The 62,519-nt window shown below is 31.5% G+C and overlaps 3 protein-coding genes and 2 long non-coding RNA genes across 6 annotated transcripts; 3 read left to right on the top strand and 2 right to left on the bottom strand.

Moving 5' to 3' along the window:
• The first annotated feature begins 2,225 nt into the window (after positions 1–2,225).
• Positions 2,226–8,986, top strand: LOC124826157 (putative apyrase 7). 2 transcript variants are annotated; one of them, XM_047298928.2, is made up of 3 exons: positions 2,226–4,413; positions 7,732–8,062; positions 8,503–8,986. In XM_047298928.2, exons 1-2 carry the CDS (start codon positions 2,595–2,597, stop codon positions 8,037–8,039), a joined length of 2,127 nt encoding a protein of 708 aa, XP_047154884.2. In that variant the 5' UTR covers positions 2,226–2,594; the 3' UTR covers positions 8,040–8,062; positions 8,503–8,986. The 2 variants fall into 2 exon arrangements, with proteins under 2 accessions (XP_047154884.2, XP_047154883.2); XM_047298927.2 differs by having other exon boundaries at positions 2,227–4,413; positions 8,495–8,986.
• A 13,629-nt stretch (positions 8,987–22,615) lies between these two features.
• LOC148206644 (uncharacterized) lies at positions 22,616–23,789 on the bottom strand. The gene is made up of 2 exons (XR_015786208.1): positions 23,463–23,789; positions 22,616–22,804 (listed from the first exon to the last, which is right to left on the bottom strand). It is a non-coding gene; the product is annotated as an uncharacterized LOC148206644 (long non-coding RNA).
• A 4,321-nt stretch (positions 23,790–28,110) lies between these two features.
• LOC124826154 (Phospholipid/glycerol acyltransferase family protein) lies at positions 28,111–33,832 on the top strand. Its single transcript, XM_047298922.2, has 5 exons — positions 28,111–28,459; positions 28,538–28,665; positions 29,332–29,417; positions 31,128–31,265; positions 33,212–33,832. Exons 1-5 carry the CDS (start codon positions 28,251–28,253, stop codon positions 33,494–33,496), a joined length of 846 nt encoding a protein of 281 aa, XP_047154878.1. The 5' UTR covers positions 28,111–28,250; the 3' UTR covers positions 33,497–33,832.
• Positions 33,833–44,223: 10,391 nt separating this feature from the next.
• Positions 44,224–54,082, top strand: LOC124826153 (kinesin-like protein KIN-14E). Its single transcript, XM_047298921.2, has 24 exons — positions 44,224–44,429; positions 44,860–45,080; positions 45,632–45,704; positions 45,890–46,021; positions 46,099–46,337; positions 46,458–46,785; positions 48,695–48,794; positions 48,882–49,063; positions 49,179–49,294; positions 49,401–49,503; positions 49,723–49,875; positions 49,996–50,142; positions 50,226–50,432; positions 50,711–50,875; positions 50,946–51,053; positions 51,174–51,314; positions 51,390–51,584; positions 51,706–51,832; positions 51,933–52,135; positions 52,222–52,404; positions 52,638–52,733; positions 52,937–53,134; positions 53,333–53,604; positions 53,698–54,082. Exons 2-24 carry the CDS (start codon positions 44,923–44,925, stop codon positions 53,882–53,884), a joined length of 3,813 nt encoding a protein of 1,270 aa, XP_047154877.1. The 5' UTR covers positions 44,224–44,429; positions 44,860–44,922; the 3' UTR covers positions 53,885–54,082.
• A 2,316-nt stretch (positions 54,083–56,398) lies between these two features.
• Positions 56,399–59,414, bottom strand: LOC124826141 (uncharacterized). Its single transcript, XR_007027829.2, has 4 exons — positions 58,860–59,414; positions 58,696–58,778; positions 58,414–58,527; positions 56,399–57,068 (listed from the first exon to the last, which is right to left on the bottom strand). It is a non-coding gene; the product is annotated as an uncharacterized LOC124826141 (long non-coding RNA).
• Positions 59,415–62,519: the final 3,105 nt, after the last annotated feature.

The raw sequence follows: 62,519 nt of genomic DNA, 5'->3' as shown, positions 1-62,519 counted from the left end.
TTTATGATTTTAAATTAATTTTTGATATTTTTTTTAGTATTATTTAAGAAATGTATTTAAAAACTTAAATAAATTTTAAAAAATTATTATTTTTAATAAAAAAAAACATATTTAAGCTTAATACCTAATAAATATAAATAAAGTATCACATATTTATAACATTTTAATGAGTATTTTACTTTAATGGACCTACACTAATTATTAAACTTTTCTAAACACTTCATTAATGATTAATTTGGTGATTGTCGAATCATCGGGGACCAAATAGTACAACTAAATTAAACAAAATAAAACCATTACCAAATATAATGTTTCAACAAACTTTCAAATAGAAAAAATTAGGACAAAACACGATATCAAAATGGTAACTTATAATTATTAATTTGCCACTTTTTCCTATACATGCCTTCTTTCATTATTGTCTTATTATTTTCAAATACGATTGATTTTTTTTATTGTATTTGTATTTTCTCACTGGAAAATAGAGAAAAGAAACATTCATGTTTTTATTTGCATTTTCGAAAGTAATTATCAAAACATCGTTTCGTTTTTACTTTATTTCCTTTTAAATATCTAGACAGAAAGATTTGAAAACAAGGTTTTGAAATTATATTTCAAAGTTACGACAAATTGAAAACAAAATTATTTATGAAAATTAAAATATAGTTTGAAAGATGTTATTTCTTTACTATTATATCAAATGTAACCTAATCCAATTTCTCAAGAGTTTGATAACATATTTTGTAGGTTTAATGTCTCAATAAGTCCCTATTTTTGTTCAGAATTTGAAATAGGTCCCTTTATTTTTTGGCGTCTCAATTGGGTCCTTATTTTTGTTAATTTGATGCAAGTAAATTCTTTCCGTCAATTTCATCAAACGACGTTAATGAATGTGTGACGTGGCCTTACACGTGTCAATACTGTCCTCAGGCCACGTCACACATTCATTAACGCCGTTTGATGAAATTGACGGAAAGGATTTATTTGCATCAAATTAACAAAAATAAGGACCCAATTGAGACGCCAAAAAATAAAGGGACCTATTTCAAATTCTGAACAAAAATAGAGACCTATTGAGACATTAAACCTATTTTGTATTGTAAACTAGAAATTCACCCTGATCTGATAAAAATAATATTAATATTAATAAAAATCATGATATAACCATTATTCAATTTACTCTATTATTTTATTGACAAAATGTCTGTTTTAAAATATTCAATTATTCAAATACCAAATAATTAAGAAATGTAAAAATGTTTTGAAGTTATAAATTTTAGCGAAATAAAATTTCAAAATTTGTGACCTAATTGACCTAATCCAATTTAATTTGAACATAGGTGAGTTGGGTTAGGGTAAATTAAATCTAATAGAAAAAAAATGTAGAAACAAGTGTTATCTTAATTTTTTTTATTGAGTTGAGTAATGGGGTTTTTCCAAATTTAACTCAACTCTACCTGTCTGTATCTCTATTAAATTAAAATATGAAAAGTCTTAAAAAATATAAATAAATTAAGAAATCCATTCACACAAAAGAAAAACATATCAATTTAATCATAAAATCATATAGAAATCTTACTAAAAACATTGCAACGGAAAAGAATGGTTTGTTAAGACATGACAAAGCTCAAAAGAAAAAAAAATATACAGCAACAATGCTATTTAAAATAAACAAAAAACAGAAATAAAAATAGACCATATAAATTTATCATTTCACCTAAGATCTCGAATAAAATTTTCCAAAAACAAAGGAAATGTAATTCTCGAAAAGGATAAGGTAAAATAATTTCTGGTTCAAAATAGTGTTGATTAAAATATGAAAAAGTCGAAAAAAAAAGGGAAATAAATGAAGGAGCAAAAACTGGAAATGGATTTGATCGTTTGGATGGTTTTATCTTAAATTCCAAATGATAAACTTACAATTGGTGTATTTAGGTCACTATCGAAAGACCCAAAGTCCCTTGGAATTGCAATGATGTCTGAATGGTTGAAACCTACGATCAAAACGTTGTTTTACTCTTTCACATACTAATGCTTTGACTCGGTCTTCTCAGTCTGCTTTAAGCTTCATATACATACATAAATATCCTTAATTTCAGACCAAAAATGCCCACAAAAAGCAAAACAAGTTGTTTCAACATCGACATCAAAAACTTAATCAACACAATAAATACAACATAGTTATCAGAACTTCAACTAATACGATACCAAGATAAGAACAAACCAACATTTTTGTCACCTAAACTATCAGAAGAGAAGAGAAGAGCACTGCCATACAATGGATCACACAAATGGGCCTTGGCAGTTAAGCTCATAGGGCCCAAGAAGTAAAGGAAACGCCAAAACTAAGAAAAGAAAGAGGAAGAAAAAACCGGTTTCGGTTGTTGTGGTGTGTGTTTTGCACTCACCAACGACGCAGTTCTGTGCAGAGAGATCTGCGTATATTCTATTTCCGTCTTCACTGCAGTTTAATCTTCAAACTGACACTACCCGACACAACTAATTCTTCACTCCGATCTCATTCAACTCAACCACCATGCACCAATAACCCAAACCCGACCCAACCAGATCCAATCCAACACCGTCTCAGAGACATGGTCTTTGCCAAACTCCAGGGCGCCAAGAACAACCTTCGAATCTCTTCCTCCCTTCAGGATCTATCTTCCTACCGGAACATCGACCCCGAACATGGCCTTCTCCGAGACCCCATCAACGCAAGTTTCTCCAAGACCAAACCGCTCCAGCTCCCCAACCCGGGTCGCCGCAAATGCCTCGTCCCGATCGCGATCATTGCCTTCCTCCTCCTCATCCTTTTCCTTCTCTACAACTTCTACTCCCACCAAGCCTCCCCCAAATACTACGTCGTTCTCGACTGCGGCAGCACCGGGACACGTGTCTACGTCTACAAGGCCCAAGTCCAACAAGCGCACTCCAACAACTTCCCCATCGCCATCCAATCCCTAAAAGACGGCCTCCGGAAGAACCCCGCCAGTGGCCGCGCCTACGACCGGATGGAGACCGAACCGGGCCTTGATAAACTCGTCCACAACGTAACCGGTTTGAAAACCGCGCTCAAACCGCTTCTAAAATGGGCGCAGAAGCAGATTCCAGAAGCTTCCCACAGGTCCACTTCCTTGTTCCTCTACGCCACCGCCGGGGTCCGGAGACTCCCCTTCGATGACTCCAAGTGGCTGCTCGATAATGCGTGGAACGTGCTTAAAGGTTCGCCTTTTGTGTGTCGGAGGGCTTGGGTGAAGATCATTTCCGGCACTGAGGAAGCTTACTTTGGCTGGATTGCGCTTAATTATGACAGTGGCAATCTCGGGGTTGAGCCCCGTAAGGAAACCTACGGTGCTCTTGATTTGGGCGGTTCTTCTCTGCAGGTGACTTTTGAGGGTTATAATCAACAGCATTTCAATAGTGAGACTAGTTTGTATGTTAGGATTGGGTCTGTAAACCATCATTTGACTGCTTATTCTCTTGCTGGTTACGGCCTCAATGAGGCCTTTGATAAGTCTGTTGCGCGTGTTTTCAAGAAGTTTGGGTATAGTGTAGCGGATGCTGTGAAGGGGAATCTGGAGGTTAAGCATCCGTGCTTGCAGTCTGGATACAAGGAGCGCTACACGTGCTCGCATTGTGCTGCTTTGGAGAAAGGAGGGGAGAGTCCTAAGGTTGAGGGGAATGAGAATTTGTTAGGGAAGAAGGAAGGATCGAAGACCGCGGTGACTCTTGTTGGCGTGCCGAATTGGCAGGAGTGTAGCGCGCTGGCGAAGGTTGCTGTGAATTTGTCTGAATGGAGTGATGTTAGTCCTGGGCTGGATTGTGAGATTGAACCCTGTGCTCTTGGTGATAACTTGCCCCGCCCTACGGGACACTTTTATGTGATTTCTGGATTTTTTGTGGTGTATAGATTTTTCAACTTGAGTGCAGAGGCCACGCTTGAGGATGTGTTGGAGAAGGGTAGGGAATTCTGTGAGAAGAGATGGGATGTTGCAAAGAATAGTGTTGCTCCTCAGCCCTTTATTGAGCAGTACTGCTTTCGGGCACCGTATATTGCATCATTGCTTAGAGAGGGTTTGCACATTACTGATAAGAGTATAACTGTTGGTTCTGGAAGTATCACTTGGACACTTGGAGTGGCTTTGTTGGAAGCTGGGAAGGCGTATTCTGTTAGATTTGGCCTTCGTAGTTTAGGCTTGCTTCAGATGAAGATGAATATACCTTTTCTTGTTCCCATTTTGATACTTTCGTTTATTCTTCTGCTTTGTGCTTTATCGTGGGTTGTCAATTGGATGCCAAGATTTTTCCGGAGACAATATCTTCCATTTTTCAGGCATAACAGTGGGTCCAGTGCATCTGTCCTTAATATCCCATCTACATTTCGGTTTCCGCGGTGGAGTCCAATCAATTCTGGTAAGCTAATTGCACAACTGATATATGATTTTTTGATGATCCAATAAATTCATTTTCTGCGCTTACAATACAAATAAACACATGGAAGCAAGCACATTCATAAATATTTTCCCATTGATTTTGATCATTTTCTCTTCTTCACACCTGTTCCACGATCATCATCTTCTTCTTCTTCCTTCTTTGGTCATTGCTTCTTCTGCCATTCTTGAACATCCAGTCCGTATAATATCCATCCAAATGAGAACCCTTTATGTGTTCTCTTTTCCTTCATTCTTAAGCACGAATTCCATCCAGGTACAAGTCAAAGAAGGTAGCAATTAATGTTTCTTCAGAACAGCCACAACCTATTGATTCCTTTTGCTAATTATTCTCTTCTTTTATCTGGTACCAGTAAAGAGAAGATTCAGTCTCTTGACCAAAATGCCTTTTTTTCTCTTAATAATCTGACATCCTGCTTGAGGTGTCGGAGTGTTCGACATGTTTTTGCCACTGACCTCTCTCTGACACAAGCCGACATTCTTAGTTGAAAACGCAACAAAATAGATGAATCTTGTAGCATTCTTCCTTGTTAGGTTATACACCCCATTTTTCGCTACTGATAATTTCTGATGACTTCATGAATGTATTTAATGTAATAGCATGGAATTTCTGCAACTTAAACATGTAGAAGCAAAATCTGTTTTATGCATGAATTATCTTAATCAGATTTTCACAATATGATTCTTGGTATGATCATCTTGTGCATGGGGTTTGCACTTTATGATTGACTGTTAAGAATAGATATTTGTGTTAAGTTTTCTTGCTTTTCAGGTTAAATAGAGTAATGCAAATCCAATTATGCTTTATGCACCTTAGCGTTCTAGTATGTGAAACAAAATTACCTTTCCTTGAAATTCTGTATTGATCATAGATATGGCTAAGTAGAACTTATAAAGGCTTAGGCGATCCTCACCTCATGAATTAGCTTTTGGGGTTGAATTAGGTTTAGGTCGAATTCAAGATGATATTAGAGCCTGGATCCAATATTGAGCTATGCTTAATTATCCAGAAAAGAAATCTAACTACCTGTTTCCACTGCTTTCCCAGTGCAATCTTCCTGGCCTTTGGGTTTTCCCTGGCAATATAGAAAAATTCAATCCTACAATATCCATTCTGCAAATGTCAATCCTAAGTGTGAGATGTGTTGATATCCTACATCAACTGTAAATATGACTAGAGTATAGTTTACAATAGCTTGGACAATTCTTGTATGATTGTTATGAGATAGCTTTTTGAGTTGAGTTAGGCCTAGCTCAAATTCAAGAAGTTTTAATATCTTCATCCCTTATCTGAGAAGAACATTGCCCCAACCTTTCTAGATTGTTCCTACAAGAAGTTAATCACCCCATGTTTTTGTGTTGTGTGTCCACGTTTGCTGCCAATATTATGAAAAATTGCAGCCACTATTGGAGCACAGGGATGAAAGACCATCTTTGCCCCTTATTTTGAGTTTTCCAGTCCATATGCTTTCATGGTGTTTCTTTTTTATTTTATCTGAAGATTCCTATTGGTTTTCAAACCCTCCTCATTCAAAGCCAACACTGATTTCTGTTCAATACAAAAAAAAGCAACCCTTGGACCACTGCTCGATGGCAGTTTTTTTGTCATGCCTGGTGTTTTTCTGGCACACCAAGTGCTCGCAGGCACCCTCTTCTGTGCACCTGCCTGCATTCACGTCTCTTGTCATGCAGGTCTACTGATCTGCTCTGTTCTGATTTGTGGTTGACAACTTGCTCACTAGTCTCTGATCATTTTTATTTTGTTGAGTAGTAAACTATTCCTGAAAAACACTGATGCCGCATGTGAAGGGCATGTCACACTGTCTGACATTGTAGCGATGCCATTTTTTTGACTTGTCAACTTAAATTTAAAATCTTATCTTATTTTCCATTGAGATTTTGTTGATTAAGTAAAAAAAAGGAAACAATTTGGGGACAAAATCCTTCTTCTCAGTTTCGCAGTGCTCTGTTCTTCTGTTATGTCTTCTCCTTCATCCCTCCTCCTTCTCTAGTGAATGCGCTGTTGGTGGCTGTTTGCTTCATTGTCAACTCGTGCCACATCCTCTGTGTGGCTTATTGTGTCGTGGCCTTTAAGATTTGTTTCCTTCTTATCTTTTAGTGTTTTTTAGTCTCCGATGGTTTGTCAAAACAGGAGCATGTCATTCGTTGTGCTTATTCCCCTGCTTGTGCTTTCTACTACAAGGCACTAATAATAATGTTTGTTTTTTAGTTATAAAGCCAACTCCTTTTTATGCTTTTTATTGTATTTATGAAGTTATACTACAACATTAGAAACTTGTGTATAATTGTGAATCTGCTAATTTGTCACTTGATGAACTGGAACTAGAGGCTATGTTTTTCAAAGATGATGATCAAGGAGGACACCAAATCTAGATTTGATCTTTTTATTTTTGGGACAACTAGAAATATTATTACTATGAATTTATTTTTGTGAGACTCATTATTATATGAAATATTATGACATGTTTCATCTTTTATCTTGGAATTTTTTGTAAGAGTTGCATTGTGAAATGATCTCTTGTTCCTTTTTAGTATTGTTTTTATATTCTCAGTTAAATTCTGAATGAATTTATGTTTTACACATTAGCCATGTCGGTGTTGATGCTTCTTTGCTCCTCCATGAGATGTTGGAGTGTCATAATGCTTCCAACACCATCGCACGCCTGACACTTGAACACTGCACATGCATATGATTACTTCTTTTTCTTGTCAGCTTGGACATGACTTGGATACTAGGCTTAATCATAACCAGACACTTCAACGATAGTTATTATGTAAAAATCAATTTACTATTTTAACTCTGATAAAGTCAGCATAAAAAAAAAAAAAAAGAGAGCATACTCTGTAGTATACTAGTATTATTTTGTGAGTCATTATAATAGGGAAAAGTATGATGCTTCGCAAGTTGATTTGGGAATCTTTGGAGTGAATAATCTGTGTTATTAATGTTTAGAGTGAATCTTTGGTAGATGCTATGGCTATGAACTGATGTACTGAACAGTCCCTCCGTAAATGATATTAATTGAAAAACTGTAATTTATATTACTATATCTAGTTATGTAGCATTTGCAATTGTCACAAACGTGCATCATGTACTTCCACAGATACTGAGCTAGGTTTCAGATTCTTTACAAATGATTGTTGAGTTTCTGCTTTTGGATATTTTGAATGTCTTTGTGTAGCCTGTGTACTCTGTTGGTGAAAATTCTTTGTGATTGAGCGAGCTTTGAAGTCATTGTATGTACCTATGGTATTGCAGGGGATAGAATAAAGATCCCACTCAGCCCAAGAGCCGCAGGTTCACAGGGTAGATCGTTTAGCCTGGGACAGGGTCTTGGTGATAACAGTGGCAACATCCAGCTGATGGAGTCTCCCTTTCATCCATCAGCTGGTAGTTTCGTGCATAGTTATTCTTCAAACAATTTAGGGCAGCTGCAGGTTGACAGCAGTAGTATAGGGGCATTCTGGTCATCCCACAGAAGTCAGATGCGTCTGCAAAGTAGGAGATCTCAATCTCGAGAAGACCTGCATTCTTCATTGGCTGAGACGCATATGGTGAAGGTTTAGGGGGTGATCTTCTGAAAACTTTGGTATGCTTACACTGATATCTTCTTTAAAGTTACAGTTTTTTATATAAAACAAAACATTTTTTCCTTTTGGTTATCTTTACCAATTCGTCGTAGGCATTCTTTTTTGTAACATAAGAATAGTTATAGGTAAATTCTAGTAAAGCACACACGCATATTCTTTTTTGTTGATTGTCCTTTCTATATTTTCGAAGTTATTGAGACAAATTTCTTAACAATACTAATTAAGATTTCCACGCATTTCTCTTATGTTTGTAAATGCTGTTGTTCATGAGCTACAACTTTTATGGCTTGACACGAGTAGTAGGCCAATTAAATTGGACTGCTCAACATGAAAATTTTCTGGGCATTGCCTGAACATCTTGTTAATTGTCATCTGTAATGATACTTCTTCACAATTCCATGCAAATTGTAAAACATTGATACATGTCCCAGCATTTCAGTTTTTGTCATGGAGATGATCAAGGGGGCTAAAGAAGAGTTGGCAAGATTGTTTAATTCCATTCTAATTTACATCTTCTGGATCATACTTCTAAACTGATATCTTCCACGAGATGCATAGCACAACAAACAAGTTCTGATTCCATCATTCCTAACCACTCTCCTTTAGTGGCTACTGAGGATCCATGTTCTACTGTCACTGTACAGTTTTCCGGTACCATAAGCCTTTTGATTATGAATGAAGCATCAAAGTGTGGCTCAGAGAATATCTTCAAAGTGATGAGATCAATTCATTTGTGACTATTTTCGTGCCATTTTTTAGAGTAATAAACCTCCATTACTACAGAGAATCTTCCCATGCTTCAAAGGGGACTTGTGACTGGAAAGCTCTAAAAGTTAAATCTCTTAGAAAAGTTGTAATATAGTACAATGCTCACATCTTATATGTCAAATAAGCTATTGAATCCAGTTTTACTTTGCAACCTACTTACTTACTCCTTTTTCGTCCTAAAGACGTTATGCTACTTTCCAATGAAGCAAAGCGTTCAGCTCGAATATTTATACAGCAAACAGCATTCATTACGTTTAGAATTACTATAGATGTTCGGATCCCAAAATAAATAGCATCGATTTTATTGATAGAGAACTCTATCTTTGTCAATGTTTTTGAAATTGTTTTGCGTTCAGAATATTGTTTATTCATCTTCAACTTAGTAAAATTCGTAGTGAAAAATGTAATTATTATGACTTTGATTTTAATGCATTGACAATTTATAGAAATTTTGTATTATACAATATATGACTCGAGTTTGACTGCAAGACCTGAAGGAAATTATAAAAAAATTTAGTTCCTAGAACCATTCAAATGAGCTTGGCAACAGAATAAGTCTACACTCCTACCGAATTATAATTTATGCTAACCATGTACAAAAAATTATAATCTAATTATCTATTATAATTCATATTTAGATAAGTGAGAAAAAGTTATATTGTCGGTAAATTCTAATTCTAAAATGTAATTAACTCTATTTCTTTATTGAGATAAGTTTATCTATTACATAAAATAAGATTGAAAATTTGTTACAGTAATTGTAGCTTGTAACACTGGCTAATATTTCTTTATTCCTGCCTATGAGATGGTGGTTATTACATATATATCAGAATATTTTTAAATATAGTTCTTAACCATTCTTTTGACCTCCATTAACCGATTCTAAGTCAATTATATTTTTACTTAGGGTTTAGGATTTATTTTAAACTTGAAAATTTTCAAAACAATTTATTTATAAGTGGTTAATACAGATTAAGAACCTGGTTAATACATGTCCAACTATTGGTTAATACAATACAACTGTCTAATTATGTATTATTCTATAAATCTGATTGGCTTTAAGGTGTCTAATATGTGGTGTCGAGAGTAATAGATCTTTAAAATTATTTAAATCCTTTAAAATGAATTCTAAGTCAATTATTTTGATTTGGTGTTTAGTTTAAACTTGAAAATTTCCAAAACAAGAGTGGTTAATACAAAATTAAAATTAGGTTAATACATCTCATACTCCTGATTAACGGTATGAATGTATATTATTCTATAGATATGGTTTTTCTTTAAGACTCTTTAAGAACTGTCGAGAGTAAAAAGATTTTCCTTTGTCTTTTTCTCTCCGAAACTGTTAGTCATGCATGGTTATTTTTCTTCTAAAACTCTTAATTGCATGGTTACTTTTTCTTTCCATAACTGATAGATGTGTATATTTATCTTTTCTTTTAAAAAATGTTAGTTGTATATGATCATCTTTTCTTTTCGAAACTGTTAATACTTTTTCTTTCCGAGATTCATAGTCATGCACTTCTTTTCAAAAATGTTAGTTGTACATGGTTATCTTTTTTTTCTGAAACTGATAGTCGTGCATGTTACCTTTTCTTTCTAAAAGTGATAGTCATGCACGATTACCTTTTCTTTCTAAAAATATTAGTCGTCGATTATCTTTTCTATTCGAAACTGTTAGTTTCTAAAAATGTTAGTCGTAAACGATTATCTTTTCTTTCTGAAACTGTTAGTCATGCACGGTTACCTTTTCTTTCAAAAAATGTTAGTAGTCGATTATCTATCTTTTCTTTTCAAAAATGTTAGTCCTACACGGTTCTCTTTTCTTTCCGAAACTGTAGTTATCTTTCTTTCCGGTACTGTTAGTCTTATACAGTTACTTTTTCTCTCCAAAACTGTTAGTCGTATAGGTTACCTTTTCTTTAAAAGCAAACCTTACCTTCTCTTTTCGAAATCGTCGATCACTAACGACAAACCTTTTTTGGGTTGGTGTGCTGGTATATTTTATTTTCATTGTTAACAGGGATTATCTTCTCCCGCTAGTAGTTGTTATTTCTATTTCCATTTCAATCTGTTTCCTTTGAGCTTCTTATACACTTTTTTTTTTGCTGGATTCGTGTTTCTTGGTGAAATTTGTTGGTTAAATTTATTGGTTGTAAGGCTTTTTCATTTTCATTATTTTGTTGCTTAAAGAGAATACCATTTCAGAATGCAAAAACTATAACCAAGAAAGTGGCTATCATTTTTTTTAGTTAGGAGTTGTAACTCTTGAGGAATTGTGCCTTCACTTGGATTCATTTATGATAGTTGAATAATACACCTCATTTGGAGTCCTTACCATTCATGATAGTACGGGCCTTTATGCGAGATAGATTATAAATTTTTCTACATTATTATTATTATTAATTTTCAAAATAAAGTACATAGTACAAAACTGCAAACAACATTTCTGATATGCTTAATGCCCATTTTCTATTATTTTGTTACATTATTACTTTTTTCATCAAACAACATTTCTGATATGCTTAATGCCCATTTTCTATTATTTTGTTACATTATTATTTTTTTCATCCTAATATAGTACTTATTTATAGTACTAAACTACTATGACAGTTGTTTGGGACAAAGGACTCAGGAAATGGGAAAAAATTATTTTCTTTGTTGGTCGATGTCCGGACCAGACCTGTATCAATCATAAATAAATTGCAAACATTCAATTATTGGATATCCTAGAGATGTGTACTGTGTATTTGAGAGTGAAGATGAGGCCAAGGCAGCTATGCTTAATGTCCATATTTTGCGTAGTATGGATATCTTAATTGAATGATTTAGTTATTCTTCTAATTTCATTTTTATTATTAATTTGACTTTGTTAAGCATGATGGTTATGGGATCTATTAAGGATGAGATTTATTAAGGAGATACAACAATAAGATCTGATAACCATATAAGAAATTGACATTAATTTTTAACTAAAACATTAAGATAATGGATTAATAATCTTTAATTTTATATAGAACTTTACTTTCTCATTTTTACTTGATAGATTTATACTTGAAATCCTAATAACCTTCACATAAAAAAACAAATATAGAATCTGAAAAGGTAAATATAGTATGGTGTTGTCTCTTAATTTTGATTCTAATAGGCTAACAATATAATATTTTTTTTGCCTTCATATCTTTTGTTTTGTTTGTCGAATCAGTCTTAGCATTGTGGCAAGGTATGTGCATTGAATGACGGGTTATCGAAAAAACAACAGCATAAACTGAAAAGTACCCGTTTAGCTTGATGCTAACTAGGGAAGACGATAAAAATATTTGTATCAACAATTTATTGTTGTTGGAAAAGTTCAAAATTAAATTTTTGCTTCAACTCTTTGTCCGCAAAGTAAGTTTTATTCAATCACTGCAACATCCAGAGGAATTTCTTTGTCTTTGACATCTTGGATGAGCATAAATACTCAAAGATCCATACATTCAAAACAACAACACATCCATTTAAATCAATTTTGGCAGGGAGTGAGTGACTTTTTTATGCATAATTTCAAGGAAGAAACCAATTTTTCATGGATAGTTTTTGCCTAGTTAAAATTTCCTAAATAATTAAGATCATCTAGATATTTTAACGTTAAGATTTCCTAAATGATTAAGATCATCTAGATATTTTAAGGGGTAGGGGAGTGGGTGAGTTTTTTTTGATGGAGTTGAAACAAAAATTTAATGAATTTAAACTTTTTCAATAACAATAAATTAATTATATGAATATTTTTATCGTCTTCCCCATCATCAATTTCCTAAATGATTAAGATCATATAGATATTTTAAGATGTTGCTTTTTTTGATAATCATGATTCAATACACATACCTTGCTCTACAAGACATGTTTTATCCAAACCAAACCAGACCCTACAAATAAGACAAAAGATATGAAGACATGAAAATATATTATTGTTAGTTTATTAGAGTCAGAAGCAAGAGAGAACACCATACTATGCAAAAAATGGGCATTAAGCATAGCAGCCTTGGCTTCATCTTCACTCTCAAATGCACAATGCATAGCTTTCGGATATCCAATAATTGAAGGCTTGCAGTTTATCCATGATTGATACAAGCTCGGATATAGACTAACAAAGACACAGTAAATTTTTCCCATTTCTTTGGGCCTTCTGTCCCAAACAACTGTTACATTGTTCCCCTTTGACCATGAGCTGGAAATAAGTGTTGTCTTTGAGGCATTTGGTTCAAAGACTGATTTTGATGGAGAGATAGATCTATCAAGTATCGAAAGCAAAATTGGAGCATTAGAATTGGTACCTTCTGATGATTTTTAGTGTTTTTTATTATTCTTTTTTCATATTTAACTTTGCTATCCTTGGTTGATTTGCTCTTTGTGAACTGCAGCCTGTTGAAGAGGTGGTCCAGCAACAACACTGGGGAAGAGGTGCAGCCGTTTTTTTTAAAAAAAATTAACCTTATTTCTTTAGGTTTTTGTTGTTGAGCAACAGCAGCGCCTAACAATCAGCAGGAACAACAACAACACTCGATACGTCGAAGTCGGAGGAAAATCCATCTACCGCACCGTTATAGGTAATTAATACTACCCCAGAAATTGACTAGGTTGTTGTCTTGTGTTCTTTTAACAGCATAATGCAAATGTAAAACATTTCAAGACAAGTGACAAAAGAGTTTGTGTATAATCCCTTAAAAAGTATTGTCTAATTTTAACAACTTTTAAAATGATTCAATACAAACTCACAACAAACTTCAATAATCTCATTGTATGAACCATTAGATCTGCAGTAGAAAAAACAGAAAATATCTAGGGCCTGTTTTATTTTGCTAAGACACAAGGAAGGGAGAGATTGCCACTGTTGTAACTCACAAAATATAATTAAACATAAACCTTATTTGATATTTACACGTGTGATAAAAACATACTATATAGCACCAGAAGAGATTTCAGTTTCATTAAATTCAATGAGCCCAATCGAAATCAAACAAATGAAATTTAGATCACTCTAATTCCAATATTTCTATGCAACAGTAATGAAGTCTAACGAATTTTTTAGATTAACTATATCCATATGGGATGATAAAAAAAGAGGGAAGAATTGAAATCGGGTTAATACATCTCATATTGCTGATTAATATTATGGATATGTATTGTTTTATAGATTCGGTTTGCTTCCAGGGTCTTTACGTAGTGTCCAGACTAAAATATCTCTTATATTATATTGTATGAAATATTCTGATAGGAGTTAGCAGAGTCAGATGCCTTACGCTCTACAAATATACGATATTAATTATTGATTATTGGGTTTGATTACCTAAATATATAGTGCACTAATGGTTAATCAATGGACTTGGCTGCCACAAACCCTATAAATATATAATTGATCTCCAAGTACAAGGATCTTTTCTATCATAATAAAATAGTGACCTCTCTATGAAACATATCTAACTTCAGCGTCGGAGTGTCTTCGCAGGTCAACAACTCATCGGAGTGGATTGCGTTCTCGGAGAGATTAGAGGATCGAAAAAGAGCAGAGCAAGGAAGGACGACCGACCCTTGAACACTTTCAACCGAAACATTTTGGCGTCCACCGTGGGGCCGAGCGACATCCCCACGAAACCACTAGTAACCAAAAGCAATATCGGTCTCGACATCGCTACTTCGAATCAATACCAGGTTTTGCAACAAGAGTAAAAAGTTTCATAATAATTTTAAAGACATGTCTTCAGACCTACGTTCAACATTGTCAAGTTTCAAATGACTTTTCATTATAATTTATAAATTATAATATACTGAAGTGTTTACTTTATCTTGTTTAACTCATATTTTTGTGAGTAAAAGTATCCTGCATAGGAAGGATCGGTCCTAAGTTGAACCTTATCAGGTTCCCATGACTTTTTATTATAATTTATAAATTATAAAATATTGAAGCATTTACTTTATCTTGTTTAACTCATATTTTTGTGAGTAAAAATATTCTACACAGGAAGATTCGGTCCTACGTTCAACCTTGTTAGGTTCCAATGCCTTTTTATTATAATTTATAAATTTTAAAATATTGAAGCCTTTACTTTATTTTGTTTAACTCATATTTTTTGTGAGTAAAAATATCTCGCCATAAAGGTTTAGTCCCTTTTCGCTCGGTTAGTTGGACCACCTATGTTCAACCTTGTCAGGTTTCAATGGCTTGGCTCTTGTGCGAGCAAAACCTGGGCACCTCTACCCTCGTTCAAAGTATCCCGAGCGGTGTTTATTTATATTATCATAGTCAATTTCCTCATCTATTTTGTAGGTCACAAGGCAGTAAAGCACCTACAACTCATTTGTGACACACCTTAACACAGATTCTTCATTTTCGGCCTTCAAATGTTCAACCGAAGACCGAACGGTCTCGCCTGCTCGGCCATTCGGCTTCATAACCCAAATTATTTTGATATTAATTTGATTGGCTATGTTTTTCTGACCATTCAAATTCGAATTGTTATTTTCTCTTCAGTGCAAATAACAGGACCCTACGCACAAACCACTCGACCAACTAGAGCACACCCCTCGGTGATTCTATAAAATGAATCTACCTCGACCAAGGACAACAGAAAGCTCCTCGGTGATTCTATAAAACGAATCTACCTCGACAACGAACAAGAGGAGTGATAAAAAGCTCCCCGGTGATTCTATGAAATGAATCTGGATCACGAACGAACGAAAATCTCCTCGGTGATTCTATAAAACGAATCTACCTCGACCACGAACGCTCCTCGATGATTCTATAAAATGAATCTACCTCGACCCAAGGCTGAAGGAGTTTCAAAGGCGAAATCTTAGAATCCACCGCTTGGTGCAGAAAGGAATGAAGACTTAAATAGACTCCATAAATACAACGTAAGTAACCTCTCTTAAACTCATAATAATCCCTGCGCACCTCTTTCAATAAAGAGCTTACTTGGGCTTGGAGGGCTTATGTACTATATGAAATATACCAATCGGAGTTAGCATGGATTAATGGGTCAGATTGCCTTACGCTTTACAAATATACGATATTTGTTTCGGTTGAAAGTGTTTGATGGTCGGTCGTCCTTTCTTGATCTGCTCTCTTTCGATCGTCCAATCTTCTCCGAGAACGCAATCCACTTTGATAGGTTGTTGACCTGCAGAAGACACTCTAACGCTCAAGTCAGATATGTTTCATAAAGATGTCATTATTTTATTAGGATAGAAAATGATATTTGTACCTCGACATCAATTATATATTTATAGGGCTTGTGATAGGCAAGTTCATTGATTAATATTAGTGCAGTATATTTTTAGGCAATCAAACCCATTAGTGCAGTATATTATTGGGTTTGATTGCCTAAAAATAAAAATATACTACATTAATGGTTAATCAATGGACTTGGCTACCACAAGCCCTATAAATATACAATTGATCACCAGGTACAGGGATCATTTTCTATCATAATAAAATAGTGACCTCTTTATGAAATATATCTAATTTGAGCGTCGGAGTGTCTTTTGCAAGTCAACAACCCATCGGAGTGGATTGCGTTCTCGGAGAACATTGGAGGATCGAAAGAGAGCAGATCAAGAAAGGATGATCGACCCTTGAACACTTTCAACCAAAACATTTCTAAAATACTTTGAAATATTTGATCCATTAAAAAACTTTTAATATATATATATATATATATATATATACATATATATATATATGTATATATATATATATGTATATATATATGTATATATATATATATATATATATGTATATATATATATAAAAAAAACCAATTTTAAGTCATCCTAGAGCCATGTGATTCTATAATTCCATAGTCATTGTAAACAAGTTCGAAAATTTGTTATAGTAATGGTAGCTTGTAACATTTGTTAATATTTATTTGTTCCTTCTTGTTTCATGAAGTGTTCTAATATTAGTTTTTTTTTTATTAGAAGAATTGGTTAATTGACGTCAAAACTATGGTTAATGTGTTTGAGATATATCTCAAATTGTTTTTAAATATAGTTCTTAACCATTATTTTTATCTCTATTAACCAATTCTAAGTCAATTATTTTAGTTTATGAAGTTATGCTCCTAGTTTGTAAGTGGAGCCAATATATGATAGGATTGTGTTTTCTTTGACAAAATATTTGGCTTGTGTGTCGGTTTATGTGGCTGAAGTTAAGTCTTTTAGTACAAAGTGTTTTTTTACTTCTAGCTTAGGTCACAAATAGTTTTTTAAATATCCTCACAACATTTGGTCTGCTCAAGTGTCACATGTAGAAAGCACTCTAACGTTTAAGTTAGTATTTGTTTGAATAGTTCAGTAATAAATGTATAGTGAAAAGTCACCAACTATCCAAATATCAAACCTGTGTTTATAGACTTTTGTGATAAACTTCTAATTAAGATTGACCCAATTATAAACTTGACTTAGGGTTAATTTAATTATTTTTTACAACTAATCTTGTTTATATTCTAACCGACCAATTTATTGCTTGTCGTCACGACCGTCCAATTCATGACTGATCGAACAATCGTACAGTACAACTTGAATTAAAGGTTGGGATGCAACTTCTTTATAGATTGTGAACTATTTAGTTTAGCCGTGACAGTGTTGGTTAGATAAATTTGTTAGCAACATCTATAAAAGTTGTAGATTAGACTCTTCTATTACTTGTATTTGGTTAAGACTACTCGGTCTCTTTGTGACCGTTCGACTTATTTAGGTCTTTTGTGATCGAACGTTCTCTTGTGATCGTTCGGTCATGTAGTTCGGTTTTGTACGTTCGGCCTCTATTGCCAACGATCGTTCGGTTGTTCTGTTTTGTTTTTGTTTCTTGAGTTGGCTATATATTGTAGCCAGCTTTTGTGTTTTAGTATTGAGAAATTCACTCTCGAAATATTCAGATCATTTCTCTCTGTGTTTTCTCTTCTGTTTTTTCTTCTCTGGATTTTCTGGGTTTTTTTTTTCTACCTCAACAAAAGTATTATAAAAACTATTGTTAGTATATAAAAAGTATTATCAATATATAAATTTTTATAAATATATATAAATCATTATTGTAAATATATAATATTTTATGTTTTAAAATCATTATAGACTTGTATGATTACCATTTCATGAATATCAATCACTTTCATATAATTCAGTATGTTTTCTTGTATTTTCAGGTATTTGACAAATAGAAAAAGAAACAAAAGTAATAATGATTCACGTTTGAAAGTATTAAGAACTTTAATTTAATTAAATAAGGTATATTTTAAATGCATTGTATTTTTTTATACCCACGTTTAGGAGTTTTCAATTCATATATATGAAAAAGGAAAAAATAATCATGTTTTCGTAATTATAATGCTTGATACAAGTCAAAAACTTTTGCGTGTTCTCATATAAAAGTAGAATAAACATGTAATAAATAATTTATCTTTTGTAATGAAGGAATATTTTACTTTCTTTGTATTGAAACAATATTTATACAACACTGCCATGAAGGAGTATATATATCAGGTGTAAGCAAGTAAAATATTTCTTCATTACATGAGAAGAATTAGTCACTACATATTTATTCTGCTTTTATAAGGGTTTTTGACTTCCATCAAACATTCTCATTGCATCAACATGATTATTTTCCTTTTGATGTGAAATGAAAACATGAAGTATTAGTTTTTGTTTTTACATATCTTTCTACTTGAATGCAGCCTAATACTAATACCAACAGTAATCTCTTGAACGTGGGTATGAGAAAAAACAATGCATTTAAAATATACCTTATTTAATTAAATTAAAGTTTTTAATACTTTCAGGAATCTATTATTAGTTTTATTTCTTTTTCTATTTGTCTAATACCCAAAAATTTTAAAAAAACATACTTAATTAAATAATATTAATACTAATAGTAAAGTCGTACACGTAAGAGAAAACAACGCATTTAAAATATATCATATTTAATTAAATTAAAGTTCTTAATAGTTTAAGAATCTATTATTATTTTTATTTTTTATTCTATTTGTCTAATACCTTATAACACAATAAAACACTTATTTAAGTAAAAATGATTGGAATTCATGAAATGTTAACCGAGTCTATAATGAATTTAAAACATAAGTATGCTCATATATTTATAATAATTTAGATATTATTTTATATATATTTATAAAAATTTATATATTTATAAAAATTTATATATTGATAATAATTTTTATATCATTTTTGCGGGTCTCTAAAAGCTAAATAACTAAAATTTAGCTTATTTTCTTCTAAAGACTGGGTTAATCAAATGACTTTTTATTCAAAAACAATAAATATATACTAATCTTTGGATTCCACCACGTTTTTTCTTAATACTTATTATTTTGTCAAAGTTCTTAAATTTTAATAAATATTAACAATTTAGTAATTGTCTATTATTAAACCTTAAAAATCTTGGTGTACAAGTATATATATTATAAGTTTTTTTAATTAAATAGTAGGTAAAAAAAATTAAGTTTGAAATTGTTTAATAATAATATGTTAAGATTTTTTATCAAATATTTAAATTTATACTTCGTGCTTCTTCACTGTTCTTCTGCTCTCTGTTCAAATCTCACACGGTTCTAATCTTGCTCTCTATGCTTACAGACTTCTTTTGCTCTCTTTGTTCAAAGCTTCATTTTGCTCTTTCTTGTGTTATCAGGTATTAGACAAATAGAAAAAAAAAAACGAAAGTAGTAATGGATTCAAGCTCGAATGTATTACGAGCTTTACTTTAATTTTAATTAAATAAGATATGTTTTAAATGCATTGTTTTCTCTAATACCTACGTTTTGGAGTTTACTGTTGTTAGTATTAGTATGTGAGTATTATGTGAGGTAGTTGTCTATTATTTTACTAAATTACTTGTAGAGTTTATGGTTATAAACTTGAATAGTTTTTCATTTGATCAATAAGAACATAAAAAAACCAATTTTTGTTCATTAATAGGAAGCATACCATGTACATTGATAAGAAAGTTTTCTTAGTTGTAATGTATTGTATTGAGCTGGTCAAATAATTCATTTATTGAATTGTATTCATATATTTTGTTTTATTGTTATATTTTTACAGGTACGAGTAACAGCAAAACTAAATGGATTGACAATGTTAACAGTAATATGTCAAATGTACAAAGAAACCGAATCCAAGAAACACTAATTAGTTTACTTTTAAGTATGAATAAAAAATAAATATTTCTATCCTATTACTTCTAGAATTATATAATAAATAGAATTTAAAGAGAGGAAATTTTAGAACAAGAAATAAAACTATATCTTTTATCCAATAGATATATGTTTTTTTATAGGTTTTATTACGGATAATAAAGTATGTTTGGATGAGAGGAAGTGAATCTCAAACAATCCAAATATTTGAAAGTAATAATATCTCATTTTGGTGATATTGTTTTTAAACTTGAAGAGTATGATAACGATGTTGAAATTTTTATTAAATTGTATATATTACTTATGGAGTTGTACCTCAAAATAGTCTCTTAAAATGTTGCACCCAGCAACCACAAAAATAGAAAGGCGTTAGGTTCGAGGTGTTTTTCATATCAAGTAAGCATCTAAGTTAACCATTATTTGTCTATTTCTCTTTGGTACAGGTCAAGTATTCATTCTATGTTGACTTTTTCTTAATAATATTCTTTAATTTTTAACTGATTTTTTCTTATGTCTTTTACCAAAAATCCACGGACAAATCTACGACAATAACCATCAAAATAAGATATGGGAAGGGCGTTGCTCCCTTCACCTCCCCGTTTTCTCCCTCCCACCTCCCCTTTCCTTTTTTTACCTCTCACTCTATTTTTCTATTCTTGATTTATCCTTCACTAAAAGTTTATTTTAGGGTTAAAATTTTATAATTTTTGTCCATTCCCCACACATAACCTATTCATTTTCTATTACGTTCGTACTCTCGTTCTTATTCGTATTGGAAATTGTTGCAAGCGTACGTAATAAACTTGAATCTAATTAACCTGAAAAACTCTTAAATGGACGTAAGCATCCGTCAACGGATGTCAACATCCGTTTAGGATCAAAAGATATTAAGTTTAGAATTTTTATGCATATGGGTCTTAAGGCATTGTTTATGTATATAAGATTGAAAAGCAAATAAGGCCGTTGTGGTTTTATGAATTAGGAGGGAATGTAAAACAATTATGGGGAAATAAGCACTGTTAAAAGAAAACGAATGAAGAAAAGGGTGGAGGTTTACAGTTTCGTAAAAGTAGTGTTAGAAGAAGAAGATATGGTTTTGGTGTTTAAATAATAGTGGCAGCAGGAAGTCGGGGTTCAAGTGATTAAGAGGAGTAATATTTTATTGTGAAAATGAGCATGGTTTTATAGTCATACAGAGAAGTTAGTAATTAAGCATAGAAGAAGAGGGTTACTGGTTAGGAGAGTTTGTAGTACAAATAAATAATTGAATAGCATGACTAATTTAATGTAAAAAGTAAGTTGAAGAAATAGTATGGTGGGAAGAAGAGAGAAGAAAGTGTGACGGAGGTGAGAAGAAGAGGCGGATGTCAAAAGAAAGCTTGGGGGGTGTTGTGAGCAGAGTAAAAGTGAATATGTAGAGTTTGGTAAATAATATTAAAAGTAAAAAAGTAAAAAGGTTAAAAAGGTAAAATAAAAGATTGTTTTTGTAATTGAAAAAAAAAATGGAAAAAGTTGGGAAGGTGGAGGGAGCAACGCCCATATGGGAATAATTGGAGATAGATTCTTCCCTAGATCTGCGTTCCTCTATATACCTGTTCGCACACAATAAATTCCTAATAAGAAATCCAAGGTTAAAAGAAAAAATATTATATTTTTATTCCTTGAAATGTTGAACAATTCGTGTTTTGTTTCCCAACTTAAAAAAAAAAAATGAATCCTTCAAAATATGGTTTTAGTTTTCACACACTAAATTTGAGAGACTAAAATAAATGACTAAATATCTAGAATTTAAAGTTTAGGTAGTAAGATTTTGTATTTAAGAATGTTTTTAGGTACACCTCAACTCTATTGCTTTGCATTGCTCATTACAAGATGTGTAAAACACATTCCATTCTCATTACAACACACATTACAAGATGTGTAACGGTAAAAGGTTCAGATCTATCATAACAAAAGCTAATTTAATTTATAGATTCTAAACCAAACATCAAATATCTATCTATAAGAAATCACTTAAAATATGAACAAATCCAAGAAATGCTTGTGAACTTATTTCATAATAACTAAGAAAAACACGACAAAAGAGACGGGGCTACTCCCAAATGATATCGGCAATAGCCCGCATTAGGAAGAACCAAAAGAGAAAGAACTAAATCAGAAGGGGAAAAAAATTGTCCCTTTGATTTTTCTTTGTTTGCCATCATAGATAGTTGACGTAGGAAACCTCTTAAGATTACAACCAGTAAAATGACTTACCTACGGCACCAGCCAAGATACATTCTTGGTGATGTTTGAAGGACTATTTTGATTTAGCTGCTATTAAATGATTTTAATTAATAAGCATGGTGAAGGTTTTCTTACACTGTCCCTTATATATTATCACATTGTTGAATTTATGACTACTGTTTTAAAAAGTTCTATAATTTTCCATTAATTCACTTTATGCTGAACATATGTGAATACTGAACTCTATTATTTATAAGGCGATTTTCTTAGGCTCCTATCCTAGAATTCACAACTTTCCGCATCTATGTTCAATATGTAGTTTTGATCCTTTCGTTTTATAAAGTCCATAATTTTTGTTTCAATCCTGAAACCAAATAACCCCAAAGCACAAGCCATATTATATTGAACATATAGGCATGACAAATCAAGAAGCTGAGTTTCCTTCATTTCAAACCTTTACACTTTCATCCCTGGAAAAAATTGCCATTCCCTGCAATCTTTGGTCCTTTTAGCCAAGAAATTCACGTCGTCATTTGTGACAATTAAACCAAAAATTGCACCTTCCTGGAACATAAAAATAACCAAATAAATAAATATATACATGTATAAATTTATTTTATTCTTTTTGCAGTGAGGAACACATTTCAAAAGAATTTTTCTTTTGCCAATGAATATGTCCCAACACTGTTTACTAGATGATACCAGTTTACTATTTACGCTGATTCTTGGTGACTAAATTTGCATAGCATCACTAATCTTCAATATATTTTAAAATATCAAAATTACTATACATCAATATATTTTAAAAAACACAACCGGTTACAACACAAAAGTTCTCATAAAGAATACAAATTCATCCTGAACCCATTCAGAATTCGGGCTCCAATTAGCCGAATTCCGGTGAGAGTTTTCATTTTTTTCAAATATTAATGAAAAAGGATAAAGAGTTTAGAGAAAAGATAGAAGAAAATAGAAACGGTTGAAAATTTCCAAGATTAGTGACACTATTTCAGGTTGAAGATTAAATCCTGAGAACCAAATTCTCATTATTAACAGTAAACAAGTCTATTATAATAAATAATGTTGGCACGTATTAATTTTCCGATTTTTTATTTTTTTGAAATTGCTTTATTGAAGAGCATTACCGAAATAAGAGGACAAATAAGAGAACCAAAATCTACGTGTATCGCCGATCATAATCATGATTAATGAAGAGCATTACCGAAATAAGAGGACAAATGAGTTTGAAAGTCCCTCACAGTCATTGTGTCGAACAGATTTCAGGCGCGCTCCATCGAACCATACGATTGGCCCAAATAGCACACAATGATCCCTGATATGGACTGAAGAATGAAGGTGGTTCAGGTGCGAATATGTATCTCAAGAAGTAAATGAGATGAGAGTGAGAGCTTGAGGTATAGGGATGCGCTGGGCGAAGCAGAGCGAAGAGGAAGCAGAAGCAACAGTTTCTGCGGAATAGGTAGGTTAAGGCACAGCCGCACTACTGCCATCGTAGTCGTTCAGTTTAATTGTGATTCAAAGCAGCTACACCATGTAATTTATTAAGGAAAACTTAAGCATTTTGTTTAATAATTAAAATTTCTAAAATGAATTTTAAAAAATTAATACATTTTTAAGTTTAACAAATATTTGATAATATACATTATATATGTTAGAAAAAACTTCTATAAATACTACAATAAAAGATAAATGAAATAAGTTTATGCATAAAGTAATTTAAAAATTTATGGAAATATTTACTCTATCTTTTCATTAAAAAAAATTATAAAAACTTTCATCTGTATACATCAGGCCGGACTAAAAGGCTTCATTTAATAAAACTCAACTTTTAGCTCAAAAATTATTTCCTATTAATTTTTATAATGAAAAATGTCTCGAATAATAGCAGAATGGCTTAGAACGTTTTTGAAAAATATGAGTGGCGAGACACCCATTTTTTCCTCGACCTCCATCCAACACCAATGAAATAAAATTTTAAGTAAATATAATTTTTTTTTGGGATAAATCAACTAAAAAGTAGAAATTATTTTTTTTAATTGGTGTTGGAAAGGAGTAGAAAGAAAACTAAAGAAAGATAGATGGAAACCTTTTCGAACAATATTATCTTAAAATATTTTACTTGTTTTATCATAAAAATAGTGGTTCTAATTTCAATTAAGTAAATTATGGACCAAATGATAAACATGTCGTTTTAAACTTACATTGTACTTAAAAAAATATTTTTCAAAATTATATATTTTTACGAATGTTTTTATCTTTCGTTTATCAAGAGGATCCACTAAATAACATGTCAAGATTAAGATATCTAGATATATCAATTAAATCTGCTTTGTATCAACAAACACACAAAAACAAACATATGTTAATTTTGGTCCAGCTATTTGTTGTGTATGATCTTCACTTTTAGTTCAATTTGAGTAAAAGGTTGTTTAACCTACGACTAATAAGTATTGTTAATTATTGGGATGTTAGGTGAAGATGAGATTAACATTTAATGTTGCATGGAGCACATATAATGTACCTTTAGCTCAATCAGACACATGAAGAGTGTCATCTAAGTTTGAAACTCGTAACAAAAGAAAAAGATTTGCAACAAATTTTTTTTCTATTCAAATATACCCTTTTAAGGAGAAATACAAGACAATGATCTTGAAATGTTGTTGAAATTTAAGCTTAAACCCTTTTATGATCATAAAAGCTTTGTAAAAATGTTAATCCATTATATACATTGAAAGATGTAGATCCTTTGTATACTGAGCAACCTATTATCATTTAAATAATACCTTTTTTAAAACCTTATTTATTTAGCTAAAAGTTATTGTTGTCTAAAAAATATTGTTTTAGCTAGGATGCCTGTGTTCCAAAAAATACATAGATTATTAGTTAGAAGTATATGAGTTCAAATAATACTGAAATTGTTTTAGCTAGAAGTGATTGACATGTTGCAACTTCAGTGATAGTCAATATAGTAAAACTTAATTAGTTGATCGAGAATCAAATGTATCCTTCATTATCACAAGAACCAATATAAAATTTCGAGCATAAATCTTTCTTTTCCTTTATTTGTTGTTCATTACATATTATCATCTTACACTAACAAAAGAAAAGGGGTTTTATGAACTAAGTTTTACAAAAGTTTTTAAAAAATTGTTTGCCATATGAAACTATCATTTGACTATGGATCATCATATGATACTTTGCAAAAATTTCAAAAGATTTAGATACAAAACTCAATTTTATCTTCTTATACATTTCATATGTTTTCACATTTCTACACCAATTTTACAAAATGATTACATATTCTTCAAAGTTTTAACGTTCTTCTACAAAACTTTCTCTAATGATATCTACTTTAACCCATGGATCAGATATAAAAATCCATTTATATAGAAGAAACAAGAATCAATAGGGAGAGTTTTCACGTACCTACATTGAAAGAATAAGATGTTTTCTTTGCAAAAGAATGCATATGGATGGAAACAACAACCAAGAAACAGAAAAAAAAAACCCAAAAAGCTATGAATAATGAAGAAAGAAGTTGGTGTGAGAGAAAAAGTTGACCACACAAGAGATTCAAAATGCAAAATGAGTATGAATATACTCGGATGAACATGGGCCGTCGTGACTCGAATGAACACGAGTTATCTCGACTTAGATGAACATTGATCTATACCAACTTTACTAAACCTGGGCTCATAGCAAATCAGATCGACTTGGCTCGACTTAGGGTGCTCAAACTAACTTCACTCGACTGACCTAGGTTGAGTTAGCTCAACCTAGGCTCTAGTAGATTCGAGTCAACCCAACTTCACCTAATTTTGATCGATCTAAGATTGACCTAAGCCTAACCCAAATCAATTGCACATAGGTGGGCTCTAACTTATATGAATTTGGACTCACCTCAACTCGATTGAATGTGGGTTTTCCCAAACTCAACTTGACCTAGGCCCTAGCCAACTTATCTTGACCTTGGTTTGTGCCAACTTGGCTGGATTCAGCTCGTCTAGGCCAATTCAACTTGACTCCAAGCCTTGTTGACTCAACTTGACTCTAAGCCTTGTTGACTCAACTCGACTTGGATATAAATAGACTTAGCTTGACTCAAATTGAATTAGTCTTGATAAGGCTAAGCCAAACCTAGTTTTGATCAAACCAGGACCAACCTAGGCCTAACCCAACTCACTGAACGTGAGTCAACTCAGACTCACATGAATATGGATCTGCCATGACTCGACTAAATGTAGACTTGGTTTGACTTGACTTAACTTAGGACCAAACCAACTTTGGATGACTTGAACTTGGACCAACTCGACTTAACTTAACTATAACCTAACTTAGCTCGACCTAAGCTCCAGCATACTTGGCTCAACCTAGACTTGCACCAACTTGTTGCTTGGTTTCGATTAACTTGGCTTGACTTTGAGCAAGGAAGAGTCAACTCAACCTTGGAGGATCTTGACCTAATGTTATCTTACTTGGGTTTGGTGTGATCTACCATTTCATAACTTGAAACTAATCTTGTTTAATGTAAATTAAAAAAAAGTTTTATAAATATGAAATGAAAAAATCTTAAAGGACTTTGAATAAAAAAAATAACATCAAGATTATATACACAAGATAATCAATATTAATACTTTTAATTTTATCAATTATTTGATATTTAAATAGTTTTTTTTTTTAAATTTGATGGTAATTGAAATAATTAAAATTTACCAAATTTGAATTGTCTTATTCAAACAATATATTTGAAAAATAAAACAATTTAAAATAATATTAATTCAAATTCAATATATTTAAATGCCTTAAAAATCTATCCAAATACAATACATAGATTTAGGATTCCTAATCAAAATAATGTTTGGTTCCTTCATGGCCATAACACTCACAAATCAAGAATATTTTTTAGGCTTTTTTACGAAACCGAAGTAATTTAAAATTAAAATTACTAATATAGCATAACTTTTAAGAAAATTATAAGTATTGTTAAGTTTTCTCATATTCACACGACTTTAACATGAAAAAAAATTGTTGTAGGATAAAACAATTTTGTCATCATCAAATAAAAGCCACTGACACGACTTTAACGTGAATAATACCTCAATGAATTATCTATCTATTTCATGCGGTAAAAAAGAAAGTTTTAAAATAAACTTAAGTAAAGGAGTTTGGACATTATAATTATCCTTCTTCCTTATATACCATGTTCTAATCTATATTATTTATGTCTCATCCTATTATCGATTACAAGCCTATAAAATTATGTAATCATCCTATTATTGATTACAAGGCTATAAAATTATGTAATAATTATCAATATGATATTTAAACCTATTAATAATTTTTACTATTTGTAAAGTATCTTTAGAAAATTAATAAGATAATTTTTGTATAGTATAACTTATTGATCAATCACGAATAGAGGGGTCTACGTATTTTTTATCTAATGTGAAATGGTCGGTCAAACCATAAAATTAAAAATAAAAATAATTATATTAATCGTAAATCAAATAATTACTGTTTGATACATGATAAAACTAACATTAATTAAAAATACATTCAAAAATCTATAAACAGAGATGTAATATTTAGATAATTGATAAATTACTATACATATAATATTTCAAGTATTTAGGAGGAAAGATAAAACTTAATCTAAACTTAAAATTTAAAATAATTTTCGAAAATAGACTTAACATCCACCCTAAACCAAAATAACCTTAATATATTACTAATGAAATAATTAATAAAGTCGAATTTAAGATGGATCCATTGGTACTTCAAATCTAAAACCAATTTTCTTATTGTCGAGACTTAACAGGGTTAAGTACATTAACACTTCAGCTATCACAAGTTATGTATCATCATTGAAGACAGAAAAGTGGAAAGAAAAATCAACCAAGGGTCAACACTTTTATTAGGTTCCAAGAGAAAACAAGAAATTAGCTTAAAGACATTTTGCTATAACAATTCCAATTCTTGGTAACGTAAAATGTCACGCACCATGGAGTGGGCGGCGAGGCCGGAGCACTTGGGAGGCATTCCCAGAAAACTTGTCATTGCGATGGTGGGCACCTTTGCCAAAACGGTGTCGTCTTTTCTCAACACCACCTCCGTTCACAACGCCGACACCCTCCTCCGCCTCGTCCGCTCCAGACCCCGCCGTGTCCCACTCATCACCATTAGCAATCACATGTCCACGTCAGCACACGCTCTCTTCGTTTTCTTTTTCTTTTTCATTTTCTTTTTTATGTTTACCTGTGAATGAAAATGGTGCAGTTTGGATGATCCGGCTATGTGGGGGTTTAAGGGTTTTCCCATCTTTGATACTAAGTTGGCTCGGTGGGTTCTCGCTGCGGAAGATATATGCTTCAGGAATGCCCTCTATTCCTATATTTTTCGGGTTGGTAAGTCTACTGATTTCACTTCCTATTTATTGTATTTCTGTAACAATGACATCTGGTAATTGACAATTTATTGAATTGTTATTTCTTCTGGACTGCTCTTGCAAGGAAAGGCTATTGTCCTTTCCCCAACCTTTGTATATTTGATCAATTTCTTTGAATTGACAAAAACAAAATTGGTGAAAGCACTGTTGAATATATCAAATTTGTTTTATCAAATATTAGGTTCTTTCTTTAACGAATCTAATCGCAGGATATTTAAAAGTCCCTGCCCGATCGCATTGTGGTGACTCTGTTGAAGTCCTTTTGGATGTTGTTTGGGTTTAACTTTTTACACTCTACAAAACTCAAGCAACCATTTTTTACATTCCGGAAAGGGTATTTAGGAATTTAAAACAGGGGGTGCAGGTGAGTTTTGCAGGGTGTATAAAGAAATACCCTTGTCTGTTCTTTAATTGCATAGATTTAAGTCTGTTTCACTTCACTAGGCTAACAAAGTTTTTGGATTAATTGGAAGGTTAATGTGATACTTTACCACCATCTATTTTGTTTGATTGGGTTGAAGCTTATAATAAATTATTCATCAAAGTAGGCTGAAAAGTGTATCTAGTTCTTTTCATGAAAAAAAAAACGGTTGTTTTGCTGTTTCTAACATGGTAACTTGCACAGGGAAATGCATACCTATTACAAGAGGTGGTGGAATTTATCAAGAGCACATGAATGAAGCTCTTGAGCGTTTAAATGATGGAGAATGGGTATCTATGTAACATTTAGTACTCTCCTCCCTTTCGAGCTTAACACTTCTGTGATGATATTTTGGGTAGTTTGTAAGTTATTGGTTATTATGACCTTCTAGGGTTGTTATTGTACTCTTATCATTTTGGATGATGATTTTAAATGGATTACAAACTTTCAAAGTCATGTTTACTCATGATCCTAAATGACAGATGGTGGTTCAATTTTCTTGTGGTTCAAATGTTTCGATCGTATACACAAAATGCCAAAGATAGTAGTTGAGAGGGCTAGAGGGAGTTAGTTACTGAGTAGCGCCCAAATGCCATAGCAGAATGCGAACAATTATACAGGGAGGTTAGTTAGAGGAGAAAGGATGTAAAGATTGTTCTCTTGTTCAGTTACACACCAAGGGAAAGCTTTACTCTTGGAAAGTGTTAGGAAGTAGCTATGTTGTACTTTTCTGTTCTTTTTCTTCTTTTACCCTTTTATGCTCTGAAGCTTACATAAAATACAACAAATATCTGTCTGTCTTTACATTAAGCTCTAGATGCGGATTATTTTATTGATGATGGCCATGGTTGTTGTGACTTGCGATTCAGCTTCATATGACGAGTGACTTGCAGATTTATTAAAACAAAATCCTAAGATAGTTTGTTTAGATAGGTTTGGTATTGCGGTGAAATTTTCTTGATATAATCGGCAGGTCCAAGTTTGTGTGTGGATTTTATCATATGACGCAGCTTTAGTCTGCAACCACATTAACTGCAGCTGGCTTTTGCCTGCAATGCAGTACCCCCACTGCAATCATGGCGGCAACTTGTAATTTCAATATACAGGAAGTTAATGTTTCCTAGAACATGCATATATACAGGGTAGAAATTAGTTTATTCATGGTAATAAATAATAGTAATTGTTTAGGAGTTAGGAAACTGATTCTAAGGTTGTATAGATGTTTTCTGGATTGAGAAGAACTTTTAGTTTTCTTTTTTATTTTCTATGATTATTTTTGTATTGAAGTTTTCAGTTTTTTCATTGAAGATCAAATCTTAAACCAAACCTACTTCTTGTTGGTGATTTCTTGGATCACCAAAGCTTCAGGAACCATTCTCTGCTGTAGCACATAAGAAATGCTCTAGACTGCAAATTGATTTATTTATTTTCATGCTATGCTTGATGCATTTTGAGCTGATTTGAAGAAGGGGATGGAGGAGTAAGAATGGGGATGAATTCCTATTTACTTGATTTTCCAACTGGATCACTGTAAATCAGTACTGGTTGATGGAAGTCGGGCTTGTTTTTCTTTTTATTTTATTATTAATACCAATCCTCATTTCTGGGTAAGCAGTGTTCAGAATGAGTGTTTACTTTTATGAATATAAAATCACAAAAGCATAAAGATGATGTGCCTCTGATTTAGGGAAAACATTTATTACGAAACATTTTCTTTTAAGCCAAATTGAACATAAGCTTTCTTTTCTATTTTGTGCAGAGAAGAAAACCAAAAGACCAATCATCAACAGAGCCTGTTTTACTTAATTTTTACATGCAATTATATATAAGGTTAATAACGTAAATTGGTATCCCAAAGTCATAAGAGAACTAGTTTCAGAAGTTCTTTAACACTGGTGCTTTAATTGAGTAGATGCTGGCACATTCTGTTTCACACCCAAATGGAGAGTTCATTTTACTGAAGTAAAACTAATATGTCATTTATGAATTTGTCATGGCAGCTGCATACTTTTCCAGAAGGAAAGGTGAATCAAGAAGAGGCACCTATAAGGCGGTTGAAATGGGGAACTGCTAGTCTAATTGCTCGAGCACGTATAACCCCAATCGTATTGCCAATTATCCATCATGGTTTTCATGAGGCAAGTCAGAACTTCTCTGCTTTCCCTTTAAATTATATATCCTACTACATTTCTAGTTATGTTTTCTACCCAAAGTTGCTGCACTGTCAATTTATCTAGTCTGTTGGAATAAGAAAGCCTCTGTGATAAGCTGTCTCCAGTTGTTAGACATATTTGGGACTGAAGGATTTATATCCTCCAGATGAACAACACTGTCTTGCTAGGAAAACAACACTGTCTTGCTAGGAAAACAACACTGTCTTGCTAGGAAAACAGTTTTTATCTACTAGCGAATATGTTGCAAAGTAGCCATTTAACTGGAACTATGAAGATAGCAGTGAGCATTCATCGATGTTTCAAGGACTAAGTGATTGTTAAAAATAAGTGGAGAACAGGACTTGTCACCCTCTAATTATACGTCTACTCATTCTATGTTTGCTCTGTCCAAGACTTCTTTTCTCATGCTTGCTTCCATCTCTAGGCTTTCACTATACTATATTTATAAATTGCTCCTAACAATGTTCATGTTTTAATATCAATTATAATCCTATTGATTATATATCAATTCTTGTATTATCATTAGCAAGAGAAAATTATTTATACATAAAATTGTAGTTATTGTCTTGATCACTTGCAATAGTGGTCTTGTAGTGCTGTAGCAGCATATAGCGGTCCTTGTCTGTTACAAAACTTTCATAAAGTGTTTTTGGGATCAGTGTTGAAATCTCTGACATCACATATTTTCACATACTATACTACTGCAACACAATTCCAATGGGTGGTAAAAGTCCTCATTTTGGCCCTGTTTCAATGCCATTTTTCAGGTAAAAATGAAATTTCACCCCCTTCTCTGTCCTTCGAAAATTTAGGATTTTCCCCACTTTCCTTCCGCCTGGCCTCTGTTTCCCGCTGCTAAACTTTGAAGCTCGCCCATCCCCATCACCAAGAGAAAGTCTTCTCTAAAGTAGTTGTCTAGCAACTGCAACTTTGTTGTGTGACTATAACCTCTTTCGAGTTCAGACACATTTTAGCTTTCTGGGCACATCAAGACTGGTGCCTCTTTATTCTTAATTCCTCTCCATAAAATCATGAATTTTGACTTTTTTTATCTACTGTTTTTGTTTTTATCTGAGTCATTGAATTGTGGCTTGATCAACTAAATATCAAGCTCCTACACGCTTTTGTCGCTTGGACCTGGGGTGCATTGAGCAGTCCAAGCATTGTTTGCCCAAGTGCTGATTCCCTTATCACTAAAACCTTTGTCACCTTGATGCCCACTCTTCAACCAATTAAGCACAACGCAAAATTTGTGATGTCGTTGAATGTTTCCCGTCAGTTCAGACTTAAATGAGCCTGTTATTCTCTCTGTTCAATATGCCATAAATGGCTCCCCATGGTACTCTTCATCTTTTGGTCTCTTGGGCTAGGCTAGAATGGATTCAGTCCCACCTGTTGGCTGATAGTTCGGTCTTCGGGGGCCATAGACGAACAATATGTGCATAGCATTTTTGGGGCCACGGATTCACTGTATGAAGATTGATAGCTTTGTTTAAAGCCGTGAGAATTCTTTAAAGGATAAAGATGAAGATTTCGGTATTCCTTCTATAATTGATAAATTTTCATAATTTAGTATTATATTGGCCAAAAGGCACACTATTAATATCTCTGCATTACGGGAGACTTTATTTGCATTAAGCAATTGTCTTATTGTTACTAGTGATGCATATTTGTAAATTTGAGTGATTTTGTAGATTTCTGACAGACTTCCTTCAGCAATTCTTTTATTATACAGTTTTTACATTACTGTGTCTTTTGTCCCAATGATGTCCAATAGTAAATAGGCAAGCTTCCTCATGGTTTTCTTTCTTCATGGTTTTGGTCTATATAATTCTTTTGGTAGTTTAATAATTGAACAGTTATTATGTTTTATGGTGTATGCTTATGCTGAGTTCTGGTTATATTTCTAGGTGATGCCAGAGAAATATATGTTTGGTAGACGACCTCCTTTACCATTATGGAATAAGAAAATTGACATTATTATTGGCGATCCAATTGAACTTGACCTTCCAGCAATGAGGCAAAAGGCTATTTCCCAATCCCGTAGTGAGTCATTTCCAATTGTTGGATGGCCCAGCACTTGTGATGGTTTGGATGAAGCAGCACAAAGATGTTTCTACGCCACAATTTCAGAGCAAATCCACGCTGCAATGGAGAGATTAAGGTGTTTTGGTAAAAGTCTTCTGAAGTCATAGGTAGGTTTGAGTCAGAGATTAAGGTGTTTTAGATATTGAATTATTCTTTGTTGTTGTAATTTATGGTTGAGCGAGAACTATTCGGCTTCTTAAAATTAAGTTTTATTCATTCAATAGAAGTTTTGTAGGTAGAGATGTACAGCCAAAAATTAGATGGGCTTGTATTTCAAAATCCACAGTTTCATTCCAAGATAAAAATTTGGAGTCCATGGCAACTTTTGGTTCCGTATAATAACATGCATGGACTGTGATCTTTGGCATTTTAGTAGTGTCATTATCACCTAGGACATTTCTTTGTGTAATGCACTATATCCTAATCCATGGTTTCATTCCATATGATGTGTCTGCCGTATCGTCCGTATTTATTTGTCCACATGGTGCTGGTCCTATTTGGTTTGCTTCCTTCTTATGTTGTCCCCACCACCACTCTCTCTTTTGCTAATACATTTACTCCTAAGAGCGGAAAACAAGAGCGGACAGTATCATTCTGCTTCAGAGAAATTCGAAATTTTGTTAGCAGAAGATACAACCTCAGGGCCTTCAGGTAGGGTAAGATAAATTAAACTTACCGTCAATATTATGCATGACCTAGTTGAGATTTGGAATCAGTTTATATAAATAATATCTGTCTTAACAAACACTTACAAGACAAGGAAATAAATTACTTTTAATAAATTAAAGTTAACTTAACGAGGCTTACAGAAAAACTTTAATGGATAGGAATTATAAGCAATTATAGGAAAATCTATTTCAAATATATTTGAATAATTCAATTCTATATTTCAAAACTGATTTAGTTTGCTTTGGGTCAATTCGTTCTAATGTTTAGTATAGGTTGATTCGACTCTATCTTTTGGGTTAACTCGTATTTGCTTTTGATCCGAGTTAATTTTTTATTCAGATCAATTTAGCTAAGTTTATAATCTAAATCGAGTCAAGCAAGTTTTTTATTCATTTTGTTTTATTTATTTAAAATGTCTTTTAAAACAATTTTAATTTTAATTTCTTTCTAATTATATTATCTGAAAAAGTCATTTTAGTATAAATAATTTAAAATAATAAATGAATTATGATTCTAATTTATCTCTGAAAGAGAATTTCTAACTTAAGTTATATTAGTATACTTTGGCTTTTGAGAAAAAAAGTGAATTGTTTTATCCTGTTGATTTATTTGCTATTAATGACAAATATAAAAAGTTACGCAAAAACTGAGTTGTCGTAAATGTGGTTTGAAAATATCTGACGTAATTATATTTGTCTTTGCAACAAGGAAAGTTTGATATGTGTGCAGATCTCAAAGTTTTACTTTAGATTATTATTGTCATTGTTATTATTATTGAATCCTTAAATAATTGAAAATAATAATAGTGAACACAGCTTCAGATTTTAAAGCATGGATGAGCGTTTCGGTCGGTATGTGGGATCAAAAAATTGTCTGAGTAACAATTATTTGTAACTTTGTTTAATATTCCATAAATCTTTTTAAAAATAGAACAAGCATCTTCTTGTTGTCTGATGTTGTACTCTTTTGGAAAATTAAACCCTTTCCAAGGTCAGAAATAAATCTATAATTTTTCTTAGGTATATCTCGGATGTTGATTAATAATATTTTGGATATACATAAATCATTTTCCTAATTTTATTAGTTTGATGTGGTTCAATAAAGAGCATAGCTTCTTTTGTTTATTATACATTTTACAACTTGAAACTACAGAGTTTGGTCAGTATTTGGCCATGATTTATTTGTTACCACAAATGGTGTAGCATTACACCTTCAATTGACATGATGTATCCACAACAATCTTGTATATTAGGAAATAGCACTTTCTTTTATTTATTACTGTTCGTCTTTTAAAAATTTATTGATAAGAATAAGTTAAATTATTCTGTAATTATTTGTACTATATTAGATATTTTATTATTATATATATTATATATTTTATATTTATTTTTTGTTTTTAATTGCTTATATTTTGTTACTATATTATTAATTTTTTAATTTGTATTTTAGACTTAGTTGATATTTCTTTCATTATAATAAAGTATTCTATGTGTATTTTCTATACAAGAAAGATTAATTTCATATACATAGTTTTTTAATATATTTAATATGGTATCTAGAATTTAAGGTTGTTTTGAAAAAAATTTGTCACTCTTGTCCACTGTAACCGTCGTTGTGGTTAGAGATGTCGTCGTTGTCGAAGTTCAGTTTTGACAAGCGGCTATACAATTTTGCTCGTCTTAGTCAAGTGGCCCCAACATCATCGAGATCGCCACCATCAAAGTCAAAACACGATCTCACGTCCCGATTGAAGTTCGTAGACGTCATCTTTCATAGCTACTCATGGTAGCGCATGTGTCATCTTCTTTAGTTCTAATCACCATCATTAGACTCATTATGGCCTACTCTCTCTAGATTTTGACTTGTTACCTTGATTGGAAAAACTTGGATTTTTAAGGTTTCTCTCTCTAAAGTTCATCTATGGTTTCTTCCACTATTGTCTCTTTTGATCTATCTTTTGCCACTAGTACATCTTACCCATCCATATATACTAACTATATCAATATGCCCCTTAGCCATAGACAAACACACTCAAGAAGAGTAAGAGTTATCTGTGGAAGGTGGACCTAAACTCTTATCATCATAGGTCATTAATGAGTTTTAGTAAAATAGGTTTATTTTGGGTCTTGTATTATAGGTCTAGTAGTATGGGATTTTCCTTTTGGACCTTGTATAATGGGCCAAATAATTTAGGTTTTTATTTGGTCATTGTATTTAAGCCAAGTAGTGTAGGGTTTTCGGGCTTGGAGATGACCTAGAGGAGGGGCACATTTTGTAGTTGACTACTAAGTCAACACTCGCCTATGGAGAAGGCTTGCTCTCCAAGGTTGAGGGTTTCTTGGTCTTTCATTCTTAGGAAAATAGTGGTCATGTGTCATGCTTATAATGAAGTGAATTTCTCTTTAGTAGTGGTCATGTGTCATGCTCCTAATGGAGAGAATTTCTTTTTAGTAGTAAACATGTGTCATGCTTCTAATGAAGAGCATTTCTCCTTAGTAATGACCATGTGTCATGTTTTTAATGCAGATGATTTCTTCTTAGTAATTACTATGTGTCATGCTCCTAATGGAGAGGATTTCTCCTTAATAATGACCATGTGTCATGCTTCTAATATGATTTTACCTTGGTCTCAAATTTAGAGTATTTGGGTTTTGCTTTTACAATTTGGAGACACCTTTAAGGTTATTTAAGCTTATAAATAGAAATGTCTTCCACATGTAAATTCACCTTTGATTTGAGTAAAGTTATGTTGTCAATTTTGTGTTATATTACTCATCTTAGGTCACCAAGGCTAGAGCACCCATTCTAGGCTTCTTCTAGTCATCCTTCCTTGAGTTGACTCAACCTCTCTTGAGAGCGCCTAAACTCTATTCCCCTTGCTTAAGTCATATAGTTTGGAAGAAGAGTCATCATTTCATCACATCAAAATCACCATATGCGCACCATATATAATAATATTGTAATTTAAATTATTAACACTTATAAATTAAATTCTAATTATTAATTATAATATAATAATTTAACATATAAGGATAATAGTTATTTTAATTGATTAAACTAAAAATATTCATATTGTAATTTTAATATATATATATATATATATATATATATAATTAAACGCATTTAATTTTTTTAAAAAAATTTAAAAAATGAGGGCCAACACGTCATCTGTTGGCCACCCTTTGGTTCTATATTAAAATTTTCAATTCATTTCTTATGGTTGACCACACGGCTTGACTCGTTTTTAGCAAGCCAAATTAAAAGGTTGAGTTTGTGTGTTTTGTCATCCTTAATTATGATAATCATTTTGCTTCCAATAAATGAAAGCTCAATGAAGGTAACATGGTTATGACTACAGGGAAGACAAATTCTAAATTGTATTGAACTAAACCTTTTATTGTTAAAGACAATGTGAATGATATGTTTATGGAAATATCTTTATGGCATCAAAGGTTTAGTGCTATAAGTGAAAAAAAATATTAATTCCTTACTTAAAAAGGATGAGCTTTTGTATTAAAAAGTGTAGTATTAGAGAAATGTACTCAATACATGAATGGTAAACAAATCTAAATATATTCTTTAAGAAGCATCATCCCTCACTATTTGTGGCTTATTGAAGGTAAAGTCGCTTAGTAGTACACTTTGTTACTTTTGTTGATGATTGTTTCAAAAAATTTATGGTTTTTGCTTCGTTAACCATTGGATTATAATGAAATTTAGTAATACATTAACGACATATAAATCTTTATTTTGATCATTGAGATCATTAATTTAGAGAGAATATTATAAACCTCTATTTTTTAGATTTCTCTTTCCTTGTTTTTCAATTTTGAAATCATTATTACTTCATATATGAACTTATTATAGAAATTTGTTTTTATTTTTGATAAATACACTAAATCTTCAATCCAAAATTTAAGGATTACTTATAGATTATTTTCCTTGTATATTGTTAGAGCTCTCAAAATGGATAACCCGGTCCGGTCCACCACGGGTTGGTGGGTTAAACGGTTGGCTCATTGACTCATCTAATTATAAGTTTTTTTTTAAAATAAAAAAATTAAATTTTTATTTTAATTCAAATTTAAATAAATGTCACTCTAAAACGATGTTAAACTCCAAAGACAATTAAAAAAAAAGTATCATACGCGTAATCCAAAAACATGTACAAAAGGCGAACAAATAAGTTTTTAATATTGTTAATTTTTGTCTTACTTGTCCATTTATAATATTAGAGTGATAAATCTATAATATTTTTCTCTCTTGAAACATCTTTTTTATCACTATCTACGATATAATAAAAAAATGCTAACTAATAATATTGAAACACAAAATAATAAATAGTTAAATTAAATTAGGTGGGTTGGTGAGCCAACCTGGCTCACCACGGGTTCAACCCGATGAGTTGAGTTCTAAAAGAGTCAGGTTGAAAACTAACCCGCATAAAAAAATTACATTTTTTTTAAATCCAATCCGGCTTAAACCTGTGGTAAGTCGGGTTAGCTCGCGGGTTACAACCTATTTTGACATATCACTATTGTTAACCTTATTTATCTCTAAACAACATAAAATTTTCATCTAACAAAGTCACATGTACAAAAGTTTATAATACTCTAAAAGAAGAAAGTGAGATTAAGTTAGAGGAAGTTTCGTTAGAGAAAACAAAAATTGTGAAAGTAGTTACGAAAAGTTGGGTTTTCTAACAACTAGTGATTATTTCAATCAAGTTTAGCTTCTTTTTACGCGCATTTTGCAATTGGTCCACCCAATTGAAGACTACCAAACTTTCTCATGCTTCTCTTAATTGCCAATGCAAACTCTTCTATAGCGGTTGTTGGACTGAAGTAACTTCAAAGCTTGCCTTTCATAAACACTCAAACCATTTCTTTTCTTCTATACAAAAAATAGAATCAATTAAACAAACATTGCACAATGCCTATGAAATATTCAAAGTCACCATTCTCGTGAATCTTATAAATCCACATTAATTAAACCTTTCTTTTCCCTCTCTCTTCTAAATCTTGTTTTTTTGTGTGCATAATATTTCACTGGCCCTCGCCGGCAACACTGCCAATTTATTACTTCCATGCATTTTCGCTCTTTCTTTTTCTCAATCAGTCAACTTCAATTCTCTTTCTTTTATGCATCACTATTATTGTAACATTACTATTCATCTTCAAAAATCTTGTTAATAGTGAGAAATTATACTAGATTAACCACCTCAGTCACTACTATAGGATATAAGACTACTTCATACATAAATGATTGGGAATATAATTATAAGAAAAAATAATTGAGTATGACATTATTTTAGAGTGTGAAAGTGAAATATGTTTTCTAAAAGCTAGCTGTTGGGATGTGGAAAAGTATTAATGTTTCATTTATTATTAATAGTAAATAGTGATGTAGTTGCTGAGCTGTTAACTAATTGATACTATTAATGAGGGATTGGTGAAAAAAAAATGAATTTGATTGCCAAGAAAGAACTTTCTTACAAAAAAAGTGTAATTTAAATTCTACACGCTTGAATTAGTATTGAAAAAATCATTTTAAAAGTGAAAATAAAAATAGTATATAATAGAGCTAAATATATTTTTAATTCTTAAACTTAAATACGAAATTCAAATTTATCTTTAACATATTTTGATTTTTAAATTTAAAAAAAATTAGTTAATCTGTGGGATTTACAAATAATAAAAACAAATTTCTGAATATTTAACATAAGAATTGTTGATAAGTTAATTAGATGTTTGGGAATAAAAAGGTTTTTGTTTTATTTGTTTATATATAAATATTTTTTGTTTGGGAAGACATTTATTGTTAGTTATGGTATGCCGAGGACTGGTTACTCTTGAATAATTATTTTTGAGAAGCTCACGCATAACCCCACAACAGAATTAACTCATGTGTAATGTTACGAAAAAGTTATGTTCTTTTTTTGGTCTTTCTTTTGTATAATTTCTTGGAAGAAAAAGTTAGATGGATGGTGTGATTGTCACTGTCACTTGCATTCTGCAGAAGGCGTCACAGAGATATGAGATTTTGAAGACTGATATAAATAAAAATAGAAAAATATGTATTGCTGGATTCAGAAGAAAATTAGGTATTTTTAAAAGGCAATTGAAAAATGAGAATTGAGTTAAAATTTGAAGGTTTCAACGTCAGGGAAGTTAGAATTTAAAATTGAAAGGAGATTTGAAACCAAGCTGACATGACAGGCACACTGAGAGGGATAAGTGTTGGTAAAAGAATTAGGGTTTCTGAGAGTGGGACCCATTTGGAGTGTGCAATATGAAAAATCTAATTTGGAATTGGAATGCATGTGTTTTCTCTTCAATCTTTGGAGGGAGAAAAGGGACACAAAAGTTGTGGGTCCAATGTTAGCTGCTTCAAATTATGCACACATGATTTCTGGTTTATGCTTGTCCTTCCTCTTTTCATAGATTGCCCACTACAACTCTTCATTATTTTTTTTTAAATCAATTAAAAAAATGAGTTTTTATTTTTATGTTATTTTAGTTTTTTATTTTTATTTAATGTAAAAATTTAATAATTTCTAAATTCAAAAATATAAGTATAGATAGATGTTGAAAAAATGTTGATAATAGTGAAGAAGAGAGTTGATTAACCAGCTGGGTAAGTAGTAGGATATAAGACGTACATCATTAGCAAATACAGATTAAGATAAGAGAAGGGATTACAAGAAAAATAAAATAATATATATATATATTTGATTGTGACATTAGTTTAGAGTGTGAAAGTGAAATGTTAGCTACGTTAGTCTTTGTTACTATTGCGAAAATGTACTCAATTGAAATTAAATATATTTTTGAAATAAAAATACTTATAGAGTTTATAAGATTTTCTTTTTGACTTTTTTCAAATATTTTTACGATACAAGTTTTTGTAATTTTTGAAAATATGAAATGATTTTTACTGATTGTTTTCAAATAACAACATCATATACAATGCTACACATGATTTTTACTGTTTTGCTGCCTGCAAACTGTTCTCTTACTATTATCTCATAATATCGAAATGAATTGTCTAACAGTTTTTTCTCCTCTTTCTAAAGTGTAAAAAAAGTAGAGCATTGATGAAAGATTAACATTTTGAAATGAAAAACAAATTTGATTACTCTCTTTCAAATAATACTATGATTCATTATTGAAATAATTTATCTTTAATAGTTAATTACACATTTGCATACTAATAAACAAAATGATTTTTTTACCCTCAAAATATTTAATTTTTTATTTTAAAACGAGTCTTTTATTTGATTAACTTGTAATTTGCAATATCTTTTAGAATTCTACTCAATTTTTAATACAATTGTACATTTACCATAAAATATCATATATTATTTAATTTTTAAGCAACATTTTCAAATGTCTGAAAAATTAATTTAAAGATTTATATGTTAGGAACTGAAATTTTTATTATTTTATATTTTATAATATAATATATATTTTATTGTAGACAATATTTCTAATATATATGTGCATATATTTTGGTGTAAATGATACCAGTTGAGTTAAATTTAACTTAATTTAAGACCTAATCTCATGAATATAAAGTTAAATATTTTTTATTGTGTTAAACAAATAAATTCAAACTAGTATTACGTATTTAAAAACGAAGATATATGCAAATTGCTGTCAAACATAATTGATTATATCTTCAACTTGATTGATTTATAATTTTTTAATATTTGTATTTATATTTGTTATAATAAAATAAATAATTAATACAGTATTATTAAAATAATAATAAAAAATTAATTTTTTTTTCAGTCCTCTTAACCGCATTTACAACAAAATTCTTATTTAAATGTACTTTTTTTTTAATTTAGACAGTATAATTTTTTACTCTATTTTTTTCTCTCACGGTCATTTCAATCAAAACAAATATTAGTATAAAAATATTATTTAACTTCGTTTAATATGTTTGGGATTTTTAAAAACTAATTCTTAATAAAAAAATTATAAAATGGCTCATAAAAAATGAAGTAACTTATTATTATGTATATGATGAGATACTACTTTATTTATAAAACTGGTAATGAAATTGGTCATCTTAAATGATGTCTCAAACTCAAGTTTTATGGATAAAAAAATGTGTTTGGGAAGAATATTAGTGATGTGTGAATATCTGATTCATAAAAAAATATTTTTTTTATTTTTTTTCTAAACTTTTTTAGTTTAAGATTTCTACAAATACATTTACGAAAATAATAAATTTATCTTTTTTATATAATTGTCATAAAATAGGTGTACTCTAGATAATATATTAAATAAACAATAAAATAATTAAGTGTGAACAATTAACATATTAGTTTATATTAATAATAATAATAATAATAATTATTATTATTATTATTATTATTATTATTATTGTTGTTATTGTAAGAACTTAGAAAATAGAGTATTAAAGTACGTGTATTAGAATAATGAGATCGAGTATTTTATTATAAAATAATCTTATATATTTTATAACTCGTCTCATTATCTAAAATACCTTTTATATCTTTAAAACATTATCATCTTTATTTTCTCTTAATTTTCTCTAAAATGTTTCACTCTTGGATAATTTGTTTGACGATCAAGAAGTATTTAAACGATCATTGCGTCAAAGGCTACCAATCTGACCGATCAATTGGTTGAATCGAGCAGGTAAGTGGTGAACCCCTTTTCTTAGTATTTAGGGTTCTTGATTGTGTAAAATGGTTCTGTTTTGTATGAATCAAGAGTCCATCTTCCTTGAATTTTAGTTCAGTAATCGCCAATTGCTAATTTGTAAGTGTTTCTAGAGTTTCCTTGTAGTGTAAGCAACGATCGAAGTTTCTTTGATAACTGTGCAGATTTCTTTGAAGTAAGGGAAGTTAGAGTTGCTTTGATTTGTAATTGTGTATATGAGATGATTCTATGTGTATTGTGTTAACTGAACTGAGTTAACACAATACACATATTGAACACTTGAAAAAGTCAAATTCTACATTAAAGTAGACGAAAATAAGGATAAAATATTAAATCTTGTTGATAGTACAATAATAGATAAATTCTTTTTTAGATATTTTTTTGAATTCATTTTTATTTTGAAGATAATTTTTTTATTGAATGGATTTAAATATAAGTATATAATGAATATGCAGATTGGTGTCCTTGCGACTACTCATATCTACTGAAACAATTCTGATTTAATAGATAATATAAATATTTTATATTAAATTTAATTAACTAATTTTTAAACCATGTCTTTAATTATTTTATTTATTTTTTATGATTATTTGGCGTTTATCTAATTATTACATTATATTTTTATTTGACATTTACACAATTATAACTTTTTTAATATTTAATATTAAAGAAAAAATGTATATACATTGAATATTTTGTAATATTATATTTTTATTGTTATTATTTTATTTTTTATAAAAAGATATTTAATTAATATTTAAAATTATAAAAAGATAATTACAAACATAAATATAAATATATTTATTTTTTGATGAAATAAAAAAAAGACAAAATTTTTATATCTGTTTAAACATAAAAACAATGATAGTGCTGAGATAATTAAACTCAAATGTCTCGGATCCCATCTCATCCCTACCTTTTTATATTAAAGTAAAATTAATTACACACATGTATTTTAAATATTATTGACGAAAAAGTATTTTTTATACGCTTTTAAATATTATTTTTGTAATCTTTTATTTAGCAACCTAATATCTATTCTATATTTAATTTTCTAAATATAATATTTAATAGTTTTGTATAAATTAATTATATATTAGATTTAGTACATTTATATACACAACTTTATTTTTATATATGTAAACATATAAATAAATATAGAAAGTGATAAATACCATTTTTGTATAATTTATTTATGTGTAAAATAAATAAGGAAAGAGAGTGGAAGCTTTGCATTTGGGCGTATTACAGTTGGGTCGTATTGTCTCCAACAGACAAGAGTGTTAAAAGTTAACTAATTGAACATTTTGAAAAATGAGTAAAGAAAGAATAACAATGATGTTCTTCTCAAACTTCATTTTATTCTTAGCGATAAAGGAAAGAGAAGGAAAAGTAGGAGTAATTTTGATGAGTGATTTTTTCAAAGCCTTTTGGCACATCACATATAATGCACTCGTGACTTCCCTCAAGCTTCACCAAAACTCACTTTGCCACATTGTCTTCTCTCCTCTCGTGTAATCTAAACAAACCAAATTGTACTCACTCTAACATCTCTCTCTCTCTCTCTCTCTCTCTCTCTCCCATTCATTGCGAGTTTGCTACACACAACCTCTCTTTTTTCAGACACAAGACACCAATGTTATTGTAACTCTGATATTTCATTGCTGTCACAAAGGTTGCCTTTTTACTTTAATTTTCCATTTTTTTTTTAAATTTCATAGCTCAGTTTCTGGGGTGCTTCCATCCCTCTCCCCCCTCTGTTTCTGGTCAATGCAAGGATGTTGCTGCAAAGGGGTGTTTGGTTTTTTAAAGTTTGTTACTTTCGTGGATCTTATGTTTGATGCTTGAAGCTTTTTCATTCCTGCCTCTGTTTATACATCTTTCTTGTGAATTTGCCCAAATTGATAAATGGGTCTGATCATTCCATTGTGCTTTGGCCTTTCTTCTTTGAAGAAGAATTTTCATTTTTTAAGAACAATCACGACCCTTATTCTCTTTCTTTTTGAGTTCGGATTCTTACATACCAGCAAGGCTGAAATGGTGGCTGTTATTTTTAGTTAATTGTCTGTTGTTCTGACTTATGTTCGGATCTTTGTATTTTGCAGTGAAAGAGCTTGAAGGGGGAAAGGAGAACAAAATTTGTTGATTTAAGATAATCTGAAAGCAAGATGATCACTGATGTGCCCCCATCTATGGTTCAAAATGGTAGGTCAAGTAGATATTCCTTTGGCTCTAGCAATGGCAATGATGATACCCCTTCACACAACGGTGCTGCTGTTGTCAATGTTGATGACTATGATAGTGATAGCTCCAATTTTGCCCCACCGTAAGTATCATCCTTTCTTTAGGAGATATATTGAAAATTTGGATTTTATTTTAATCTTTAAAAGGATGATAAAACTTAATTTGGACTCAAAATCTATAATAGTTTCTCTTTGAATTATTGGGTATCTATTGAAACCTGGCATATCTTTCTTCTTCTGTAAACGGTAATTTTATGCAAAAAAATTATTGTTTGAATCAAAAACAAATTTTACTTGTTAACCCGTAAAATCTTTTCTTTTTTTGGTTCTTCTGCAACATTTTGATAATACTTTTGAATTTGTAACTCGTGCTTGGTTGAAACTTTATATCAACTTTGGGAAGTTTAACCTCGAGGCAAGCACGTATCGACCTTCATTGTATTAACTGAAAACATTATATAGTTGAATTCTGTTCTTCTTGATAATGATCAATCTCTTACTCCTTGCAACATGCTTTTTTTTTTTTTTTTGCGTTTGCCTCTTGAACTGATTGGCCAATTTTATGTCAAGCAAGAGAATTTACCGTTTGCAGCATTATCCATTTTGCAACTTGTTATTGATTTGTTTGTTACAGCACGCCATCAACTATGTCAATGGCTGTTCCAGCAGAGCTCGCTGGAGCTGTACCCTTGATCAACAGATTCCAGGTGAGATAAGTTATATTTTAATTTAGACATATAATTTCTTAAAAGTTTTATATAGCTCCCCTGCTAGTTTTGTGTCTCAATGGTCTGTCTAGCTAATTACCTGAACTACTGATGGTTTGTAGTTTTCTGCTTTGGTGCATGAACATTTGATATAGCCATGTTTTTGTTTCTGTTGTTTGTCACAGGTGGACGGATTTTTAAAATTGATGCAGAAGCAAATTCAATCTGCTGGGAAACGTGGATTTTTTTCTAAAAGATCTGTAGGTCCTCAAGTTCGAGAAAAAGTTACGTTTGAGGACATGCTGAGTTTTCAAAAGGTAATTGAAATTAAATCAAATACTAGTTTTTTCGAAATATGTGTTGTATGAAGAGCAAAAACTCAAACTTTTTGCAGGATCCAATTCCAACATCATTGCTCAAGTTAAATGTTGATTTAGTAAGCCGGGCGATAAAATTATTCCAAATAATTTTGAAATATATGGGAATTGATCCATCTGATCGAGTAACTCCTATAAGCTTAGATGAACGGGTTGAGCTTGTAGGGAAACTGTACAAGCAAAATTTGAAACGACCAGAACTTCGAGATGAACTTTTTGTTCAGATATCAAAGCAGACAAGAAATAACCCTGAGAGGTATGAAACTTTTAGATTCAGTATTGAGTGACATGCTTTGTCTTTTTGGGCCTTTAATCATTGGATATATATCATATGTGATTTTTGCACTAGTGATTAACATTTGTTTCTCAAAATTAGGCAATACTTGATTAAAGCATGGGAGCTGATGTATTTATGTGCATCCTCAATGTCTCCTAGTAAAGACATTAGCACTTACCTATCAGAATACATTCATAACGTAGCAAATGGTGTGGCTACTGATTCTGAGATCCAAGTCCTTGCATTAAATTCATTAAATGCTTTGAATCATTCTGTCAAGGCTGGTCCCAGACACATAATTCCTGGGCGTGAGGAGATTGAAGCTCTGTTGACCGGGAGAAAGCTTACAACAATAGTGTTCTTTCTAGATGAAACATTTGAAGAAATTGCATATGACATGTCAACCACAGTTTCTGATGCTGTTCAGGTTCTTCAGACTCTCATACTTCTCTTTTCATTTGCATGCTTTCATAACTGACGTTAATACGCCTTGTAATAAAATGCTATTGAAGATTGAAGATCAAGGTGAAATTTGAATAGATTATAAATGATTTGATTGAAAGTGATCGGAGAAAAAATTTAGTCTCTTTACAGAATCTAATTAATCTAATGAAGGTAGATCAATTTCATTCCTTTTCTATGTAGGCTTTGGTTGCATTTAATCAACAACTTGAAATGTGACATTAACTCTTATCTGCTTCTGTTTGCATGCATTTCAACTAATGTCATTGTTTAGTATATATTATGAAAGATCTCAAAATTAAAGAATGCGAAATAGATAAAAGACTGAGAATGACTTAAGGAAATTGATAAGGAGAGGCTCAAGAAAATATTTAGGTATTTTGTTTGATTCATTGGAGGAATTTTAAAAGTTATTTTACTTTTATTTCCTTAAAATTTTAGATTTCAAAATATAAATAAGGTTATTTTTCGTCACTACATTTAAAATGTTTTAAATCTTTTTCCCTTACTTCCAAATCCCCCCAAATATTGAAGGGGAGCAAAAATAGGATGAGGAGAAATTTTTCTCACCACCATTTCCCTCCTCTCTTAAAGTTGAACCAAACAAGAAAAGTATTAAAAAGACTTCCCCTTTCCCTCCAGCCAAACACTGTGTTGGATGGAAAATATTTAATAGGCAATCCATATGCATCTAGTTTTAAACATTTTCAATCCAAAACTTTCAGTTTCTTTATGGCTTGAGCTAGCTAAAAGGGGTATAAGTCTTTAGATGCTCAACATTACAAGAACTATAAAACTACCTTTATGTTGGCACTTACGGTTCAAAGTTCACAAGTGTGGTGGATGACAACCAGTAAATATTTTGTTTTCTCCTTTCTCTAAGCTTCAGATGAAGGATTCATTGGTTCAATTAGCATTTTTTGAGGTTTAAATTTTCAAGAATGGTATCATTCAATAAAATGAATAAATAAGCCCGCCAGTGATTGTTACTTGTTACTTTTCTCTAACTTGCTGTTTTACATTGGTGTTTGCATTCAATTAGATGAATGAATGCTTTGGGCTAGTGCTTATTGCTTCTCTACGATTCACTTGTCCTTTTATGTTATCATACTTAGTACCGTTAAAATGCACAAGTAGCCTTTCTTCTAATTTGTTGAAGTAAATAAACTAAATGGTATATGACAATCCCTTTTATTTCTTAGGATTAAATTGCTAAACGGTTGAGAATGGTACTAAAAATGTTAGTTTTAAGAGTTGAGTCTTGCTAATTGATGACCACCTCTGTCTGATGTGATTAATATGATATGTTTCCTTTTGAGGAAAAAATAGATCAACGGAATCTTTAATCACTGATAAATTATGTGACTAGGTACCTTATGTTGACTAAGTTGGGGAATTTCTTGGATTGTGTGTTTCATATCCAAAAGTTACTTATTTACAGTTATATGATTTAACGTATTAATTTTATGGTTAATTCAGCACGGGTTTCATTTCATTTGGTGAATTTTAATTCAGATTTTGTCAATGAGAAGAGAAATTTGTTTTCAGCGGTATTCATTCATTTTTTATGTCACCTTAAATTGTTTAATGGATATGCTCTGCTTTTCTTTTGTTTTGTAAAAGCCAGCTCACTTTTTAAAGCGTTATTTTGATTGCACTACATATTAAGTAGCTGCTACATTGCAGCATTCTGTTCTTAAACTTATTTGGTTAACAGAACCGCATATTTGTTTAACAAAGTTAATTGCTTTAAAGGGGTGCTATGTAGTATCTGTTTGTTTGCTTCAGATTGAAGTTCTGCATACCCTCAAAAACTTGTGTTTGCACTATTAAGTTTATGTAATATTTTTCCTTACTCAACATATTTACTTCAGGAACTTGCAGGGCTCATTAAACTATCAGCATACTCCAGCTTTAGTCTATTTGAATGTCGTAAAGTTGTTACTGGCTCCAAAGCACCTGATCTTGGGAATGGCATGTCTTTTTTCCTCTCACTTGTTTTTGTTATGTTATAATCAAACTGAACTTAGTAATCTGACGGCTTCTTTCATTGTTACTCAGAGGAGTACATTGGGTTAGATGAAAACAAATATATTGGGGATCTGCTGGCAGAATTCAAAGTTGCAAAGGATCGAAGTAAAGGAGAAATCTTGCACTGTAAATTGATATTCAAGAAAAAGTTATTTCGGGAGTCAGATGAAGCTGTGACAGAACCAATGTTTTTGCAATTGTCTTACGTACAAGTATGTCTTTTTGTACTGAAACCTTATATGTGTGATGACAAGTATACCTAGTTTTTGTACGAGGCCGCAATTACCTTTAAGTCATATATTTTCTGATGCTGGACGTACGCTACAGTTGCAACATGATTATATTTTGGGCAATTACCCTATTGGAAGAGATGATGCCGCTCAGCTTTCTGCTCTACAAATCTTGGCAGAGATTGGTTTTCTTAGCACACCAGAATCATGCACGTAAGTGATTTTCAGTGTGCATATGTAATAGTGTTTAGTGAGTGAAGTTGTCAAATTCTATTTCCTATATCGATGTTGACACTGATGGAGTTGCTGCATTTCTTAGTGACTGGAATTCACTTCTGGAACGTTACCTGCCAAGACAAATTTCAATGACACGAGCAAAACGGGAATGGGAGTATGACATTATTTCTCGTTATTGTTCATTGGTATGAGAAGACCATCTATTTATTGTCTTTGATCTTCATCCAGTGACAATTATGAGAGTCAATTTTTAATTTGTATTGCTAGTTATACTTAAGCCTTTGTTGTGCACATAGCTTCATTCATTTTTCACTTTTGTGCAAGTTTTTAAATATAAATTTTCATATTTGCTTCAAGCATATACTTTATATCCACTTATGTAAGATTTTCTTCTCTTTTAATAGGAAAATCTGACAAAAGATGATGCGCGGCAACAATTTCTGCGTATATTGAGAGCACTTCCTTACGGAAATTCTGTTTTCTTCAATGTTCGCAAGATTGATGACCCTATTGGACTCTTACCTGGTCGAATAATTTTGGGAATTAATAAAAGAGGGGTATGATATACAAAAAAAAAATAAACTAGTTAACTCAACATTATTTAATTTACTATTACAGTTATTAAGGAATGGATTGTGCTTTTAATTGTGTGCTTTTTCTCGATCAATTGGCTGTAGATTCATTTTTTTCGCCCAGTTCCTAAGGAATATTTGCACTCAGCTGAGTTGAGAGACATAATGCAATTTGGGAGCAGCAATACTGCGGTCTTTTTTAAAATGAGAGTTGCAGGAGTTCTCCATATATTCCAGTTTGAAACCAAGCAGGTATAACATCTTTGTTGATGTCACGCAAGCCCTTGTTGATTTGGAATTATTTTCCCTCACTGTATTTTATTTCCTTGTTATAGGGAGAGGAAATTTGTGTTGCTCTTCAGACTCATATAAATGATGTAATGCTGCGCCGCTATTCGAAAGCACGATCTGCTGCTGGTGCTGGTTCTTTGAATGGAGCTATTCCTAATAATTCTTCTAAACCTCCAAATATGGAATTATATGAGAAGCATGTTCAAGACTTGTCAAAACTAATTGAAGAATCTCAGAAAAATGCTGATCAAGTATGTCTAAACTTTTAGTTTATGATGTAATGTGCAGGTTCACAAGAAGCACCAAACTAAACTATTAAACCTAGAGGACAGTTTCTATGGCTTGTTGCATAGTAAATAAAACCTATTTGCTTCTCTTTGATACTGGTTTCCTTTGGGTAGAAAATAAAGAAGCATGCACCTGGCTAAAGTTCTCAAGATAAATGGAAAAGTTTTATTTTCATATCATGTTGGGTGTTTAATACATGCTTTTGGGGGTAATAATGATAATCTTTAATGTTCTTGAATAGTTGCTTGAAGAATTACGTGTGAAGCAAAGACAAGAAGAGAAAATGCAAGAAGAATTGGACAGCTTGAAAGAATCCTTAAAATCTGATAAGCAAAATCTAGATTCTGTTACAAGTGACCGGGATAGACTTAGATCAGTATGCTATGAAAAAGATAAGGAACTACAGGTAAAGATCAATTGATCTTTTATCTCTAAGTTGTTGATCGACGTCTCTTACTTATTGCTCAATCTAACAGGCTGCTATTCTAGACAAAAGGAATATGGAATCCAGGATGGCCAAGTTAAGTAATGCGGTGATAGAGAAAACTGCCAAAAAGGATCTTGCTGATGCTGGAAATAGACAAGTAAGATATTCTGGGAAACTGTAATTCATTCCTTCAAAGCTATCTTTCTGATTAACAATGCTGATTTTATTTATTGTTGATGTATAAATATTAAATATGGGCTTTCTATGGTACCAATAGGTGACTCAAAAGCTTGAAGATGAGCTAAAAGTTTGTAAATATGAGCTGTTTGCAGCCAATGAAACTATCAAAAGCTTGAAAAGTGAAATAATGATTTTGGAACAGAATTTATCGGCGCTTGAAAAGAGGAATGCTGGAGAGGTAGCATAAAAAAATTTAAAATTGCTGTTAAAAAAAAATCATCAATTTTAGTTGATGGTGGTTGTTGTAATGCAGATTAGTTCCCTTCAATGGAAACTTGAGCAAGAACGCAAAGTTGTTAAGTCTGAAGCGAACGAGCTTGAAAGAAAGCTAGAAGGGTGTAGGCAAGAATTATTGGCTGCTAAGGCAACTATTTCAGCCAAGGACTCTGACTTGGTTTCAATGCAAAATAATTTGAAGGAACTAGAAGAATTGAGAGAAATGAAAGAGGTTTGAATACTTTTAATTCAATAATTTCACTGCTCCATTTCTATAGCAACTGGGTTTCAATGTTTTGTTTATTTTCACTTCATTGTGAATTTAACATATATGATCATGTTTTATGATTTAGGATATTGATAGAAAGAATGAACAGACAGCTGCCATACTGAAAATGCAAGGGGCGCAACTAGCTGAAATGGAAACACTTTATAAGGAAGAACAAGTTTTAAGGAAGCGCTATTTTAATGTCATAGAAGGTAGAAACTCTATATTCGAAATTAAGTTTATCTGATTGTATATTGACATACATACAAACAACCGTCAATTATTCAACCTTGGAACTTGGTTTTATGTCAGACATGAAAGGCAAGATTAGAGTTTACTGTCGACTAAGGCCTCTCAATGAAAAAGAGATCGCTGAGAAAGAAAGAAAAGTTCTCACTGCAGTAGATGAGTTTACAGTGGAATATCCATGGAAAGATGACAAGCCAAAGCAGAACATATATGACCGTGTTTTTGATGGTGTTGCAACTCAAGAAAGTGTATTTGAGGATACAAAGGCAAGTCATACATCATTGTCATTTCTTCTTGTGGAAACATGTATAACTTAAACTCATCACCAATTTTTCTTTTATTTGCAATGCAGTATTTGGTGCAGTCTGCTGTAGATGGTTATAATGTTTGCATATTTGCTTATGGTCAAACTGGCTCTGGAAAGACATTTACAATCTATGGATCAGACAACAACCCTGGGCTTACTCCTCGGGCAATTGCAGAACTTTTTAGAATTTTAAGAAGAGATAATAACAAGTACTCTTTTTCCTTGAAGGTAAACATTTCTAGAATGGAGATAACTAAATTGTTTCATCTTTTTCACGTTTAGAATTGTTGTCATTAGCTCTAGTGTACAAATAAATATTCCAGAGGTGTAAATGATTAGAGTGTAATTTAAATGCATTGCTTGTGTACAAATGTTTTCACTGTCTTTTTATATTGTCTTTGTCTAGGATTTCTGCAAAAGTTTATTATCTCATATGCTGACTTCTGGTGCCACTTATGTAGGCATACATGGTGGAATTGTATCAAGATACCCTCATAGATCTTTTGGCACCAAAGAATGGAAAACATTTAAAATTGGATATCAAGAAGGATTCAACGGTAACCATCTCTGTTGTCATTGCTAATTTCAATTGCTTATATGTATGCTTGGTTTTTGATTGCTCAGTAAGAAAATTTACTGAGCAATGGTTATGTTTAAAAAATTTCACATTCCATTTAGCCATGAATTCTAACAATTGTCCAGGTAGGGTGCTTGAAACATCTCAAAATAGCAATCGTAACTGTTTCATTTTGATGAATAGGGAATGGTAGTTGTGGAAAATGTGACAATTATGTCAATTTCTACAATTGAAGAACTGAACAATATAATTCAAAGAGGATCTGAGCGGCGACATATATCAGGAACCCAAATGAATGATGAAAGTTCAAGATCTCATCTCATTCTATCAATTGTAATTGAAAGTACCAACCTTCAAAGCCAGTCGGTTGCAAGGGGAAAGGTATATTTTACATTTTCTCCCTTTGAGCTACAATAATATATCATTTTTCAGGATTAGACTTGAAAAAGTAGAAGACATAGAAAGGATGCAAAGGAATGAAATTAGAAAACAGAAACAGTTTAGTGATGTTTTGTTATTTTACGTGGCATTTGTGCTTGTAACAAGTGCTTACTTATTTATGTGGAATTCAATATGCAGCTGAGTTTTGTGGACCTTGCTGGTTCAGAACGAGTGAAAAAGTCAGGTTCTACGGGGAGTCAGCTGAAGGAAGCTCAGAGCATTAACAAGTCATTATCAGCACTTGCAGATGTTATCAGTGCTTTGTCTTCTGGTGGTCAACACACACCATACAGGAATCACAAGTTAACCATGTTGATGAGTGATTCACTCGGTGGTAATGCCAAAACTCTGATGTTTGTGAATGTTTCTCCAGCAGAATCAAATTTGGATGAGACACATAACTCTCTCATGTATGTTCTTTGTCATTCTGTTCCATTATATTTTATTTTACTGGTGTTTCTCTTTTTGTTCTTTCTAACACTATTCTTGTATGCTTATTTTAGGTATGCATCCCGAGTAAGATCCATTGTGAATGACCCCAGCAAGAATGTTTCTTCAAAGGAGATAGCAAGGCTGAAGAAGTTGGTTGCATATTGGAAACAGCAAGCTGGTAAAGGACCCGAGTTTGAAGACTTAGAAGAAATTCAAGATGAAAGGCCAACTAAAGAGAATGGTAATGGCAATAGGTAAAAGATTGGATTGAGAATAGGGTCTCTCTTTTCTTTTTGATTGCATAAGGATCATTTCCCATCATCAAATTGTATATCTTTTTACAGGGATCATGTAGGTTGTATAGATCAAATTTATGTACATAGTATTAATACTTTCGACTCATACGCATACAAGTATATTCACTATTCTAAATCAATATTTCTTACTTTTTCAAAATGCACAAGTTTTTGCTAAAGATTGAATACCAAACCCCTTTTTTCTCGAGTTCTTCAATGGGAACTGCATTGTTTTACACCTCTGCATTTCTTTTATTTTCTGCCTTCTTTTATATCACCTCATATTACAATATTTTTATATCATTCAACAATTATATATATATATATATATATATATATATATATATATATATATATATATATATATATATATATAACTTTTGCTCAAGCCTTTATCTTCTGGTCTAGGGCTCTTAACTTATCTCGAACAAATGGAACTCCAATTTTTGCTCTCAAATCCTATACTGAAAGAATGCATACAATAAGAGAGAAAAATCAATCGAAACAATTTCTTTTACAAAAATATTAAAATTAAAAATCATAAATATAAGAGTATAATGTTGGAAAGGGAAAAGGAGAAGAATGACATGCTAAAAGTAATGTATTAGTTTTTAGTTGAAGAAGACACATTCCTTATTCAATGTCGAAGAAGACACATTAATTTGGAAGGGTCTTATTGTGAGAGTTGATGAAATGGAATGGGGTATTTGAATAAGAACCAAATAATTGCTAACAATTTCCAAGATGGAAACCTAGTCATTGAGAAATCAATGGTTTCATAAAAAAAAATCAATGTAATTTTTGTTGATTGTTATAATCAAGCTTGTAATCGAAGAAAAAATATTAATGCAAAGACAGAAACATCATGATCAGTTAAATAGTTCATTCTCTATTAGAGATTATATATTTTTTTATCCATTTTAGTACTCAAGTGATGACATGACCACTTGATCACTAGTAACACAATGTATCTTATGTTTTGGAAAATTGTTGTATATGATACAACAATTGCATCACTCAAGCAACATAGCCAGTTATGATTTTTAGTTTTATCGCTTAAGCTAAGAATTCTTTCATAGTTTCATGAAATAAGGTCATTCAACCGAGTGAAAGTCACTCAAAGACATCTAGTTAATACTTAATTCGTGTAGTATTTGGTTGCAAGGGTCGTTATATTAAACATAAAACTTATTAAGGAAATATCATATACTTTACTAATGATCTAATTACATATATAATTTGAGTTGGCGAGAAACTTAACAAAGTTTTTATTACCACTTTCCGTAGTAGATTAAGTAACCATCCTAAGAATTTGAAATTGTTGTTTTGCCAATGATATTTGTATGAGTCAAATGTTAATCTTTAATAACACATTTTTAATATAAGTTTTTTTTTAGAAATATCCAGTACGATAAATTATACCATTTCATTAAGATGTATTAGAAGATTTCAACATTTTATTTGAAAGTAATTAAGTTAAAGTTTGTTGTATTATATTGACAGTATGATGTGACTCGCATATGAAATTTTGAATATAGTATATGATTTTCATTTTCACATTAGTTCACCCCAATAAATAAATATATATATATATATATATATATATATATATATATATATATATATAATATGGTATATTGTGAATATAAGTATTTAGTAAGAGAGAAAATGACATAACAAGTAAAAGTAGAAAAATTAGTGTAATGTAAATTATTATATATAATTATGAGTTACATACATTAGTGAAAAAATCGTACCTTATAATAGATTTAACATATTATAATGTAGTTCTTTTTCCCTATCATAATATCAAAATTAATATATAATATCAAAATTAATATATTATAACATACATTATGATCCACGTCATAAAAGGTGGTTTAAGAAAAAAAAGCTTAAATGTTTACTTCGTTCTCATATTAAAAAGTAAATTACTTAGATGCTTACTTCGTTCTCATATTAAAAGGTAAATTTCTGTTTAGTACCCGATTTTAAAAATGAAGACATTGAGTCACTATGCTATGAAAAATGTATGAATAAGGTTCTCTCCTTTAAATTGACAGCAACGATGTTAAGTCCATGCTGATGTGACCGTACTTTTTTTCTTCTCTTCTGTTGTCCAGCTTTTTCTCTCTTGTTCAGCTTTTTCTTTGATAATTTGTTCAACTTGTTCTTTCTTTGTGGACCTTATTCATATATTTTTCATAACATAGAGACCCAATGTTTTTATTTTTAAAATCGGATACTAAACAAAAATTTTCCTCTTACATAGAGACGAAATAAGCATTTAAGTCAAAAAAAATTATGCTTACATTTTGACATCCAATAAAATTTCCTGGTATTATCTTTTTATCTAATCAATATATAATCAATATAACATATATTATAATCAATAAACAAAATAGAATTCATTTCATACGTTAAAATGTCTAACAATATTTAATATATTATTTGTACATAAATATAAGCAAACCTCTTCAAACAAGTCAAGTGGGCCCCATAGATTAAAAAATAATGTTCACTACAAATCATCTCCCCTCCTCTCTAAATTCCCCAGATATCAAAGATGCAGACTAATGGGTCTTATTCCAAGTCTTCAACCTTCTTATCTGAGAATCTTAGTTTACAATTTAAACTGCATATGCATTTCCAACATGACATCTTTTTGACTTGCAGATATATTTCCACCAAACTGAAACTGAAGCAAGTAACATAACCTCTAGTAACATTTCCAGTTCTTTCACATCATTTTCATCTAAACGAACTGTTGCTAAACTTGCTCTATTGGCTCTATATATCTTTGATCCAATGGTGTGGGAGGCAGCAAACCAATTTGCAGTACCTGATCCACTGACGGGTGATGATGAACCCCCTTTTCTTCACAGGAATCAGGGAACTACTAGTTTCACAATCTTCACCAAGTAAAGTGATTGTTTTAGGTAAACAGTCCAGTACTCTTTGCCTGTAGTATGAATGAGACATGCAACCAAATAATGTGTGTATGTTGAAATCTTCAACGCCGCAGGTTACGTAAAAATGAAGTGTCCCTAACCTTCTAAGATAAATGACATCTGTTATTCAATCTGGATGCTATAAGATAATACACATGCATTTGTTCTGTGTTGCTTGGCTTGCAGCTTTCTTCTCTGTATCAGGCAAAAATATTAAATTATCAGCAACTACCGGATAAGGCACCAAGACTAAATGAAAACAAAATCAGTCAAACAGAATAACAATCCAGAATAACAATCCATTTGCATACAAACATTTTTCTTCCAGCACCCTTACCCATTACTTTTTAATTCTGAATTAGCAAGTACCTAAATCCAACTTTCATAATAGTATCAACCAATAGAAAATTAACCTAGAATTCATAACTCAAGGTTACAAACTAGACTACAACAAATCATAACAGCACTACGCTCGGTGTTAACTTATTCTCTTTTAAAGCATCCTTAGCGTCCATACCATTCACTCAATAACATTTCAGTGCAGTAAAACATATAATTTATGTGCTTAAGGAATGTTTAAAGATCTAACAATGTTATGTCAGATTAGAAACTCTAATCTGCTCTAATTATTATGTAGTAAAATTCCTAATTCTATTTCTAGAAAGAAAAAGGACAGCTAGTAAATTTTCTTCATACAACATACTCACACTACAACCAAGTTTATCATACTTTGATTAGCATGTCAAAAGTGAGAAATAAAGCATCATTCTCGGTTCCTCCAATATTCCACTATATTTCCAGAAATCATATATTTTCAATCATACATAACACTCACAAATTCTATCCTAGCATCAATTCACACATAATGACTTTTCAAGAATCTCGAAACCATTCATAAAACTACAACAACCAGGGAATATTCAACGCTATAATCACTTCCCTACATCATATTTCATCCAACATATTCAAGTATATATTAATTCCGCATCAACATTATGTTGTTTAAAGATGATCCTTATATCAGTTTTCCAAACACCTAAGCATATCCAGTCACGGTCTAAACATCATAAAACCCAGTGCACTAATATATATATATATATATATATATATATATATATATATATATATATATATATATACCAACCAGAAAAATACACATAATCAACCATAAATTTCCAGTTCTTAATTTATAAACCCAAAATCAGAACTCAATATGTACACTTCCTACATAATTTTTCTGATATTATGTACAACTGGTATGAACAAATCAACAAACACTTGGCGGGTATTTTTCAGTATAATGCTTGCATCATCAGAAGGAAAAGGGATTAACTAACCATGGATTTGTTAGAAAAGCGACATTGGGGACGAGTGGTCCAGGAGCAACAAAGGTGGGTCACGTGAGAATAACAAGCTCAACAGAAAACAAAAAAAAAAACATAACTCGGAACATTTTTAAAACAAGCTCAACATTTTTTCCTCCAATCAAACCAGTTGCTTCTGGATTGAGTAATTAGAACCAGAAAAATAAAAAAAATACCTCCAACAGATGAGGATAAAGACCATTGATTCAACCTTCACCTATGGCACCAAGGGCCAGGACAGCATCTTCCCGTTCTTTCCAAGCATCATCCCCACCAGCAGACAACTTAGCCTGAACAAATTCTTATAACCTTTAGTATATCCACACACAAAAATAAGGCTTGTGGAGAAAATAAAGGGAAACAACATATACTTTATGCTTTATAAATGTTGCAACTTCAACAACATCATTGATCCAAGCCTATCACAAAAAATTAGTAAAACCCCAAAATCTTTTTACCTGGCATTTTGTCCCCATCAGCACCTTCTAGAACCACGAGGTAGTGAACAAAAGAGGGAATCACGACCTCAAGCTTCCCATCACTGCAAAACAATAGCGCATACATTTGACAAATGAAAATAAATAATAATAAAAGTACAAATCACACAACAAGCAGAGTATACCAAGCTCCTCTTCGGCCATTATTACCAGCACACCAACACATAGACTCTCTCTCACCACACCACACCAGAGAATGATGAATGAGACTACACAGAATACCACACCAAAGAATGATGAACGAGTGATGACTCCTAGTCGAGGCGGATCGGCGTGAATCCATGATTCCGGTGTAAAATCGAGTCGGCGAACAAGGACACAGCGAAAGACGGTGAAATCAAAAGCAAACCCTAGATTCGAAGGTTTGTTCGGAGCAGCGAGGTAGGAGGGATTTAATCGGTGGAAAAGGTTGGAACGAAAATTTAGTCGGTGTAAATAGATAGCAACCAATCTCAACCGGTGAAAAATGAAGAAAAAGGCAAAACAATCGGTCAAAAGGTAAGAGATAAGGAAAACCTAGAAGAAGATGAGGTTTGAGGTTTGGGGTTTGAGGTAACGCTCTAGGCATCGAAGAAGATGTAGTTTCGGTGAAAAGCGAACGCGAGACGTGGTTCGGTGACGGTGAGGAGGAATGTTCTTGGAGGAGGAGTGCGCGGTTAGAAATGTGAAAAATTAGACAGCCATTCGGATATTATAACTGATTTTTAAAACTCTATAATACATCAAAAAAATTTCAAATGTTTATATATATCTAGTAATAGGTTTTGATCTTATTTATAAATTTATCACTGTATTTCATATTATAATTGATATACAACACTATATCAGAATATGTTTTAAACTTATTTATAATAAATAATTTTTATTTATTATAATAGATTCTCATAAAAAAATTATTTTTTCACTGTATGTTTTAATGTTGTTTATCAATAAATATAAATTAAAATAAATGAGACATATGTTAAATCTCGTCATTTCCTTTTCATCGTACATATATATATACGACAAAAATTCCTCAAAATCTTATTAATTAGGAAAACACTAACAATTCTTTTTAAGAAAATCAACTCTCAATTAGATCCCATTCATTTATGTTAGTATCTCAAATTTTGTTTTCATCAACTTTATAACATTCCACTTAATAGTACTAGTTAAAACATTATATAATTTTTATCAATAAATAATAAACAAAGTATATTAGTATTTCATTATTGTTATCCCAAAAAAATAACTAAAACCAAAAGTAAATTCAGAAAATAGGCATACAGTTTAAGTAGTCATCCTGAGATGTAACATATAATACAAATGTTCTAAACTTAATTATCCAGACACATGCATTAATATCAAACTCACTCAAGACATGCTTGTGGTGGCCTCTACTATTCTACAAAACCATTGTCAATGAGTTTCACTCTACTACACACAAGGTTAATGCTTTTTGTGTCTTAGGCCAATGAAAAATCCTTAGACTAGAACCTCATGCTACTATCACCACATAATTCATTATACTCTACATAAGCATAGATGCTTGTTAGAGTGTAAAGATATCTTTTTGCTTGAATACATCAATGCATAAACTAAAGAAAACACAATAGTAGAGTTTTTTCCATAAAATCATAACAACTCATATCATTACTACAACCACTGAAAATTAATTAATATAAGCAAATTGAATCAATTGAATTATAAAAAATTAAGGTTTCACGACAAATAGAACCACTGCATTATCTAGTGCTCAACGATACATACCACTACTCAACACTCTATCACAAAATTGTTTACTGACTTTGAAATTGAAGACTAGTGCTTAGTGACAATTTCATACTACTCAAAGCGTATGTAAAGTTTTAATTTGCCAATTGATCAAATTGATACTTTTCTTTCTTTTCTTAACTCTTTTTATTTTATAAACATGTACATTGTACTAATTAGACCAATTTCTCAAGTTAAAACTCACAATTCAATCATATTCCAAAATTCACAATTTAGTTCCAAACACACTTTATTTCACCAAAACTCCCAATAGCATAAATGAGCATATATTCAACATATATTTTATAATAGATTCAACCAACAAATTAATACAAATAAATCAGTTCATGGATCCAAAATACATATCATGCATCATACAATTCGTACCCACATCATGTATTTAACATGCATACCACCAAAATGGTAAAAAATCAACATGTAAAATCTGTACCTAGCTTCTCTCACCTTAAAAGACAATCCAAAACAGTTCTTGAATTCCACAAGCCTTCCGATGACTCATGAATGTTCTATCTCAACCTAAAAACAACATAAAAAACGACGGAACCAAAAGAACCACAGATTAAGAAAGAGTTGTATCAAAGACTCTAAAAACACATGCAATCCCAAAATATCACTTACAAAGCAAGAAAAAATTGAACATCAAAGGAGACCAAAATTTTACATATCAAATAGAGAAATTAATCGAATAAACTTAGAGGGTTTTTCACAATGTAACTCCATGATAATGAAGAAGATGAAATTTGAGTGAGAAGGATGAAGAAACAAATTGAGGTTGTAATGTGCTTTTGGAGAAGAGAGGTTCTGTGTTTGAGGCTTCACTGTGGCTACTTTTTGGATTTTTCTAAAGAAAATTATTTGTATTTTTAAAGGGTTTTACAAACCGTGCAATTACTCTCTTTTAGTGAACATGAAAATTTGTATGTATAGAAGCTAAATTTTCATCTCTTTTAGGAATATGACTTTTTCATTTCATAGAATGAATATATGTTTTAGTTTCTCACAACAAAAAGTCAATGATAATTATAAAATTCTTTTGATAAAAATAGCATAATTATACATGGCCCACATTTTATTCAGTTTCAAGTTCCATCTATAATCAAATTTTTCTACCATTTGAAAAACTGAAAATGTTTATTTACTGTGCCTGCATGAGTTCAATAAAAAAAAGAAATCTATAGGTATCCAATTTTCTGGTAGATATCTAGTGTAAATCCACAAGATACAAGTTCTAATTAATGGGAGTAGCCATGCAGGAAAAACCTGTAGTTTGTTGTTTAATGTTGGAACTTGGCTGTTTTCTGAAAATATTATGATCTACCATATCATTTGTACAGCACACCAATTCATTCAGACAGTAACCAAATTAAGAACAAGCAATATGAAGAATCTTCTGTGACTAAAGACACTGGTTACTTTTATACAATGTTTCGTACCAGAAGGACACTCACTGTCACACTCACAATTATTCGCTGAGCATAAGAATGAGACCCACTTTTAATAATTTATGGTAATAATATAAAGTGCATTGAAAAGGACGTGGTAGTGCGTTTATAACATAACTTTATGAAATTTCTAGATAAAAAAACAAGATAGTGTTTCACTTTTAATATATCATATGTTTAAAATCTCATGTCTTTTAAGGATAAAATTAAAAAAAAAATTCTTACATCAAAATTTTGTTCTGACAAAAAGAGAGTTTCTAGCATTATTCTTCCCAGAAAGATATACAAGAAAAAATTAGTGGATGATGGGTCCGTTTTCTAAAATATTGCATTTGAGAAATAAGCAGGAGCTTTCAGACGAGGGGATGGACCAAATAGGTATAATAATTATGAGGAGAAGGGTTGATTTGAGAGCTGTGCCACACAAAATTGTGGAAACTGATATGGATACTATGACAGCAATGGTTTGCTGAAATGATGAAAAGGCTGTTCCTTCTACTGACCACCACTTATGCTTATCAGCCTTCTTTTCAATAATAAATGTTTACTTGAAAATAATTAAATCTAAAT

The sequence above is a fragment of the Vigna umbellata genome, chromosome 1, assembly GCF_029865625.1.
Source record: "Vigna umbellata cultivar VRB3 chromosome 1, Vumbellata_1.0, whole genome shotgun sequence".
NCBI classification, from domain to species: Eukaryota; Viridiplantae; Streptophyta; class Magnoliopsida; order Fabales; family Fabaceae; genus Vigna; species Vigna umbellata.
Note: the sequence above shows the minus strand (reverse complement) of the source record. Positions and strands in the feature narration are given on the sequence as shown.

Excerpts from the sequence above, each read along its gene's own strand:
- LOC124826153 (XM_047298921.2), top strand. The coding sequence starts at position 44,923 with ATGATCACTGATGTGCCCCCATCTATGGTTCAAAATGGTAGGTCAAGT. Across the intron at positions 50,143-50,225 it reads TCCAGTTTGAAACCAAGCAG|GGAGAGGAAATTTGTGTTGC; the intron begins GTATAACATCTT and ends TCCTTGTTATAG. Across the intron at positions 52,136-52,221 it reads GTGTATTTGAGGATACAAAG|TATTTGGTGCAGTCTGCTGT; the intron begins GCAAGTCATACA and ends TTTGCAATGCAG.
- LOC124826157 (XM_047298928.2), top strand. The coding sequence starts at position 2,595 with ATGGTCTTTGCCAAACTCCAGGGCGCCAAGAACAACCTTCGAATCTCT. Across the intron at positions 4,414-7,731 it reads GTGGAGTCCAATCAATTCTG|GGGATAGAATAAAGATCCCA; the intron begins GTAAGCTAATTG and ends ATGGTATTGCAG.
- LOC124826154 (XM_047298922.2), top strand. The coding sequence starts at position 28,251 with ATGTCACGCACCATGGAGTGGGCGGCGAGGCCGGAGCACTTGGGAGGC. Across the intron at positions 28,666-29,331 it reads TTCCTATATTTTTCGGGTTG|GGAAATGCATACCTATTACA; the intron begins GTAAGTCTACTG and ends TAACTTGCACAG. Across the intron at positions 29,418-31,127 it reads GTTTAAATGATGGAGAATGG|CTGCATACTTTTCCAGAAGG; the intron begins GTATCTATGTAA and ends TTGTCATGGCAG.